The sequence below is a fragment of the Patiria miniata genome, unplaced genomic scaffold, assembly GCF_015706575.1.
Source record: "Patiria miniata isolate m_02_andy unplaced genomic scaffold, ASM1570657v1 HiC_scaffold_29, whole genome shotgun sequence".
NCBI lineage: Eukaryota > Metazoa > Echinodermata > Asteroidea > Valvatida > Asterinidae > Patiria > Patiria miniata.
Window position 1 is genome coordinate 13,799,896 of NW_024037068.1, and position 71,856 is coordinate 13,871,751.

General features: G+C 41.7%; 4 protein-coding genes across 7 annotated transcripts; 1 reads left to right on the forward strand and 3 right to left on the reverse strand.

The window, feature by feature from the left end:
* Positions 1-2,287: 2,287 nt before the first annotated feature.
* On the reverse strand, positions 2,288-3,053 carry LOC119735586. Its single transcript, XM_038209349.1, has 2 exons — positions 2,647-3,053; positions 2,288-2,522 (listed from the first exon to the last, which is right to left on the reverse strand). The coding sequence occupies exons 1-2, from the start codon at positions 2,993-2,995 to the stop codon at positions 2,368-2,370; spliced, it is 504 nt and encodes a 167-aa protein (XP_038065277.1). The 5' UTR covers positions 2,996-3,053; the 3' UTR covers positions 2,288-2,367.
* A 9,509-nt stretch (positions 3,054-12,562) lies between these two features.
* On the forward strand, positions 12,563-35,211 carry LOC119735563 (intraflagellar transport protein 46 homolog). 3 transcript variants are annotated; one of them, XM_038209316.1, is made up of 10 exons: positions 12,563-12,687; positions 14,726-14,834; positions 18,031-18,137; positions 21,678-21,725; positions 23,637-23,768; positions 24,096-24,126; positions 25,342-25,511; positions 28,577-28,824; positions 30,568-30,781; positions 34,649-35,211. In XM_038209316.1, the coding sequence occupies exons 1-10, from the start codon at positions 12,655-12,657 to the stop codon at positions 34,781-34,783; spliced, it is 1,227 nt and encodes a 408-aa protein (XP_038065244.1). In that variant the 5' UTR covers positions 12,563-12,654; the 3' UTR covers positions 34,784-35,211. The 3 variants fall into 3 exon arrangements, with proteins under 3 accessions (XP_038065244.1, XP_038065243.1, XP_038065245.1); XM_038209315.1 differs by lacking the exon at positions 24,096-24,126 and having other exon boundaries at positions 23,637-23,800; positions 25,343-25,511; XM_038209317.1 differs by lacking the exons at positions 21,678-21,725; positions 24,096-24,126 and having other exon boundaries at positions 23,637-23,800; positions 25,343-25,511.
* A 7,809-nt stretch (positions 35,212-43,020) lies between these two features.
* On the reverse strand, positions 43,021-45,270 carry LOC119735565. 2 transcript variants are annotated; one of them, XM_038209319.1, is made up of 2 exons: positions 43,877-45,270; positions 43,021-43,400 (listed from the first exon to the last, which is right to left on the reverse strand). In XM_038209319.1, the coding sequence occupies exons 1-2, from the start codon at positions 45,242-45,244 to the stop codon at positions 43,323-43,325; spliced, it is 1,446 nt and encodes a 481-aa protein (XP_038065247.1). In that variant the 5' UTR covers positions 45,245-45,270; the 3' UTR covers positions 43,021-43,322. The 2 variants fall into 2 exon arrangements, with proteins under 2 accessions (XP_038065247.1, XP_038065246.1); XM_038209318.1 differs by having other exon boundaries at positions 43,021-43,395; positions 43,872-45,270.
* A 10,083-nt stretch (positions 45,271-55,353) lies between these two features.
* On the reverse strand, positions 55,354-56,313 carry LOC119735192. Its single transcript, XM_038208898.1, has one exon. The coding sequence runs from the start codon at positions 56,311-56,313 to the stop codon at positions 55,354-55,356; it is 960 nt and encodes a 319-aa protein (XP_038064826.1).
* Between the last annotated feature and the right edge of the window lie 15,543 nt (positions 56,314-71,856).

A 71,856-nucleotide genomic window follows, 5' to 3' on the forward strand; every position in this document is an offset into this window, starting at 1 on the left:
TTGTGTAGAAACTCTACTGCCTGTATGTTCTTCAAACCACTCGTGAAACTTTCTGTTTGAAGAAAGCCAAACCTACAACCATCCTCCAAGTCTTCCTTTTCAAATTCATATGAGAGGAAGATGAGCCTTTCCCCCTCGGGGTTTAGTAGCCCTTTGAGAGCGACTGGTCCAAGTCGACATAAGATTGAATCTGTCAGCTCCTTCACCTTGTCCTTACCTTCTTTGCACCGGTGACTGACTAGAGCCTCAGCAAACTCGGTGAAAAGTGCCGTTAACTGCTCAGGCAAGTTCAAGTTATTTTCCCAAAGTATGCACAGAGAGAGTGCAACGATAGGAATATGGACCAGTGTGCGTAGGAATGAGCTCGATGTCAAGTGTGAAATTAGTGATTTCCCTTTATCTGCATCAATTTCGGCAAAGTAAGATGTTATGTATTTCTTTGCAGTTTCGAACGTAAAGCCCAATGTTTCAATACGGGCGTAGTTAGGGTATCCCTTAATGGCAAAGTCAACCATGTGTGGCCGTGTTGAGACTAAGACAGTGCTGCCTCTCAGCACCTTGTTAAACAAGATGTCCTTGATCCCATAGCCTTCTTTTGGAGCCGGAGAATTGAGCACGTCCAACGGGATCTCATCCAATCCATCGAAAAGGAAAGCTGTTTTCTCTTCGTTATCATCAATAACTTTTTTCAAAACGGCCTTTTCAACACGAGGTAAAATCTGGTCACATATGGCCTCAAGGACGCAACTTGTCTGCACTTGCCTCAACTTTACTAAGAACACAAGTTTGAACTTTGCCATCTTGGATTTTGGATCAGCGCTGGTGTGCGCTATTTTCAAGAAAAGAGTTGACTTGCCAAACCCTGCCCCACCCGAAAGAAGGGCCTTAATATTCCCAACTACTTCTGGCTCAAGCATATCATCCCATGATTTGAGGAGAACCTTTACATCCTTATCCAACGTTCGTTTCCCCGATGGTAACAAAGTCTCTTCGTTTGATGTTCGTTTACCTATTAATGCCCGAGTGAGTTCCAGTTGAGGAAACTTCTCAACTTCCAGGGTTCTGGAAGGATCCAAGGGGTGTGCAGGGATGGTGCTGGTTGTGTCCATGTTGTATTTGATAACACGCTGCTGGATATACTCCAGATCAGTAAGTGGTGCATTTCCAGTAGGCCCTGAAACAAAGCAAAAATTAGTTGAAATTTGTTGCGAGATTGGTTGCCGCCACACCACAATCAATACGTATAACAAAAGGAGCGTTTTCTTTTGGGTTTAGATCGATCAACATACACACTGACATCAGACCCATATTACGATCGAAAAAAGCCTTCTCTCTTGTTGGCGCACGGAGACAATATCCTCCCCATCCCCCTGTGATTTACACCTACACTTCTGGCATAGAAACTATATCCAAGTATTAAGATAAAATTTACGATAGCACATGTTGTGACAAATCTCTTTTGCGAATTGGGAGGTTCTGAAAAGAACCGAGGGAAACTCAACACTCCACACTATCATTGATATTTGTTATTGCCATGTAGATCTTTGGTAGAAACCTGCAGCAGATTGAAGCTGTATTGGTATGGTGCAGCATATACTTTAAGTCTTTGGGTCTTCATAATAAACTGGTGTCTTGAGTTCCTTCTTCCATTCTGTAATGTATTAGATGTGTTCAAATATCAGTGACTCATATTGACTTGAGCATAAACTTGACTCAACTCGACCACACACCGTGACTCGACTCAGCTGGGCCTTCTTGACCTAATGACTCGACTCGACTCGACTCAAGTCACTTCCTTAATATGACTCGACTTGACTGAGTCACAAAATTCAGTGATTCAGTTACAACTCTGACAAACTCACAAAAGAGATTGTTCACATGGTGCTACCGTATAGCTTTATCTTTATGCTATTTTACAATGCAAACCTTCAAATCTGATATATCCCAGTACATACTAAATGGTGGACACAGTAGACTTTAGCCAAAGTTTGACATACCCACTTCTTGTTTTAAGCCCTTGATATGACATACCCACTTCTTGTTTTAAGCCCTTGATATGACATTCCCACTTCTTGTTTTAAGCCCTTGATATGACATACCCACTTCTTGTTTTAAGCCCTTGATATGACATTCCCACTTCTTGTTTTAAGCCCTTGATGACATACCCACTTCTTGTTTTAAGCCCTTGATATGACATACCCACTTCTTGTTTTAAGCCCTTGATATGACATAACCACTTCTTGTTTTAAGCCCTTGATATGTATACATGTATAACCTTTTCCTGTCTCTCAGGTAGCCTTAACCAGCATTAGCTTTGGCATTATAATCTTTTCGGTGTCACCATCTACATGTACCATATTTGACCATTTATGAATATGTACCTGTGGTCGAATACAATTTCTCCATTTTCTCTGCCCATCTATCTTCAGCGTGTTCAGCTTGAGCGCTACTATCAGCCGTCGTTGCTGTGCTGCTTTCTCCAAGTTGTTGGTGCTCTACTTCCACCATGGAGTCCTCTTCATCTTAAATAAAGTATAATTACCCCACAAGAAAAGCGTTAATTTTTAAACAAAATTTAGGGGGGAAAAGGCCGTATTGCAGTTTTTCATTGAGACTATAGTTATTGTTTGTTTATCATTCAGCTACCTTTCCGCTGGACTTTTTCCAACTCATCGAAGAATCTGCAGGCCTGTTTGTAGTCGCTTTCCGGAATAGTCGCCTGGATAGCCAAGTCACTCTTATCTCCTGTTGTCAATTCATCTGTGATGAGAAGCTCTGTCAGTTTCTTGTCGAGTTCTCCAGTGGTGTACATACTCCAGAGTTTGTTCAGACCCTCCCGACTCACAATACGAACAACAAATGTCACAGACCCAGATTTTACTTGTTCAAGCTCTCCGTCGCATGATTCTAGGAAAGCTGAGTATTGCTGATGTACATAATTCATTCCCTCCTTTTCAAACAATGCCTTCAAGCTTATCCACAACATCTGGGTCATGGGATCGTTCCTCGTCCCCTTTCTTGTTACGTCCGTCTCTATTGACACTTTTGGAAACTCTGAAAAACAAAACACCACGAAACCTCAAAATTAAAGCAAATTGATCTTACCAAGGTTACTGAAAAGAATTCAACTTTTCATCCTGGCAGATGATTTTTCTAGGCTAAAAGGCATAACCCCCGAGGCCTGAGGTTTCTGGGTATACTTCGACCTTCTCCACACTTTTCTTTCTATTTCATTTTTCATTCTTTTCCACTTAGCTTAGTTAAATTTTTCCCTGTTGCTTTCTTTTAAGTTACTTAAAAAAAAGCTATATATGTATCCTTGATCCTCCATAATCTGCGCAGGTAACGCTTTGCATGCATGCGCGTTGAAAATGCAAATGGAAGGTGAGTGTGTTGATTGAAATAGGATCGCACAGCTTTAGGGAGTCTGACGATATCTTTCTTATATTACTGCTATCTCTCAAAGTTTATAGCCTATATTCATGTTGTTGGTTTGTTGCTGTGGGGCAATTGACTGCATGCCTCAGCAGAAATTCCTCTTGAACACCATTTCGCCCTTGCCATGAGCTTGCTGGCCCGGGGAGTGCCACGCTTGAACCAATTTTGGGTGGCCACTGGTGTGACTGTCGTTACATATATTTTGGTCAGTTGTCAGTTCATTATTTTCAAACTAGCCGGTGCCAAGCGGGTTTTGTCTATGCTGTGCCTCTCCATCCTTTCATGATATTTTCCAGGATTTTATAGGTTTTAGTCATTTGTACCAATATTTAAGACTGCTTAATCATTGAAAGTTTTCACCATTTGCTTTTCAAACCATGATTGAAAACACTGAATATTATGTTTTCACCGATGTTCAGTGCGTCCAGCAACTGACAAAAAAATGATTATTACAGAAGTAAGATGCGGTTGCTTGTTGATTTATTAGCATCAGTATGACATGATCCCATACCGTTCTTTGATTAAGTTTGAGAATAATGAGATTCTTTATAAGAATTGATTTCTCAGCTGAAAAGATGATGCTTCACTTCAAGTCACTTTGTCCATAGTGTTGACATATGGACCAACATGTGTATTAGCATTGCATTGTGATGGAGATTTGGGATACGTTTATTGAAATGTCATTAAATATTTTGGGTTACCCAGATAAAACAACGCATTTAATATATTATTCCCTCCTTTACGTACTGTAGCCATCATATTCACTCACCTGGACTTTCTCTTCTGACAGTCACATTTTGAATGAAAGTCACATTACTGTTCTCAACAGTACTCAAAAAGATAGGATTGCAGCTTCCATCGACGTTTAGACTTGCAAGCTGCTGTGACCCGTTTGACCCGTATCTCTGTACGGCAGATTCTGAAGATGTGCTCAGAGGTGCTGAAGCTAAGGTATCTAAACCCGAGCTAGTCACTCTCTGTTTCTTTGACTGATGTCTGGCACAATCGACAGTCTCCTGTGTAAGTCTCCCTTGTTCAGGTAATGACATTACTTGGCGACCGTTTGGTTCCATTTTCTCATGCGAATCGTCCAATTGTTCTAACTGGGCAGTGTCATGGGTTCTCTTCATATGTTTTTTCTCTGAGCAAGATTCAGATTGTAACATGTGTTCTGAGGATTTTGATTCCATGACATCTGTTAGTTGCTGTTCCTCTGTCATTGCCCCAAGCTGTTCACCAATCTGCCCCTCTCCAATTCCAATTTGCATCACTGATGCAGCTGACGAGTGCTTGCTGCTAACATTTATGAACTCTTTCACTTGAGTTGCCTCTGTCTGGGATTCCTCCTGCTCTGTTCTTGTTTCATCAGCTGATGTCTTTCCCGCTTGAGACGACGCCATCTTCTTTGCGATTTCTTGCTCCTCTTGCTAAGTTGTCTCATGCAGACCTACAACCGTCGCTGATGACGTAGCGATATCATCATGCCCTTTTTATCCTTGATCTTCGTGTGCAATGCCAATTAGATCTAAGGAGAATAACATCAGAATTGAAGTTAGCTAACTTTGGAGTGTCTAGAGTGTTGAAGTTGAAGATTTTACAAGGGGACTGAAGATTAAGCCATATAAGCTAAAAGCAATTAATGAAAATTTCAAAAATCATCCAGGGATGACCCTTATTCAGGGAACAGAAACTTAGTCAATCTAAACCAATTCTCAATTCAAATGGATTGCCACAATAGAATACCTTGGTACTTGTTCATCACATACTTGTCAGTGCCATGACGTAGCCAGCGGAGTGGGTGGGGGGGGGGGGGGGGGGGTGGCCGGGGGTGGTAATGGGGTTTTCTTCATCCACCCCAATATTTTGTACAGACTGCCCTTTTCCATTCAAGTGCCCTTTATTCACAAGCGTTCCCCCTCCCAAAAAAAATGTGTTCACATCAGTGACTTTTGTTGTAATCAAGTGCCCTTTAAAAAAAATTAAATAAGTATCCTTTTTTTTACCAGCGACCTTTTATAAGTGCCCTTTTTGGAATTTCCCGTCACCGTTTTCTCGAAGGGCTGAATTCCTGAAAAATCTTCTCTGTGTATTGATATTTTCTTTGTGAAAATAATAAATATTATACACATTTAATATTCAATATTTTTGGTGAAAAGAATTAAATATTATATCACCATCTACAACCTGTTGAGGTTTTACTATCAAAAAAAATTCATTAGAATCCCAAGTACCCTAATTAACGAATGGGCAAATTTTCCTCTAGTGCTTTTTTGCGTTTTCACGTAGGGGCGAAAGAACGGGTCACAGTCTGCAGAGACAACAAATGAAGTGTTATAAGAGGCGGGACGAGTCTATGTAATACCGGTTGTAATGTCACCAACAGCAAATTTAGAAAAAGGATGATTTTTTTTTTTTTTTTGCAAAATTGCAATCAATTCTCTTATTTAGCGAGTGTTAATACTACCGTCCTGCGTATTACTCTCTGTATAGTGATCGAAACCGCATGAGCACTAGATGATAGTAATGAGTTTTCAGTAAATAAATAGGCTTACATTGTAATACAATGAAGCATTTTCACGAAGGGGCGAATTTTAAGGCGCATGCAAAATATGCGCGTACTATACACAAAATGTATTATGACTAAGACCACAGTAGGGCGAAATCTGAGCGACCTGACTCCAGCGTTTTCATGAGAGGGCGAATTTAACAGCCACAGGGGCAAATTTTCTACATTGTCGATTTTTTGTTTCCACGAACAGCCACTTCTCTTAATTGGTTAATTCTACAAAACTTATCACCTAAATATGGCATATATTCTATGCATCTTTACGTTTCAAATTGTTAAATGCTATTTTCTTTAATGTTAGTTCAGACAGTGATGAGTGAAAGAGTAAACTCGCCTCTTCGTGAAAAAGGGGGCGACTTGTGCCAACCTAAAAAGTGCCATCTATTGTCCAATAGTGTCCATGATCGCCAGGTTTGAACAGGCCCCCACCAACCCAACCCCCTCCGCCTCCCCCCACCCCCACCCCCGCCCCCGACTTTTTAATTTTATGGAGGCCAAGTGTCCGGAGACAAAAACATGTTAAACATTTCAACACGTATACATAATGTGCAAATGCCCTTTTCACAAACTTTTTTGCCCCCAGTAAACATGACCTTGCTATGCCTCTGGAGATGAACTTGTAATTGGACATTGGACAGACGCGACTACAACATTGTGTAATGAGTCATCAACTATTTGTTTTAAAATTAACATGAACTGTGTAATGACATTTCTTTAGTGCTAAGTCACTCATGCTGGAATATCAGAATTCAATTGGCCAAAGCTGTTGGTAGGCGTGGCTTTAAAGTCATCTACTGAGCAATACTGCATTTTGATTGGTAAATGCGCCTCTGTACTTAAGCAATGATGCATGGCGCCAATGGGCCTTAGTCTGATCTAGCGAAAGTTAAGACTGGCCATGCTGTGATCAGGGTCGAAGATACTATGCTATAAGACATTCAGAGGATTTGTTCCAGAAATTTTGATTAAAGTATATCCAGGCTTCAGTTTAAATACTCCAACGGCGTGGCTTGTACCATCATCATCTGCTGGCCGAGTGCCAATGACCGGACCATAGAGCTATATACTGGACTGCCTTGATGTACAAATGTAAGCCTACATGTACCTGCAGCTACAGTCTTGATGTTCCTGTCATAATCTGGCAGATGTTCGGACTTTCGCTTCGCCATTTTGTGACATCAGTGTGAACCAGCTCAGTGGGCATAATCTAGAAACAACAAATTGCACGAAAAAGTGGACACGGCTGGAAAGTGGAATTTGTATGAAATCTTCCAAACTACAAGCATCACAACACCACATGTGGTGTCAAATTAAAGGGGACAACAAGATTTTTCATTTGAGTGGGGTGCCAATGAGATGAAAAGTATTAAAATGTGATTTTGGGTCAAAGACCTTGTTTTTTTGGCTAAAATCATGGACTTTTGGTAGCCATTTTGGCACCTTGCTTTAACATGCAAAATGTGACTGTTATTGAGAGTTTTTGTGTTTTAGGCTGAGAAAAAGGTTCAGATATTATAAGGAAAGAGTTTCATTATGTTGCGGTTCATCAAACTCAGATGTTATGCCTTGTTAGAACCCACGAAGAGGAAGTAACGTGAGGTGACGTAACGTGAGTGCCCCTTTCATCTAGAATACACACTTATTTGATTCAAAAGGGGGGCTTATATCTAGCTATATGGATTGAATGAAGGTAAACTATTTATTTTTTTACTTTTGTGTTGCAGAGTACAGATTGAAGAGACAGTAACTACAAATTTGCACAGAACGCTTTTATCATGTCCTTTTTTTGTGACGTGAATGCATGACGACCAACAAAACACATGTTTTCAAAAAGTGAATTAAGGCCAAAAAAAAAGTCTCCGGTTTTTGGTATGCGTGCGCGTCGCCGTAGAAATGCGCGTCGGCAAAATGAAAAAGGTTTTTTTTTCAATGAAAGATGATGTCTCAAAACCGCCAAACTCACTGGTTTGACTGGAATCCTGCTGCTGCACAATTTTAACGTGTTTTTAGATTGGGTTATGGTCGAGAATAAGCTTTATGTGGCCTCTCTGGACCGCCATATATTTGCACTAAGTTTAGTCGGGCACCAATTGCAGTCATCAGCCGACATTTGAAGCAAACAAATCAGGTAAAATTAAAAAAAGCCGCGTCGCCGCACCATTTTGGGGGCAAGCTCCATACCAGAAACCGGAGACTTTTTTGGGGGGGCCTAAATGGATTGAATTTTTCTTTCCATTTTTGAGTACCCCTTACCCCAAGGTTGTTGTATGGCTGGTTTGATTCAGTTAGACCAACTACTTTTGAAGCCCTGATAGGTCAAATTAGCCTCGTGGTATACTGTAAATGTAACGCGAATATTTTGACAGAAGGCCTATACAGGTATACAGGTCATGCCTGGGCACAATCTGTTAAACTTCAAACTGACAAAAGTATAGCCCGAATAATAGAACCATCGCCTTTTTAACAATTGGACATGGTCTGGCGATTCTAGATTCTTAGGATCATCCCATGATCCCTATATTACGTGTACCACTAAAAGCAACATGCAGTGAAAATTCAGCTCACCTTGTTTTCATGCACATTACTATGTGTTGCAACAATACAAGATATTAATACTTGTTTTCATTGGAAGTGACATGAAAGTGATAACTTTTCAATTATTGGCAAATCCTTCATGTAAGAGGGCGCTATTTTGCTTTTGTCATACAAGGTACTCCTTGTCAAAAGTGCAAATGAACAGTACAAAAATTGGTCCTCCAAAATTACCCAGCAACAAAGAGTTTTGAAGCCTGAAGCCATGCTGTATACGGTGGCCCATGTGCATCGGATGTTATGCTGAGTGAGATCGCGAATAACAGCACAATGAAGTAAATGCGCACATAACTTACATAAGTGGACGGTAGTTTGAGGCCAGCGACCAGCTGCCTTTGTATGTGCCCTTGTTCTCTGATCTAAGGACAATGATGGAAGCTTGGCACAGGAGTGGCAGTGATGGGCGGTGCAATTTCTGCAGCACTAGTTTCTTTCACTTCAGCAAGCGTAGTCCCACTATTTAAAGTGGGTCGCTAGAACTCCTTTTTTGACATTTGGGATGTTGGTCTGTCGTACTAGCGACAGTAACATCCCAAATGTCAAAAAAGAGTTCTAGCGACCCAGTTAGTGGGACTAGGGGCCTAGCATGCCTAGGCCTCGCTACAGCAAGCGCACTGCTGAGAAATTTTGACACTAAACAGCTAGTCCTGAATTGTGCAGACCAGTCTCATTATAGGGTTCGTGCACACTGCACATGGTGAAGGTTTGTATACAGGTATGGAATTCTTACCATTGTAATATCAGAGCAAACAAAACAGTAACTTCATGATTTTCCCACTGAGTTTTCCTTCCAGGAAGTGAACCGCATTGAGCTATTAATGATTATCCAGGGTGACCATTAGGAAATGGCCTAATTCTGCTAGATGCACTTTAAAAAATCTGCTATATAGATTTAACCCAAAACTGCCAAATCATCCACAATTACACAAAACACATTCTAAACAATACGGACATGCAGATGTTAGAAGATTTCCTTTAAAAAGAACGAAATCATTAAATTTTCTTTAAAAACATAAGAAATAAAAAAAATAAATTTAAACGCCTACCGTATGGTGCACACACGTCAGGGAATCTCAACTGACCTGCCTTTCCCCGCTGTTCAAGGGTTTATTTGAAGTGATAGAAGTTAGTTCAATATGCTTCATTTTTCCCTGCCATGCAGGATCACTGATTTTACAGATTTCTGCTGGAAATCTGCTGAAATGTTCATTCAGCTAGATTTTCTGCTATATTCTTTTTTTATCCAAAAAAAATCTGATAGATCTAGCCGAAAATCAGCTAAAACGGTCACCTATTGATTTCTGAAATCTATAGAGGGCGCTATTTTTTTACCATTTCCGGTTCGCGATATTTGTAAATTGTATACACATTCGCTAAAATTAGCATGTCACACTATTGAACTTATACGGGGGTGCGGAAACGGTCTACCTGACGGGTACCTACAAGTACCCGTAAATGTTGGATTACATCTCACCATTTGTTTCCATCTTGTGAAATAGTTAGAAAAGAAAGAGGATGCAAGATTTTAAAAAAGACAAAAGATGAAGAAGAAGTTATAAGAAAAAAAGGTAAGAAGAAGACACAGTAGAAAAAGAAAATGTTAGAAGAGGAAGATCAAGTAGAAGAGGAAGATAAGTTAGAAGAGGACGATCAAGTTAAAGGGGAAGATTAAGTTACAGCATACTGAGCTGAGGAAGATATGTTAGGAGGAAGTCAAAGTAGAGGAAGTCAAATTAGAAGATGAAGATCCTTAGAAGAGGATGATTAAGTTATAAGAGGAAGATCGAGCTGCAAGAGGAAGATCAATTTAGAGGAGGAACATCAAAGAAGAACTGAAGGAGATCAAGTTAGAAGAGGAAAATCAAGTAAGAGAGGAAGATCGAGTCACAAGATGAATCAAAATCTAAAGAAGAGGCCGATCTTTTGCGGGGATCAATTTCGTTTTTTAGTCCCACGATTTGACCGTGGTGATGTGGACTATTTTGAAGTACTATGAAAGGGGTGACAATGGCGCTACCAACGTCAAAATCGTCCCCCCCCCCCCCAAAGGAAAATAATAATAATATTTAATAAAATAAAAAATTGGGCAACATTCTAAAGCGACCTGTAAATTTGACAAAAACTCACGTTTCACTACAAAACGTCAAACGCTGTTTTAGGAGATACATACGACCTGGTTGTACGGGTACGTGGAAGTTAGAAGAGGAAGATCAAGTTCGAAGAGGACGGTCAACTACAAGGTGAACAAGTTCAAAGAAGTTAGAAGATGGAGAAGTTAGTAGAAAGGCAGTAGAAGAGGGAAGAAAAGATATAGAAAGGAAAAAAATGTTAACCGTGAAGAAAAAAAAGATAATGAAGAGGTTAGGAGGGGACAGAAAGTAGAAGTTATACAAAATAAAAGAAGAGTTTAGAAGAAGTAGAAGTTAGCAGTAAATAGCAGACGAAGAATAACAGAGGAAAAAGCTAGAAGACTGAAGGAAGAAGTGATGAAGAGAGAGAAGACAGAACAAGAAAAAAATTAGGAAGAAAGCAGTTTGAAGAAGGAAAAGTGAGGAAAATAAGTAAGAAGAAGAAGAAGAAGAATGATTTAGAATAAGAACAAGTTAGAAAAAGAAAAGTTAGAATCGTAAGATAAAGTTAGAAAAGGAGGATCAAGTTTGAAGAGCGGGATCAGGTTTGAAGGTAGCAGACCGGCTCTGAGCAGATCGATTCTGCAACCGCATTTTGACCTCTGTTGTTGCACTGCATTCGAATTGACCAATCATACGTTTAGTCATGATTTGGAAATGAAATGATGTCACGATTTAGTAATGTCGTCTCCGATTGGCTGAGTTAGGTGAGATCGTATAAATCTGCATACTTTAATTGACATATCAGACGTTAGGAGACTTCTCCGTGGATAACGGGTGGAACTCAGACTATAGTTGAAGAGGGATCAGGTTCAATGATCGAGATCGAAGAGGAAAATCAAGTAGAAGAGGGAAAAAAAGTTAGGAGAGGCAACCTTTCTGGGACAGAAATAGAAGTTGGAATACTGAAATTAACCGTGACAGGATAGTGCCAATTGGGTCGGGATTCATATGAATTTTAATGAAAACGTTCATTATTTAGCTACAGTGTTCCTTTCATTTCAAGCAGAGGCGGAGGCTGTCATATGTTGAACGTAATACGACTCGAGAAAGGCTCGGAAATGGGGGACTAGTTATTAGAGAAAATTAGCATACAAACAGGATACTGATTTATTTATAGCTTTGTATGCCAAAGTTATGCCAAATTTGTTAGCACCGTAATTTCTTGACGAGAATTTTTGTATGATCTATATGACTGATAGTGACAGGTGTTGGAGCTCTCTTTGTCGCATGGATCCTGAATAAACATGTATGTATGATTGGTTACCAGCGCTATTTTGTTGAAACTTTAAGGCAAAGTACCTGTGCAATATCTCGACGAGACAAAACGGGTTAATCAACATCGTCCCCAGTGCTTACTTTATTTCCAACATGTTTCCATTTATAGTAAGCCCTGGATAGATCAGCTAGTGGTGGGCACGTACTGCTCGACACCCTGGAGACGAGGTTGGGTTTTAATCATTGAGATCAATGGTTTTAATGCACTTTAAAAAAAAAAAAAACGTTTTCTTTCAGTGGCTATGCTTCAGACACAACCTCGTCCCCAGTGCTTACTTTATTTCCAACCGCATTGAGAAAGCAGGTAGTAGTGGGCGCGTACTGCTCGACACCCTGGGGACGAGGTTGCTTCAGACATGCTTCAGACAAGAATAAAGAATTTTAAACTGAAAGAAAATTGTATAAATTCTACCTACACTATTGTATGATTAAATTTTTCTGACGTGGATCACGGAACCATATCGATTTTTTTAAGCATTCATGAGTCGAATTTGACGCACAAATTCGTGAAGCCAAACATGCAAAATGAGTCCGAGGTTTCAAAAATATTTGTAGTCTGGTGAACAATATTACTGCACTGTGCGGCTGCGCTATAATGTGAACTGAGTGGTATGGTGCGGGAAACAGACCAATCGCACCAACATTCTTCTGATGGCGGATGATTCCGACGAAGAGAGTCGAGGTGTAAGTCCAATTTTTCCACATTTATTTTATATTTCTTCAACTAAAACCTTCACTTTCACGGAAGAAAGTACCGTAGTATTTAATGTGTTACTAGAATGGTGTATTTCGTACCTTTGTTTCATAGAAATATGGTTGCCAAATTTAATGGATTGAGCACAAAATGAAGGACAGCGTTGTTGCTAGGATTTTGTACACAACTTTTTTACGCCATTGGTTATGCACATTGACATTGTCGTGGTTGTTGCTGCCGCAAAATGTATGACTAGGCCTAGCTAGCTAGGGGGCCAAGGATGTTTTTGGTTTTTTTTGGTTAAACTAAAAGTCCAATAAACTCTCATTGCCTTCAACCCCTTTGGGCCATCATTATTGAAGAACATTTTGGTCTTCGCAACTCAGTCTTGGCCAAGTAAATGTTTCTTTTTACTTGGCCAATACTGAGTTGCCAAGACCAAAATGTTCTTCAATAATGATGGCCCGAAGGGGTTGAAGGCAATGAAAGTTTATAGCCTAGGCCCCTAGTTGATTTATTGATTGTCACTAATGTCAGGGTTTTTTCCAGTGTATATTTTGCCGGAGACGGCAAACCTTTAGTAAATGTTAGTTTGTCGGATATTCCACTGAACATGCGCAGTTACTGTTTTTTTGTACTAACATTTTCCGGTGACAAGTTTTAGTCTGGCTCCATGCCAAAATTATCGTTGTTACCTCGTATTCACAAGATGGGATTCAGACCATATTATAACATGTATAATTTCAGACTTTATTTCCCTTTTAAAAAAAATCCTCCAGAGCCACAAATCTGAAAAAGAAAATTTTTTGCAGAGTAGGCCTGCCTACTCTGCAAAAAATGTTTGAGACATGTTTAAATAATAAAAGAAGAATATTCTTATTTATTTGGGGATGAGAAAAAAAAACCTTAAAAATGTGGTGCAGTCGGAATCGAACGCGAGTCATCCCGCTTACTAGAGCCTCAGCTTAACCACTACACCAAACGTGCTATGCAACTTTTGGTGGGAATTTAATACATCTTATAATTCAGCCCTATCTTAAAGAGTACAGCGCCCTCTGTTGATATGGATTGCCGCCGGCAAACCTTTAGTAAACGTTAGTTTGCCGTCATTACCTCCGGCAAAATATCCACTATCTTAATTACACTGCCTGGTGATCGACTAAGGCATTTGACCTCATTGAAATCAGAATAGAAAAGATACAGCCTAGTTACAGGGCGAGTAATAAAAAAAGTGGAACCCCCAAAATTTCATATTTAAAACAATATGTAACATCAAAAAATTACAAAAATAAAAGTTACTGGAAGGCCAATTTCATAAGCTACTTTTAGATGAAAGAATTTCTGAAATTGTTCAATCCGTTCAAGCAATAGTGATAATTTAAAGACAATGATCCTAAAAGCTCTTTCGTCCAAAAATGCGATTCTAAGAATCGACGTCACAATCGTCTTCAAATATCACCAGCGATAGGCTAAAATCTCAGTTTAATATGTTTAAAGGTTAAAACTATTCAACCAAGTCCTTTTGAAGGCCCGTCTTTTCTTAAAACAATGGATTTTATCAATCAAATTGGTTGCCCATGCTGGTTTGTTAATAAAGATATTGTAGTTGTTGATAGTTGTTGAAACAATGTTTCTGTGTCATTTTCTTTGTTGTTCCAAACAGTCAGAATAAACAATAAATTGCTGGGTTTTTTTTGACGAAACAGGTGTTAGGATCATTGCTTTTAAATGGTAATATTCTTTGAACGGATTGAACAATTTCAGTAACATTTTTTATTTAAAAGTAGTTCCTGAAAATGGCTTTTCAGTCACTATTATTTTTGGCGCTTCATATTGCTTCAAATATGAAATATATGTTTGGGGGTTGGGGTTCCGCTTTTTTTGACTCACCCTGTAGTTCTGTTAATTTTTAGTGTAAAAATGAATATTGATTTATATTAAGAATTTCAAATTTTACACATCTGTGGTATGTACTCCATCGAGTTTGCACATCAAGGATTAAAACAAATTGTTTTGTTGCTTTTGCAGACTAAACTTGTGACCAACCAACCCTATGATGAGTCCTTAGAGATCCCAGACGCTGAGGAGGTTGCATCTCAGTACACACCCAGCCCCAGGCAACCTGGTACTCTCCCAGGTACTGTATCACCCTGTCTGTACACCTGTTTGTCCTAGGGTAGCAGACCAGTAAATAAACTTCCATGTAGACCCCAATGGTAAATGCTCCCACTTCAAAAATACGGGAAAAATACTCACAACTCTCCAAGGTGTTCGAGACACACATCAAATTAAAGCTTATTTCATCATCTTTCATTTTCTTTTCAATTTTCGGGGGGTCAATTGAATAGGACATCGTACGGGGTACGTGCGGTTGGATCGTTGTTTATTTTTCGCTGTGTCGTACGGCCAGTGCGCAATGCTCGAAGTCGCTGCGCTTGTTGTATACGAACAAACGGAATTGGGAGCAGATTTTTTTTTTTGCAACCAAAATTTATAGCGTTGCGGTAGCGTAGCGGCACGATTTAAGCGTAGCACTTATTTCCGAAAGCGTAGTGGGTGCTAGCGCTATTTAATGCCTGGCTAGAACACTGCAACTGATGACTTTAAAGAGAAATTTCCATCTGAAATGATCACCCCTGAAAATAGTCCTGAAGCCCATCGCCATTTTGAAAAACGATGCCTACACTCCATTGCAAAGTAGAGCGCTTTTAGGGTCCAAATTACATCCAAATTACACAGAACTGCAAGCTCCCAGTCCTGTGCACGGCTTCCACCCATATTTTTTACAAACCCTCAAGTTCATGGCCCACAGCATGCTCAAATACTGAAGATTTTGAGGGCATGCAAATCGTGATTTGGCCGGCGTAGGCAATTTTGGACCGATTTACTGGTCTGCACCCCTAGGTTATGTCTCAGTTGCTCTCTTCTGTGCACTCAGACTTGCATGTTGTACAATGTTCCGCATGGACACTTTTACAGATAGATTGGAAGTGTGCAGTGAAGGAACAATACACATGTGTGCTGCTCGTTGCATCAAGGACAGTTTGCGCGACGAACATGATTTTGTGCTGCACAAAACGTCCCACAATGCATCATAATCATCATTATGGGGTGCTGTAGTCCAATGGTTACGGTGTTCGACTCGTGTGCCGTGGTACACCGGTTCGAATCCTGACCGTGGGAACATGGTGCTTGTGCTCCTGAGCAAGGCACTTTACCATTATTGCTTCGTCCTTCGGATGGGATGTAAAGCCGTAGGTCCCGTGTGTTGTGTAATGCACGTTAAAGAACCCAGTAGCACTTGTCGCTAAGAGGAGGGGTTTGCCCCGGTGTTTCTGGCAGTGGTAGCAATTATGCGCCGCAGCACCTAGCAAAAAGGTGCTACATAATGGGTCTCATAATGTTCATATACTTCATTTACCTGGCTTTGGTTGCATTCTCCCCCAGCGCATTGTATCCTCTGGCAAAAAGCGCTATACAAATACAGTTATTATTATTATTATTATAACATATGCCTGCACTGCACGTATCCAGTCTGACAGCTATCCGTTAACCCTAACTGTGCTGAATCCTTCCAAATCCTCTTTGCCAAAGTGGAGGAATTTGGAGGATTGAGGTTACATGGCAAAAGTGCTTTACTGGTTTCACACCGGTAGGATGCACTTTGTCAAGGTCTTGGGCCGGACCTTGTGTGTTTGTGATCAGCCATGCATAAATATAGGTCTGGATTATGCTTGAAATCCTCCGTACTGCTCCAGGATGTCATTGGCCAAGCCCCAACATATTGACAGTCACTGCCGCAGGATTGTGCAGGATTCCCACTATGAACATCTTCATCCCTTAAAAATTCGTTTAAGAGCCATTTTCCCATGAAATTACAGTTAACTAAATTTTCACGGATTGTTCAACATATTCAGCCATATTAAGAGTCCGTGAAAACACCCTTAAGAAAGTCCTTTGTTTACCCATGGAGATAGACCCAGTGTACCGTTATGTATAACCAATGATAATCCTCAGTGGCCAGGGTCATTAAAAAAAAACGGGAAAATACCCTTCCATGATTAGTCCTATATAAGCCCCATGTAAATGTCAGTGAAACATCTCTTAAAGATTCTTTTTACTGAGAAATGGACTTTTAATGACAATTTAAGGGATCAGATGGACCATATTCATGAACTAATGGAGGAATTAATTTGCAGGATTGAGGCTACATGTGGATGTTTACATAAATGTGGAGGCCAGTGGTATAATGCACATGGTGTTGCCACTGGTTTTCAATGATATCCGTTCCAGCCCTGTCAACTTGACTCTCTCCTGGATGTATCACTCTTGTCTATCCACATGTCCGTTCAGGGTTCTGTAGAGTAGTTTTTCTTTGTTGCACAATTCTGTCCACTCCAGCCCCATAAAAATTAGGGGTCTGTGTGGTAGGAGATTGCCGTTGTCATAAACCTCAGCCCACACATACTGAATTTTGTATTCTTGTGGAGACATTTCTTTGTTCTCGTGTAGTAAAGTTTTCGAGTTTGAATGTGAAGTTTCAAAATGCTCTTATTTTAACCAGAATTAATTTCCTTGGCTGAAATTCGGACTTAATATCCCTTTTCTAAAACTCTTCCATTTCTGACGGATCACCCACCTTGGAAATTCCTAGTTTTTGAGTAAAATCCATATCTATTTCGTGAAAATCTTGTGGAGACGTACATATATTCATCTATAGAAATTGCCCTGTGGAGACGTATACAATCTTTTGTTCCCCATTGTGTGCACGTCTCCAGAGGGCACGGTGTATCAGATCATAACCTACATGCAGTTCTCTCTTTAGTGTGTCAATCTTCCTCGACACCCGCCCAGGGTTTGTTTTACATTTATGGTACTGTACAGATCAAGGCACAATAACACTTTGTCTGTTTTTAGAGCTGCCGCACAATTCCAAAGAAAGTCGAACAAAAATAGTTTCAAAGTGGTGGGCGGAGGTGATTCTAATGAACGAACAAAATCATACACAATCAGCCATCGTAAATGCTTTTTTCCATTATCCTCGTCCGAGATGTTTAGATTATTTAAAACGTAAAATTGATCGGAGGTTTATTGCGCAATACATTTGTTGTAAAAGTCCTGCGCATGGCGTAAGTTACACACTGTTTTGTGAAATCACCTGCAGGTCGGAGTATTTAAGCCACTGTTCTGCATTTCTGTTTACTTTTACTCTTCGGTGTAAAAGTGAACTCTGTGTGTATGTGTCCATCCTATCTTTTCCAGGTTCATCTGTTTATAATTTTTTTATTATTTTGTTTGGTGTCACTGATCTTTTCTTGTCCCTTCATTTTCAGCTCGTGGGAGTAGTCTGCACACCGGTGGCATCAGGGGCATAGCCTCACCAGGCTCAATGGACGACAATTCAGACGACGATTTTGAACAGGGTCCCATGGAAACAAAGGTATTGAAACGAACAGTTGAAATGTAAAGATAATAATAAATAACTACCTCCATTTTTGCTAGGAATCAATTTTTGAGAGTCTTGCTCAAAAAAAGAAAAGTCGACAAAATGTGGTAAAATCCATTGGTGCATTTTTCAATTCCTCCCCTGCCAGGTGCACCTGCGTACAGCACCGGTAAAAAGTTGCATGAAGAGGGCGCTATTTAAAATGTACGCGTGGTGATCGATATGAGGACCTGGAGTGTTTTGCACTTTAGTATAGTGTTTAAAGAGGTTGTGGAATGCCCGAAGACATTTCCGTCATTTTTTCGGGTATATGTAGCCTAAGGTGTGATGAAATAAAAACGACTATTGTTTCTGTCATGAAATGAGTACAAAGGGTACTTTTGAGAGCAATTTGTGTAAAGTCGTCATTGCGGGCAGCAAACAAAACACAGTAAATCGTGACGTAATAAACAGGACTCGTTTATGCTACTCTGCATCGGGAGTCCTGTTTATTACGTCACGATTTACTGTGTTTTGTTTGCTGCCCGCAACGACGACTTTTACACAAATTGCACGTTCGGGTCGAAACAGGCATGACAGGACTTGAAAAACAGCTCTCAAAAGTACCTTTTGTACTCATTTTATGACAGAAACAATAGTCGTTTTTATTTCATCACACCTTAGGCTGCATATACCCGAAAAATGACGGAAATGTCTTCGAGCATTCCACAACCTCTTTAAAGGGCTTTAACCTGGTACAAGGATTTGAACAGCTAACCACAATTGATAAAAAAGTAATACCGCCGACTGAAATGTGGCACCTAGCAATGAAGCGTCGCAACTTTAGGATAAAATAAAATCACAGTCACACGTGTATGTGCGTAGTTCTTTTGTTTTATATGAATATTCAAACCAGCAAAAAGCTGTATTCAAATATTCGGTAGATGATAGAATATTCAAATATTTGGTGTATTCAGGACAGTTCTAACCATATACATCTCATCCCCTCCTCGCAGAGTCTGTTTTTGGGTTTGTTTGTTTTTGTAGGCGACAACTTTGTTTCACCTGTGTATTCCACTAAAATCCATGCACAATTGTTCAAAACACCCTTACCCCCTTTTAAAGGGAAAATACAACATTTGCAAACATCAAAAAATAAAACCACCAAATCATTTTGAAATACCTTGCTGGACTGTGTTAGTGAATGACAGTGTAAAGCATCCTGTAAAATCATGGCACCTGGTATACTGTCATTTTCAAGAAAAGTGCTATTTTTGTATCAATTTCCAACGCTGATCGGCCGATCAGCGTTGGAAAAAACTTGCTTTTTTCAAATACTGGCCCCAATTGACCATCGCACTTGTTTGCAACCGATTACACACCTATGAACGGGTACAAGCCAGCTAGACTGGTTCCCTGACCTTACAATTCCCCAACGTATGTAAACTGCTCTGTTTCTTCTTCATGGAGTCAGGGAACCAGACTACAGGAAAATGATTGTTTTTCTTGGTTTTTATAGCATTTTTGAACCCAAAACCTCAAAAAAGTCAGTGTAACTATATTTGCTATATATTTCCAACCCCCCAATTCCATCCATTTCTGAAAATTACAGCAAAAGCAAATGATGTATATTCCCTTTAATCCCCACACTTTGTCCTCCACTCCCTCTACAACCCTCCCCCTCCCCTCCAACCCTCCCCCTCCCCTCCAACCCTCCCCCTCTTCCTCTCTGATCCTGCTAAATTGAAATCCAACCTGCTAAATCTTCCCTGTAATTTTTTTTTTTAACCATTCCTAGCACAACTCTTTGTTGTTTTTGTTTCCCCCTTATTCTGTGCACGTTAAGGATATGGATCAAACCGTGAAGGTAACAATAAACACTGTACACTGTACAAGTTTCCAAATTTTTTTGACCAAACGGTTTTCGTGAACAAGACTTTGCTTAGTGGTGTCGCATTGTTCGCTCTTCAGTAATTGGTAACGTACCGAACCAAGCTATAGGGCCTTTCACACTTTCCAAAATCTGTGAGATTTCAGAAACCCCTTTTGTATATGAAATCGTCACCGTTTTCACGAAGAGCCACATATGTGGATTTTGAAGAAAAAGCGTTTTCGAGGTGATCGAAAAGAAGTTTCTACTATTTTTAAAACTGCAAAAATTATTACTTTGCAACAAACTTTCACTTGATTCTATGTGAGGTGAATTTTTACGTGAACCCAGTAATTAGAATTAACTTAGTTAATTAGCGAAAAATTAATTAGTAAAGATATGTGTCTGTTCGTGAAAATGAAAATTCAGGTTTTCTGCATTTTGGCCCTCTCTGTTCAATGTGTTTTCCATATGGAAGGGGCGTGCGTACGAGCGCGCAGCTGACAATGTACATGTAACAAAAGGCTCTTTGTGAAAACGAAAATCTCAGTTGACCTACTTTTACGCCTTTCTGTGCAATAGGTTTTGTACGCGTTCAAGGGGTTAAAATGTATGTTACTCTTCGTGAAAATGCAAAATACAATTATCGAGATGTCTGCCCCTTGCATCATCAATGTTATTTGGAAATTAATGATGTTTTGCTTACAGAAATATGTAAAAATGATTGAGTACAATGTTCTAAAGCAAAACAGTGAGAGAAAAAAATTGAAATCGAAAAAATTGTAATTTCGTGAAAACGGTGCCTAAATGTGCTCCAATAGACTGTTTTCATATGGTAACTGGCTTCGTTAGTTTAATTTAGAAACAATGAATGTACCAAAGCCTGCTCATGTAAATCACTGTGAAACAAAAGCATAGCACCTCCAAATTCATGGTCATACAATGGTAGTTCTAGAACCATACCTACATTTGTATGTACTGTTTTAAATCACAAGATCAAAGGACTATTTAATTTAACATTTACTCAGTACAGTTTACTAGTCCAGTTCCTGTACTGTATCTTGGATTTTCTTTACTTTTTTATTGTATTATTATTGATACAGCTTCAGTTTGCGGTAACACCATGTGGTTGTGTCTACTTTTGCTCAGTAGATTTAGTTCCAATAAGAACTGTCCTGCTGGTTCAAAATAAGGAAATTGTCCTGCTTATTATCATTCAGTCTCAGTGAAGATAATTGCGAGAAGTCCCACCGCCTTCCATTGTACTTAGCAAAAGTGGATAATAAGCAGGACAAGTTCCTTTTTTGAACCAGCAGGACAGTTCTTATCGAAAACTAAATCTACTGAACAAAGTAGACACAACCACATAGTGTTACCACAAACCGAGAACTAAATCGATACTCCACCATGCAAAGCCTAAAATCTTGTACCGGTATTATTATTATCTTTACCCAAGTGAAATTCAGAAGGGTGCCACATACATACATGTACTGAGACATTTTTTTTTTTTTTAACACAGACTCTATTTCGCAAAGAACTGTCTTTTAATTTTGCATGCCACTTTGTACGTATGTATCTCTCTCGCATTGAATAGTTTTCTTCTTTAATGTATGTTTAGTTTAAATAAAAAGTAATCTTTTGTACAATAACCACCCAAATTTGCCTCCCTGCATTCTGGTTAAAAGGATTTGGATGAATCTTATCAGATAGCTCAAATGATAAGCCCCGCCCAGGTATACATTTGCATAATATGAATATTCACAGTGTGTATTGATGTGTGGCAGTGCTGCACATTGCCTTTGCACAGTTTAAAATTGCGAATCACTTATGTTCAAACTAACAAATTTACAATTACAAGTTGTTTGATGTCTTTTAACCATTCGCGCCGGATGACGTGTATACACGCAAAGGTTTTACGGTATTCGGAACGGATGACGGATAAACACGCAGGGAGGGAGGCCGGAAACATCTGTCAGCGACCCGCTCGCAGCGAGTGAGGCCGGAAATATGAGTGTGCTGCCCGAGGGTGATGGCTTCAACCCGCCTGGCTGAGGCCAAGCGAAAAATAATCCTGCGCCTTATTCCGTTCTTGTCAAAATAATACCGGCGCGAACTGGTTAAATGTCAGCAATTTTTCAACATGTCACTGCCCCAGGAACTTGTACAGCTTCACAGCAGAAGCAGAATACAGGGGTGTGAAATCTCAGCTTTAAAGCTGATTTCAGCTGTTTTTGTTTTGGATTTCAGCTTTTTTCCCTCACTTTGCTGTGTACAAAAGTATAGGAGATTTCCAAGGTTCAGCTTTTTCAGCTATTTTTATCAGTGGTCACTCACACCCCTGAGAATACTTGCAGTGTATATATTTCATCTTTCTACAATTATTTCTAAATTACTTTTCCTTCAGTTTTCCTAAGTCACAACACCTACTGTAAGGTTTTTGTGGTTATTTGATGATGCCTGATTACCGGTGGATCAGTAGAGTTTTTCTGGCTGTGTAGTGCTGTGAGAATGCACCTGGGCCCAATTTCACGGCGCTGCTAAGCACACAATTTTCTGCTAATATAGCCTCCATCTATTTCACAGAGACGGTAAGCATAAGCACAGCAAAAGGCACGCTAACTTCAAGGAAAAATTTGCTTAACTTAGTGATGTAACAATATAGATCTCCATGCACGCGCGACCGTTAGCACACAAACGCCGTGAAATAGTGCTTAAGGTTAGCGAATTTTTCTGCTATGCTATACACAACTTTTCTGCTAACTGTTAAGCAGCGCGGTGAAATTGGGCCCTGGACAGTTGATGCACATAGCTGATGATGGTAGTGAACTGTAGGGTGTTTTCCAAACCATGGCTAAGTCTAAAGCTTTGGCTTCAGGGCCCCTGAGTTAGGGGGAGGGTGAAATATGTGACGGGGAACTCTCTAGCCCAATATAAAACCACAGGTTGCAGTGTTCTCCAACTTTGAAAATTAAAGGTCAGTGCGTGGTCAAAAAGCGGAGGGGGGGGGGCGCTATGTTAGGGGCGCTATTTGCAGTCATACATTTCTTTATGCTAGGGGGTGCTATTTGCAGACGAACATGTACATTATGTACGGATAACAGCTTTTAGGCCATTTCTAACACAGTAACACTAACAATTAAGTACAATACTGGCTTAGCATCACCTGTTTTTTTTAACACATCAGTGACCATGGACTCTGAGGCAGTTTGGCCTTGAGACTTTTGACCTGATTGATTGCTACAATGGGCAGGCTTGTCAGTTTGACAAGTGTTCCATGTAACTGCTTTTGGCAGAGTTTCTGGCCAAAATGTAGTCCCACTTGTTTTTCTTTTTTGTTATTTTTTCCTTTCTTTTAAAGCATGGCGGGCAAGTTTTTAAGGTTGGCGGCAGCTTTTGAAGTTTGGCGGGTGCCTCAGAAAGCTTGGCAGGGCACCAGGTTATATTTACAGGTTGGAGAACACTGGATTGCTTCAGGGACACCAATGTAGGGGAAAACTTTAGAGTGTTTCCATTTAGTTTGGAACCCATCTAGACAAAGCCAAAGCCAGAATCATAGCCGTGGTTTAAAAAAAACCGGGTGATAAAGGCAGTTTTTGAAACCTCCGTTTAGTGACACGCTTGTTTTCTTTTGTTTGGCTCCTCAGCCCATTTCCCAGATTCCACAGCAGCGGCAAGCTCCGGCAAGGCAGCAGGTGCCGTCGGACGATGACGACGATGAAGAAGACGATGATGATGATGATGAAGACGGGAGTGACTCGTCTGAGGAGGATGAAGAGGAGGAGGAGGGAAGAAATATGGCTCTAGAGGGGTAAGGTCATTATGGGGGTCATGATGGTGATGGTGAGTAGGGTAGTAGTGGTGAAGACAGGACTGACTTGAAGGAGGAGGGGGATAAGGAGGAGGGAAGAAATAAGGTTCTGGTGGAGTATTAAGGCAGTGATGGTAATTGGGTAGTGTTCGGAAAGATTGAACTGACTCGTCGGAGGAGGATCAGATGTAGATGGCAAAAAAATAAGGCTCTGGAGTATTAAGGCAGTGATGGGTCATAGTGGTGATAATGATAGGTTAGTGGTGGTGAAGATGGAAGTGACTTGACAGGGGAGGAGGAGGAGGGAAGAAATATGGCTCTAGAGGGTAAGGTCATTAATGGAGATCATGATGGTGATGGTAACTAGGGTAGTGGTCGAGAAGATTGGACTGACTCGGAGGAGGATAAGACAGAGTTGGAGATGAATAAGGCTCTAAGGTGATAATGATAGGGAAGTAGTGGTGAAGATGGAAGTGGCTTGGCAGAGGAGGAGGAGGGAAGAAATATGGCTCTGGGGGAAAAGGTCGTTATGGGGTCGTGGTGGTGATGGTGAGTTGGGTAATAGTGGTGAAGACAGAAGTGACCCATCAGATGAGGATGAGGAGGAGGGAAGAAATATGGCTCTTGGGGGAAAGGTTGTTATGGGGATCGTGGTGGTGACGGTGAGTAGGGTAATAGTGGTGAAGACGGAAGTGACTCGTCAGAGGAGGATGAGGAGGAGGGAGAAATATGGCTCTGGGGGAAAAGGTCGTTATCGGGGTCGTGGTGGTGATGGTGAGTAGGGTAATAGTGAAGACGAAAGTGACCCATCAGAGGAGGATGAGGAGGAGGGAAGAAATATGGCTCTGGGGGAAAAGGTCGTTATTGGGGTCGTGGTGGTGATGGTGAGTAGGGTAATAGTGAAGACGGAAGTGACCCATCAGAGGAGGATGAGGAGGAGGGAAGAAATATGGCTCTGGAGGAAAAGGTCATTATGGGGTCGTGGTGAGTAGGGTAATAGTGGTGAAGACGGAAGTGACCCATCAGAGGAGGATGAGGAGGGGGAAGAAATATGGCTCTGGGGGAAAAGGTCATTATGGGGTCGTGGTGGTGATGGTGAGTAGGGTAATAGTGGTGAAGACGGAAGTGACCCATCAGAGTAGGATGAGGAGGAGGGAGAAATATGGCTCTGGGGGGGAAAAGGTCACAATGGGGGTCGTGGTGGTGATGGTGAGTAGGGTAATAGTGTTGAAGATGAAAGTGACTCGTCAGAGAAGGATGAAGAGGAGGAAGAGGAATGAAATACCATGGATCTGAAGGGGTACGGTTGTAATGCAACTAACGCAACTTTAAGGCCATAAATTGTGGTGTAAGGGGAGTTATACCATGGCGTAAAGTTTAATGAAATTGGCTGCTGCCCTCTCGGCACCCCTTGTAGAGTACGCTGGGCAATGATGTGAAATGATGATGATGCTAACATAGTGATGATGATTTTGTGAAGCTAGAGATACTGCCTGTATTGCCTCTCATTAAAATCGTCAAAAACACTTCTTTGTTTTTCAGAGCGTACGATCCAGCCGAGTATGAGAACCTACCAGTCAGCTCCGACATCAAGGAGCTGTTCCAGTACATCACTCGCTACACGCCTCAGACCATAGAGCTGGAACACAAGCTGAAGCCGTTCATTCCCGACTACATTCCAGCAGTGGGCGACATTGATGCCTTCATCAAGGTATGTAGTGGACTTAAGGCCAAAAAAAAAAAGTCTCCGGTTTCTGGTATGCGCGCGCGTCGCCGCAGCCATGCGCGTCGGCAAAATGAAAAAGTTTTTTTTTCAATACAAGATGATGTCTCAAAACCGCCAAACTCACTGGTTTGACTGGAATTCTGCTGCTGCACAATTTTAACGTGTTTTTAGATGGGGTTATGATCGAGAGTAAGCTTTATGTGGCCTCTCTGGACTCCCATATATTTGCACTAAGTTTAGTCGGGCACCATTTGCAGTCATCAGCCGACATTTGAAGCCAAAAAAAAAAAAAAAAAAGCCGCGTCGCCGCACCACTTTTGAGGCAAGCTCCATACCAGAAACCGGAGACTTTTTTTTTTGGCCTAAGAGGCTAAAGGGTTGGTTGTTGGTTGAGTGGGATGGAGGGTTAAACCTCAGTTATTAGGGAGGTTTCGCAAGCGAACGGATACGCTTACACTTACGCTTAGCTATCCGTATCAGTTTTTTACTTACGTGTAGCGAGCGAGATATGCGTGTCGTCTGCACGTTTAGCTGATAGTGAGTGGTGTATGACGTCATACGTGCTGACGACACGCATATCTCGATCACTACACGTAAGTAAAAAACGGACATGGATAGCTAAACGTAAGTGTAAGCGTATCGGTTCGCTTGCGAAACCTCCCTTTTATGTGAATACTAGCGGCATGCCGCGCTTTGCATGGCACCCGTAAGCTGAGCAGAGTCATAGTTTATTGTTTACTTTGACTCATAGAACTATATTAAATTACTAGAGCGCTAACTCCTCATTCTTGCGCGCGGAGACGCTTTGAAGCCGCTCTGGGCGCAGACATTTTGAACTTATGTGCGTGTTTGTAGAACACAATCAAAGTAGATGGATTGAATTTTAAAAGTGTACTCTAAATGCAACGCGCAAGTAGAAGATACGCAAACATCTTAAGCGGGTCATGACGGTTCAAAAAACGTCACGGCGAAAAGCATCTGCAGCGGAGGGACGCGCACACGTTGCGCTGTTTGCGTAGAGCAAAACGAAACGCTCATTTGCTGATCGTGCATTTCGGTTTTGGGCGTGTTGGCTTCGATGACGCACCGGTATGGAATACAGACGCAGATATGCAAATAGCCGTACAAAAGCCATACAAAATTTTGAGTTTTCCATAGGTTTGTGCACAAACATGGGTGCCCCCATCAGGCATTACTTTGTACATCAAGTTAGCGCTCTAGTAATTTAATATAGCTCTATGCTTTGACTTCAATTTGCATGTTGACCCCAAGTGGGCGTAGTAAACCTTGATGCAGCAATTTTGCCACATTTTTCATCATCAACGTTATGTTTTGCGTAATAGCGATACTGATACATTTTGGGGTGTTTGCACAGAGATAATGTTGTAATATGTAACTATTCGAAGTCTGAAAGAAAAAAATGTGCCAAAAAAGCAAAACAAAATAAATCATTTATTTCACGTGCCAACTGTGACGTCAAAGGACATTAAAATCAGAGCATACATTTATTAAAGGACCATTTAAGTGCTTGCACACACGCTTTTAGGCCTTTTACAATAAAGATGACACACAGACATCAGACAGACATCAGATTTCAGACAAACAGACAGACAGACAGCGTAGGATCTTTTAATTTAGGATGCCCGTTTTGCTTGCTACCCGACGAATGTAAACGGGCATTTTCTGAACAATTGTGATGCCATCAAGCTAAATGAGTCATTTGTCAGGAATTTTTATGTGGAGATACAGGCCAAAATAGAGGTCCACTTCATCACATCACTTCATCACATCTGTTGGTGTTCCGACTTCCATGATTTTTGAACTAAAGATGGTATCAGCATGCGGTTTTCACAGCAGTAATGCTGAGATTGTGCTCTTTTGAAATCTGTAATAAAATTTGTTTTGACCAGGGTCGACAAACGACTCATGTAGCTTGATCGTATCACAATTGCTTTCAGTATGTTTGGGGATCTCCATGAGGGTACAGTTTTTGGCCTGGATTGATGTACATCCCAGCAAGCTCAGCATCACGCACCTGTTGTAATTAGCAACTCAGCATCTCTAGAAACACAAGCCCAAAGACTAGACTCAGTCCTTCTGATTTAAAAATCACAGGTGTGTGGAACAAGGCACACCTTGATTTTTCTAGGCGTGTGATTTATTCTAGGCGTGTGATTCTGTGGTCCAAGCTGGGAATGAACAATCTGGTATTGTTTTTATAATATTCATCTAGGTTTACAGTAAAGCCATGTCAAGAGCTCACTAAAAGGGGTTGTTTATTGCCCAATCCTACCAATTTTTTTATTAATCTGTCCACCACAGACCCAAGGATCTTTATTCGAAGTTTTTTATGTGTACTTTATACGGTATGGTAGCTAAATCATAATTCCTGTAGGAATATTTTGCAAGCTTTCTTAAATCTGAATTACTTTTGCAGGAGAACCCATAGATATTGGGTAGTGGTACGGTACACTGAAAATGTAATAATTCAAGTTCTGGGTTTCCGGTCTTGGTACTATAAATTATATTGATATGGTAGGCTTAATGTTTGGCTTTTTTTTTCCTCTTCTCTGACATGCTTTATTTCCACATATTGTGAAGTATAATTATGCCGTAAATGCATGCCGAGGTCTGCAGTACAGAGGGATTCATGGTGTCCAATTATTCGCACTTCTCGGGGAAGCTTTTAGGCGTGTGATGGCGTGGGGGTGCAATCGCACGCCTCAAATCAGAAGGACTGTAGACTGTCTTCATGTCATCAAAGTTATTATTCATTTATAACCGAATGTCTGTGTCAGTTGCATGGCCATTCAACAAGCCAACAATATAGACCCATCTGTGGTCCATTTTCGTTCCCTTCATCTCACTACAGGGTAGATCTTGTGGCTTGGAAATCAGCGTGACAACATAAAGATTGCCTTCAAATCGTGAATAATCCATTATGATTCACTTACTAGGTTTTCGGAATTAAATACTTCTCAGCAAGGGGAAATTTCAAAGAAGACCAAAACTAATTCTCTTGTCCGCCATAATCCCCCTCACCTCCCTAGATCCCACGTCCAGACAACCAGCCGGACACCTTGGGCCTGACGGTCCTGGACGAACCCTGCGCTAAGCAGTCGGACCCCACAGTCCTAGACCTGACACTGCGGGCCATCTCCAAGCAGACCACTACCAAGGCCATGCAGGTCCGCAGCATCGATGAAGCCAGCAAGAACCCCAAACTGGTGCAGAACTGGATCGAGAGCATCAGCAACCTGCACCGATCCAAGCCGCCGCCGACTGTCCACTACAACAAGTGAGTTTGAAACTGTGTTGCTGTCCGGTCCATATCAATTCCCCATAAGTCCAACCCGTTCATAACTTCCCACAAGTCCATCACAAGTCCATCACAAGTCCATCACAAGTCCATCACAGGTCCATCACAAGTCCATCACAAGTCCATCACAAGTCCATCACAAGTCAGTCACAAGTCTATCACAAGTCCATCACAAGTCCATCACTAGTCCATCACTAGTCCCTCACAAGTCAGTCACAAGTCCATCACAAGTCAGTCACAAGTCAGTCACAAGTCCATCACAAGTCCATCACAAGTCCTCACAAGTCCATTACAAGTCCATCACAAAGTCCCTCACAAGTCCATCACAAGTCATCCAATCCCAATTTAAGTCAAGAGCTATAAGAATGAAGTGTTGTCATTCACTATTATCCACTGTAACTTGTGACGAGACGTGTGACACGACATGTGATTTACTTGTGGCAACTCTTGCAGTGCACTTGTGATGGACTCGACTACAACACTGGTTTGAAACCACATATTGTTCAGGGTAACAAAAATGATCAACTCAGCTTTGGCCAGTAGACCTCATACGTAATGACATCACGCTTTGTTTACATACCTGCGCTTTCCCGCGTCCCACCTGGCTCTCATGGGAAAGCGCACATGTAAACAAAGCGTGACATATTGCGTCTTGAATGTCTATTTAATGGAGATTCCCAGCACTAAAATGTGCTAAGAACAGAAGTGCCGTGGTTAGCAAACATAAGGTACCAGCCAAAATGCCATGTGATGTATTGCTATTGACTGCATGGTTCCCGTCTGGTTTTTGATGAGTACGTTAATTTGTAGAGCGACATTTTCCGCCTGGCAAGTCAATGCAATTGGCCCAGGTATTTACCTTATTCTTATTATAATCCACTTACAAATCTCTTCAAGTTCAGGTTAATTTCGCACCAACTGCACAGCCTTCTGAGACCATTACAGTAGTAGAAAAGATACATGTATTCTGCACTCACCCTGTACATGTATACTGTACACAATTCCAAGTTCATGCTGGATATTAAAAAATTTTAAGTGATGCAACAAAAATTGCTTGCTTATCCACTATTATTGGGCACAGGTCTTGTTGTACACCCTAACCTTCCCAAATCCTCCAAAATCCTCTTTGCAAATGGAGGATTTTGTAGGATTTAGGCTATATGGCAAAAATGTGTGGCTGATATTGTAGGATGCACTTTGCAAAGGTCTTATTGTGGGCCTTGTATTGTTTATGCACAGCCGGCCGTGCGTAAATTTAGGCCTAGATTATACTGCACTGCTCCAGGATGTCACTGGCTCTGCCTCAACACATATTGACAGAGACTGCTGGAGGATTTTGCAGGATTGAGGCAGTGGTGACCCATATTCAAGAAATAACATGATTTTGGAGGATTGAGGCTGTATGCAATGTTTACATGGAGGCAGTTGTAGGATTTGGCAGGATTGAGGTTGCATCCCAGCATCCTACCAAAACGGTACGCCGCGAGTCTGTGGGCATTCCTTGTGGGGTACCTCCCATTGTTCCGGTACCCCACAAGGCAGTGGTTGTACACGCACACATACTTGTTCTGTAGTTGTGACACACACCTGACAAGCGATAGTTATTGTGAGGACCAAAGATGCTGTGGGGACAGTAGAAGTCAAAAAAACTTCCCCACAATGCAGTCATTGCTAAACACACACATGGAATCAGTTTTACTTCTATTTTGTTTTCCCAAACAGAACAATGCCGGACATCGAGTCCCTGATGCAGGAATGGCCGCCAGAGTTTGAAGAGCTCCTGAAGCGAGTGGGTCTCCCAACGGCCGACGTTGCCTGTGATTTGGACCAATACGTGGACATGGTCTGCGCCATCTTGGATATACCTGTCTACCAGAGCAGAGTCCAGGCTCTGCACGTCCTCTTCACACTCTACTCCGAGTTCAAAAATTCACAGGTAAAATCTGCGAAGATCTACAAAACGAGCCGACTTCAGTTTTTTCAATTCAGGTTTTTTTTAATTCATTTTTGTGCTTTATACAATGAATTTATTGCAGTTATGGATTTTTTCTCAAACATTTTTCAAAACTGTTTTATGCCTCCCACATAGAACACTGTAGGTTGGGAGCTAAAAGGTAGTTACAACACTCAACCAATTTTTGGCAAAGGCTCTTGGCTCAAATTTTATGAATGAAAAAATATATACATGTACATGAATATATTTTAAAACAACTGTCAGATTAATGTACAGTCGAATCTCGTTAGTACAAACTCTGTTAATACAAAATTCTGGTTATAACAAACATAAAGCCTTAGTCCCGACTGTGCATTATGTGCACAATGAATGGGACTGATGTTCCTCTTAATACAAAATTCTGATATAACAAACAATTTGGCTAGGTCCAAACGAGTTTGTATTAACGATACTCGACTGTAGTTTGTTTCAAGTTACTCAGATTTTTTTCTGTTTTGTGTGTAGTTATTTTGATAATTCAACCAAATTTGGTAAAAAAGGACTTTTGTCCAAACTTTTCAGTAGGGACTTTATAGTTGTTAGACGAAGAAATGTACTGAGACATTCCAGTGGTCGGTAAAACGAAAAGAACCAACCAAAATCCAGTCCCGCATTTGTCAGGCATGCAACTGGGGAATCACAAAAAAAAGAGGAAAATCAAATATTTCCCAGACTTTGTACAGTATTTTTCTATTTTCAATGGCACACATGGGAGGTAAAAAAAGAGGAAATCAGCTGATCAGCTGAAAAGTTGCATGCCTGATTTGTATTGCATTTTTGTGGTTTATTCCCTAAATTTATGGCATACAACTGACGTTTTTATTGGATTACCGTATTGCACTGGAATGAAGGATTTCCTCTAAAGCATCCACATAACAGCACTGTAGCTAGTAGAGAAAAAGAAGCCTGTCGAGTATAACAACTGGAGGAAAGGTTGCAACACAAAAACATTAGGAAATTACAGATTAAATATTGTAGGGGAAAGATCCACTTGCGAACCAGGATCCACAGATCCAGGATGCGAACCTGGGTCACAGAGATGGACAGGGAGAAAATACCACTGGGCCAAATGGAGTCATTTCATTGTTTTCTTTCAATTTTGTTGGGGGGGGGGGGTCAACCAACTGAGTGTCCTCTTAAGAATAAATTTTGTATGGGAAAGATCCACTTGTCGGGAGGGGATGTGAACCTGGGTCTCAGAGATGGACAAGGGGAAAATACCACTGGGCCAAATTGAGTCATTTCATTGTTTTCTTTCAAGTTTGTTGGGGGGGGGGTCAACCAACTGAGTGTCCTCTTAAAAATAAATATTGTATGGGAAAGATCCACTTGTCGGGAGGGGATGTGAACCTGGGTCTCAGAGATGGACAAGGGGAAAACACCACTGGGCCAAATTGAGTCATTTCATTGTTTTCTTTCAAGTTTGTTGGGGGGGGGTCAACCAACTGAGTGTCCTCTTAAAAATAAATATTGTAGGGGAAAGATCCACTTGTTGGGAAGGGATGTGAACCTGGGTCACAGAGATGGACAGGGAGAAAATACCACTGGGCCAAATGGAGTCATTTCATTGTTTTCTTTCAAGTTTGTAAGGGGGGGGGGGTTTCAACCAACTGAGTGTCCTCTTTGCCCCAGTCTGACAGACTCACTGACTGACTGTCAAGTGGAAGCGAGTCGGGGAGACAGACAGTGAGAAGGGGGCAAAGCGGACACTAGGTTGGATCTCAGTTGGACCAATGTGCCAGGCTTAGCCCCTTCATTGATGTCGCAAAGTAATCCTACATCATAGCACGGTTTTGAGTCAACTCGGTCCGAGTCAAAAGTTGCCGTTTTAGCGACAAGTTGTACTTGACTCGGTTTAAATATAAAAGTGTTCAGACATCGTTTTAGCAAGAAAGTTACACCGAAACAAGTTCAACCGGTGTTTTAAGGCAATTTAAAACGGTGTCTGAACGACCCCAGTAAGTCAACTCGGTCCCAAGTCAACTCGGTCCCAGGCCAACTCGGTCCCAGGTCAACTCCGACCCAGGTTAACTCGGTCATAAGTCAACTCGGTCCAAGTCAATTCGGTCCCAGGTCAACTCCATCCCAGGTTAACTCGGTCATAAGTCAACTCGGTCCCAGGCCAACTCGGTCCCAGGTCAACTCCGTCCCAGGTTAACTCGGTCATAAGTCAACTCGGTCCAAGTCAATTCGGTCCCAGGTCAACTCCGTCCCAGGTTAACTCGGTCATACATGTAAGTCAACTCGGTCCCAGGCCAACTCGGTCCCAGGCCAACTCCCTCCCAGGTTAACTCGGTCATAAGTCAACTCGGTCCAAGTCAATTGGGTCCCATGTCAACTGTGAAATCTGAGGGGAAAAAAATGCTCTAGCAAGGCACCAGGGCCAAAAACAAATGGTGCCATGCTAGGGGCTGTGCCACGCTAGGGTACATCAAGAGACCTGAAAATCCTGTTTGCGTACATTGATTTTTTTCCCCCAGTGACGGAGTTGACTTGGGACGGAGTTGACTTGGGACGGAGTTGACTTGGGACGGAGTTGACTTGGGACGGAGTTGACTTGGGACGGAGTTGACTTGGGACGGAGTTGACTTGGGACGGAGTTGACTTGGGACGGAGTTGACTTGGGACGGAGTTGACTTGGGACGGAGTTGACTTGGGACGGAGTTGACTTGGGACGGAGTTGACTTGGGACGGAGTTGACTTGGGACGGAGTTGACTTGGGACCGAGTTGACTTGGGACCGAGTTGACTTGGGACCGAGTTGACTTGGGACCGAGTTGACTTGGGACCGAGTTGACTTGGGACCGAGTTGACTTGGGACCGAGTTGACTTGGGACCGAGTTGACTTGGGACCGAGTTGACTTGGGACCGAGTTGACTTGGGACCGAGTTGACTTGGGACCGAGTTGACTTGGGACCGAGTTGACTTGGGACCGAGTTGACTTGGGACCGAGTTGACTTGGGACCGAGTTGACTTGGGACTTGGGACCGAGTTGACTTGGGACCGAGTTGACTTGGGACCGAGTTGACTTGGGACCGAGTTGACTTGGGACCGAGTTGACTTGGGACCGAGTTGACTTGGGACCGAGTTGACTTGGGACCGAGTTGACTTGGGACCGAGTTGACTTGGGACCGAGTTGACTTGGGACCGAGTTGACTTGGGACCGAGTTGACTTGGGACCGAGTTGACTTGGGACCGAGTTGACTTGGGACCGAGTTGACTTGGGACCGAGTTGACTTGGGACCGAGTTGACTTGGGACCGAGTTGACTTGGGACCGAGTTGACTTGGGACCGAGTTGACTTGGGACCGAGTTGACTTGGGACCGAGTTGACTTGGGACCGAGTTGACTTGGGACCGAGTTGACTTGGGACCGAGTTGACTTGGGACCGAGTTGACTTGGGACCGAGTTGACTTGGGACCGAGTTGACTTGGGACCGAGTTGACTTGGGACCGAGTTGACTTGGGACCGAGTTGACCTGGGACCGAGTTGACCTGGGACCGAGTTGACCTGGGACCGAGTTGACCTGGGACCGAGTTGACCTGGGACCGAGTTGACCTGGGACCGAGTTGACCTAGGACCGAGTTGACCTAGGACCGAGTTGACTTGGACCAATGTGGCCTGCACCCCCATATCACTGCCTGGCTCACAAGTGTGAGTCTGGCAGTACTATCACAAAGGATTACTCTGGGACATCAAAGAAGTGACCGAGTCTGGCTCATTGTGTAGGCCAGATGCATGAGAAGACTTTAGGTGAATAGCTCTTCTGAATCAATTGAAGTTTTCTTTCTTTTGTTTCAATCCTTTTTTAGCATTTCAAGAACCTAGCTGAAGAGAACAAGCTGGACAACAAGTTGAAGAACCGGGGCGGGGCGGATGACGATGGGGACGACTACGGTGGCGCTTCCGGGGCGGGAGGCGAGGACACCGATAGATTAGTTTTCTGAAATCCTTTGGCTTTTTCGTAAATTTTCCGTTTTTTTGACACACCTACAGTTGTAGTCATGTAAACCACTGACTGATCATTTTGCTTTTGTGAACAAGTTGTGGGGACCCAAATTCACGGTGCTGCTAAGCAGTTATTAGTCTTTCTTGATTAAAATTAATTGCTAAACATTTGGACAAGAACCTAATGGTAATTTTTTATGCAAAAGCTGCTCGGAGAGTGTCAACATCTTTCACTAAAAAAGAATGCACTGCTTTTAAAAAAAAACTTGGCATATTTGCGCTGGGTGGACAACATCCGTGAATGGTCAGGGTGTGACACCAACTAACTGAAAGCAGCAACACTGGAAAGACGGGCTGTGGTGGGAGCGGAGCCAGTGATCCCAACTGTGTATAATTTGAGGAAGAGGCCACGGGCAAATGCCAATGTCTAACGAATGAATGAATGAATATTTGTCTTTGTTTTGACACTGGGTATTTAAACTGGGGGAACCTTCCATTGTGCAACCATTATTTCACTCCAGGCTCATTCTCATTATTTCACTCCCTGTGCTTAGCTACTCTGCAGAATTGTTCCCCATGCTTGTACAGTTTTTATATCACTTTCACTATCCTGTTGATTAGGATGTTAACAAGACCAATTTTGTTGCCAAAAACTTTACTTGAGCTTTAAAAGGGGGAGATAACTTCTTGCTCAGCAAGGGTGTTTGATATGCGAGCAGACTCGGCGATTAATTATGCACAAAATGACTGCGTCTTTGACCTCGAGATTCTGACCATTCAGCGAGCACCATCTACATGTATATCCCAGCATGCAACTGGGAAGTTAAAGGGGGGGGGGGGTAAAAACAAAACAAAAGATGAAATTCAAATCTTTCCACGACTTTCTTCAGCGTTTTTCTATTTTGAATGGCATTCATGGTATTAAGTACAAAAAGAGGAAATCAGCCGATCCGAGGAAAAGTTTCATGCCTGTGTATCGGGTCTTCGGTCACCTGTTGTCATAGATATCTAATAAAACCTCGACACGACATCTATTATTACTACATGTATCGAATTGTGTTACCAAAAATAGGCAGCATGTAACGATGTTATGCTATGCACGAATGTCCTGTGGTTTTGAAAGATCATCATATAATACATGTATTTTAAACAACGCGCATAATCCATGCGAAGGTCCTCTTGTGCGTTCACGTTACGCCAACGATTAGCATTCGAGTATTCTATAGGCGTAGCATTTTGCTCACACTAGTAACAGTGTCAGGCGTGTATTATTCATCAGTTCAGTGCGTGACCTCGGGTAGCTGCAATGGGCTGAATGCGAACGATTTCGGGCGCAATTCACAACATGACTCCAAGATTGAAACCAAGATCCTAGAATATAGTTTTCTCTGAATATACAGCATTCACAGAGGTAAAACTTCACATCAGTTGTTAAGTACCCATCTATAGGTTTTTAGCACTTTTGTTGCTTCTAACGAGAGGCATCATTTTTTTGTCATGTTGCTCACATTAAACAGTTTATGCAACCACTTTTACACCAGTCACATTTCCAGAGATACACATGTGCATTGCAGAAGAGAACAGTTTGTTGAAAGTTGACATCACATAACCACACCATCCAATTTGTAAACAAATGTAACATGGTCAATACAGACTGTATTTCAACTGTGGCCCTTAAATGTATCAACAACTTTGATTTCTACAAAAATGGTAGGCGTTTATCCCAAATGTTTTTCCCAACTTGTTTGTCCTGAAAAACAAGAAAAGTTATTCAATTTGCAAAACATTTGTCTTTTCGTTTGTGATTTATTCATCATTCTGTGTACAATAATAATGTGTACAAAGTTTATTATCCGAGTACAAATAAAAATCTGTGTGTATAAAAGTGAACACTTTCGGTTCATTTATTACCGCCTCCAAGGAGGATATGTTTTCATCTGATTCGGTTAGGTTTGTTGGTTGGTTGATTTGTCTGTTAACAAAATAACTCAAAAAGTTATGGATGGATTTGTACGATTTTTTTTTTTTTTTTTTTTTTTTGTGGTGGTCCTTAGTACAAGTACAAATCGATTAGATCTTAGAAGTGATCCGGATCTGGGTGATCCAGGATTTTGTTGAAGGATTCTCCACCATTTAGGATTCGTAGCCGAGCGGCTAGAGCATGGAACTACGGAGTGAAGGTTGGCTGTTTGAATCCCATTCGAACCAAAAACTGGAAAAACTCTCTCTGACGACCCAACGGTAAAATGTGTACCCGATTCGTTCAGGGAAGGTAAGACGGCGAGAGGAGAGGACTGGGCCCCGCCACTTATATACCGCGCCCAAGACACAGTGGACCTCTAACATCCCACTGCCCCTACAGCCAGTAATGGCTATGGGACCTTTACCTTTTTTACCACCATTTATTTCTTTTGGGTGTACTGACAATTGGGAATTGTTTAGCCCTAGCGGAGGTTTGCGCTCTCCGAGTGCTTTCTAGCTGCAGTTAAAATCGTCTTGATTTACATTAAAAAGTTATTGCAAAATGCTTCGTGTTCTGGCATAATCCAGTGAATAACTACAGCGTTGTCAGTTTTCTGATAATGCCAAGTTTATCAGACAAGTCAAAAGTTTCTGTAAATACGAGCAATATGGTTAAAACCAAAGTTCTTGGTATGTTCCCCCCGTTTCATAGAACCTAAAGTCTCTGGTCTTGCTGTACATTATTCATGCATTATTCCTTTTTTGGAGAAAAATCACGTGTAAAAATTGACGGAATTCTGTGTGATAGTCGTCAAGTCTGTAACAAACCCATGTGGCCCATCAGGCCGGGTTTATCTCCTGTTTCACTAGCATGAAACCACCAAAAATATTTCTACTTCCCCAAGATAGGATGCCAGTCCATCGCAGGTTACTCGCCAGCTAATGCTGGTATCCATTTGTACTCCTGGGTGGAGAGAGGCAAAGGGGGTGAAGTGGCCAAAGTCAGGCATGTACGACTACTGCAATTAGTAGACTAGTCGCCGATGCTAAAAAGCATTGGTAGTCGCGACTCAATTTCTTAAGTCGACTACATGTAGTCGTTATGCTGTGACTAATAAACAAATAATGAATGGAACATTCCATCTTTCAACGAATGAAAATATTCTCTCCATTGCACGAATGCAAAACATTCATTATGTGTTTTATATAACAGCGAAGTACAGTCGACTCTTGTTAATACAAACGCGTTCAGACCGGGCCAAATTGTTTGTTATAAAATAATTTTGTATTAAGAGGAACATCACTCCCATTCATTGTGCACATAAATGCACAGTCAGGACCAAGTCTTTGTGTTTGCTATGACCAGAATTTGTATTAACAGTGTTTGTACTAACGAGAGTCGACTGTAGATCTTTGTCATTCGATTTGAGGATAAAAACAATAAGAACAAACATTTACAAAATTGTGTATACATGCACTTCTTCTTTTTTTTCAGTTTGTCCAAGGCTAACAATATACAAAGGTTTCAAAGTCAAACCATTAGCAATATGAACGTTAATATTGTAATTTCTTAAAACAATGTAAACAGCAAATTTAGTTCATAACTGCACCCGCTTCAAAGGCAAGTTTTGTACTACATAAAAAGCATGAAGTGCTCATATGGGCTACGTGCGCTAATAAGGAGGGCGCGTTTTTACAACTTTTGAGAGCCCTATAGACGAGACACACAGGTGTTCGTGCTGTGCTGTATTGGTTCATGCCCGAAGTACACACGACTTTCTGAATGTGCCAAAACTTCACGTGAGCGTCAGTCATTGTCGGTGCGCGAATACGTTCAAATTTAACTTGGGATGGTCTCCCAGACTAATTCCCACCCCCAATAACTTTGGATCATTCGAAATATGTAGCGGATGGACCGGAAACCGGTCTAGGTCTCGTCAACTCTCCTTTTCTGGCCGTGAACGAGTTCCTGTGCACGGAGCCCATAGCACTGCTAGTGCTGCGCGGCCTTACACGATAGGGTGTGCGCGTGCAATAAATCAAAGGAGATAGAACAAAAACTCACGGTTGATGGGACCAAAAATGCATTTCTTAAAACAGTAATGATGTAGGCCATACAATGGTTTGATTAATGAACGTCGCGTGACCTACAATCATCCGATCAAATGACAACGATTAACTTGGGTGTATGTAATTGCGACTATTGAAATAAGTCATGATTATATTGCTCCCATTCATGCCGCGGCTCAAAATGTACTATCCGCCTATGGGGAATGGGAAATACTATTCAACAGTTAGGATCATGACGCGGTATTTGTGTGCAAATGCATGCTGGTGTGCGCGTTCAGCGTTGCGCGTATTTTTCCAAAGAGCAAGCACTTCAGCGTTGGGTTCAAACATTTTCGTAAAAGGGTGGTTTGGAAGAGAGAAATACATTTTTCTCCAGTTCTGTATTGAAAAAAAGTTCAAATATATCAAATGACAAGGATCTATATATATAACAAATATTGAGTGGCTTTAAATTGTGAAATGGGAGGAATATTATCACTCCGTAAAATCTGGACTTTTCCAGTTCACTCGGCTTCGCCTCGTGAAATGGAAAAGTCCAGATTTTACTTTGCGATAATATTCCTCCCATTCCACGCTGAGCCGCTCAATATTTGTATACAAATTGAAATTCACTAGTCACGCCACGCCTGAAAATCTGTAATCCAAGTAATTCAAAATGGCCCAATAAAGATGTTTATGGTGTTAATAGTAACAATGACAGAACATAAATGCCGATTTCAGAGACAAAAGTAAATGAATATGTAGACATATGATTCGGTCATTACATTGAAAGCACACAAAAGGCAAGGCTGAAAGGGGGGGAAAAGGAAAACAAAGTGCGAAGCCATATTGCTGTTAATTTGATGGGGGGGGGGGGAGAGTAGGGCAAATGCTCCCATGCTCATGCTCGGAAAAATGATAAATTGAGAATATAGTGAAAAAGTTACAGAATTTTGGGGAAAATTCTTCTCCCTCCCCCCCCCCCGAAAAAATCCTGGTGACGCCCATGTCCATGGTCCTGTTCCATTTTTTAACAGAACATTTACAAGTATGGGGATTGCTTCTGAATTTCACTGGAAAAGTATGCATGCATGTGAAATTAAAGACTATGTTTGTTAAAATGCCATAATAGTCCTGAATCAACCCATGTTTATTCAGACCAAACAAAACAAATCCTGCGTTTACAGAAACCCAACCCCGATCGCCCTTGATTTTTTTTGGGCCAATTTGCCGACCTCAAACTTTTTATTGTTATTTGGCTAATTAAAAATCTACTTGCAACAAACATAACCATTTTCCACGCTTGCAGTGAGTTTTAGCCGGCATTAAACATATTAAGCACCTGCTACGCTTTTGGAAATGAACGCAACGCTACTGCAATGATTGATGAATTAAATTTGAACATTGCGCACTGGCCATACTCGCCCCATAAATGTGGCCTACTTACTGGACTGTCTCCGTAAACATAGGCCACACATCCACATGTACAAAAAACGTGTCGACTTTGCCAAATTTTGATTTTCACATTTAGGCTTACTTTTTCCTTTTTTTTTGCTTTAGAAGCATTCTCACCCTCTATATAGGCTAACCAGAAAGTGCTGCCTATTTCAGATGTTTAAGTTTTGTGAAATTTCATGTTGAAATTTTGATACGCAAACGTGTGCAAATGTATCCGGAAATTTCACGAAAAATGGACATCTGAAAAAGGCAGCACTTCCTGATTAGCCTATATAGAGGGTGAGAATGCTTCTAAAGCAAAAAAAAACGTAAAAAGTAAGCCTAAATGTGAAAATCAAAATTTGGCAAAGTCGACACGTTTTTTGTACATGTGGATGTGTGGCCTATGTTTACGGAGGCAGTCCAGTAAATAGGCCACATTTATGGGGCTATGGCCATACAAGATACAAGTTTTTGAAATGAATGGGGATCCTTGGCCAGTATAGCCTTTAGTCAAGTCCCACGCGCTTATACCCGAACCATGCGGACATGTAACACATCCTTGATGCTGGCACGTAAAAGACTAGCACGAGCGGCGAAGCCGCGAGGGCCTTTACCATCTCGTGGAGAACGCTTATGTTTTTCTTTACATTTGTCTACCGATTTGGTAGACATGCATAATGCATTACCCATTGTGAATTGACCAATGAAAATGCAAAATTACTAACGTAAATCAACCGTCGTCTGGCGCCAGACAGCACGCGCGCCCGGTGGCGCGCGTGCTGTTGCTGGTAACCGCAAACCACCGTTAGATGATTGGTTTATACTGCTTGATGTATATTACGTGAATAAATGAATAAGTGATTAGTTCCACGAGATAGTAAAGGCCCTCGCGGCTCTGCCGCTCGTGCTAGTCTTTTTACGTGTCAGCATCCAGAGTGCGTCAGGTGTCCGGGTAGGCGCGTGGGACTTGACTAAAGGCTATGGCCGGTAGGCCTAATGGCCCGTACTGCGTGATGTCATTCATTCGAAAGTATGACGTACGTATGCCTTCACTATGAAAAGCACAAGTGTGCTGTGTCACACACAGTCTGAGCTTTGGACCGCACCATTTGCAATCTAGGGGTGACATTACAATCTGCTTTTGCACGTGTACATTACATTCCAAAATATGTAATAATAATGTCAAATTGTCCTGAAACAAAATGGAACCTTTTGATCAGGACAACCTGACGTGCCTGTTTTTGTTATGTTTTTTTCAGCCCCAAATGCTCATTTGCCTATTTCAGGTATGGCCAACACTAGTCCGAGTAACTTGGACCCAACTTATCGCCTTTTTTAACATTTGGACATGGTCTGGCGATAGTAAGGTCCAAGCTAATACTGCGACCTGGACAACACAGTTCCAAAAACCAACATTTTCCAACAAAAACATCAGATTTCACCTTCAAAACGGCCTCCAAATTACTAGATATGCCACCTGAGGTACAAGTAGACATCTATAATTAAGATGGTTGTACTGAAGTTTACTTACGATCCGGAAAAAAGTGAAATTTTCCGTTCATTTCGGAGAGCTCCCCTCGCGATCTTGAACACGTTAAATTTCCGATCGTGTTTAATGTTTGAACGACGCAATTTCTTCTACATGCCCAGCGTACATTCGATGGTTCCCGTATTCCGTGTGCGATTCCGTTACCGAGCGCGCGCAATGCATCGATTATGATAATGAGTAGACTGGATCACGTTTGTAAAAACATGTGCATTTCAAACGATAATAGGGAGTCGGGAACTAGCGCAGCTTTTATGGCGGGTACCAGTTCAAGCTGGTTCCCGATTCCCTTTTACAGTATGAAATGCACATGTATTGTGTTTACAAACGTGATCATTATCATAATCGATGCATCGCGCGCACTCGGTAACGGAATCGCACACGGAATACGGAAACCATCGAATGTACGCTGGGCATGTACAAGAAATCGCGTCGTTCAAACATTAAACACGATTGGAAATTTAACGTGTTCAAGATCGCGAGGGGAGCTCTCCGAAATGAACGGAAAATTTCACTTTTTTCCGGATCGTAAGTAAACTTCAGTACAACCATTTTAATTATAGATGTCTGCTTGTACCTCAGGTGGCATATCTAGTAATTTGGAGGCCGTTTTGAAGGTGAAATCTGATGGTTTTTTGTTGGAAAACGTTGGTTTTTGGAACTATGTTGTCCAGGTCGCGGTATTAGCTTGGACCTTACTATCGCCAGACCATGTCCAAATGTTAAAAAAGGCGATAAGTTGGGTCCAAGTTACTCGGACTAGGCCAACACAATAGCTAGGCGCTGCTTTATTTTGGTAAGGCCTTTCACAAGGTAAGGCCTTTCACAACCCTGCGAAAAACCAATGTTACAAAATTTTAAAGAGACGATCGGACAGGGCTGCTCGTGGATTTTGTCCGAGTATTTTGATATTCATATGCGAGTATTCTCAAAAAGTACTCGAGTTGTAACAAAGTACGAGTACCGAGTAAGAATACAACACTGCTGCTTTTTATAACTCATTCATAGCGATAGTTACAGCAATCCAATTCGGGCGATTCACAATGCAGTGCGCCACCAAGAGTTTGCCATGGAGAGCTCATTTTTCCCAGTGCATTGTGAGAGATGGTCGACAAATTTGCAGCGCGGGAGTAAAACTCCATATTGATAAAAAGAAAAGGGCAAACATTATATTCAAATCATACTTTTACAAACTTTCTGGCCGGAAAAACTAACAATTTCAAATGTCCCGCGGCGGGACATTTGAAATTGTTAGTTTTTCCGGCCAGAAAGTTTGTAAAAGTATGATTCGAATGTAATGTTTGCCCTTTTCTTTTTATCAATATGGAGTTTTTTGTAAGGCGGCAGAACGGTACGCCCCAATCTGTAACAAATTAGTTCAAGTTTTTTACTGACACTTGTTCAAATGGGCCATGTTTTGTCGACCATAAACTTGAAAAATGAACTCTCCATGGCAAACTCTTGGTGGCGCACTGCATTGTGAATCGCCCGAATAGTTGGAGCGTGCCTTCTAGTTCTAGAACTTGTCCGTGTGGAAAGGCCTAAAGAGCCATGCCTAACAGAAAACACTGAATAATCCTCCTCCAATGTTCATACGTGTTACTTGACAGTTTACTCAGATCTAGCCCCATAAATGTGGCCTATTTACTGGACTGCCTCCGTAAACATAGGCCACACATCCACATGTACAAAAATCGTGTCGACTTTGCCAAATTTTGATTTTCACATTTAGGCTTACTTTGTAGGTTTTTTTTGCTTTAGAAGCATTCTCACCCTCTATATAGGCTAATCAGAAAGTGCTGCCTTTTTCAGATGTATATTTTTCGTGAAATTTCCAGATTCATTTTTACACGTTTGCGTATCAAAATTTCAAAATGAAATTTCACAAAAATTAGACATCTGAAAAAGGCAGCACTTTCTGACTAGCCTATAAAGAGGGTGAGTATGCTTCTAAAGCAAAAAAATCCTACAAAGTAAGCCTAAATGTGAAAGACAAAATTTGGCAAAGTCGACACGATTTTTGTACATGTGGATGTGTGGCCTATGTTTACGGAGGCAGTCCAGTAAATAGGCCACATTTATGGGGCTAACTCAGTTCCATCTTCTGATATTGACTTGAAAGTCTGTGAGCTCTGCTCTTCCTTTCCAAAGTACAATGTCCTTTGCCCTGTTTGCCAACCTGTGCTGCACGTAAATTGTTGAGGAACTCTTTCCAGCTATGGCAGCCGCATTCAATGATCATGGTGACCAAAGCCCTTGGATGAAAGGTGCCCGACTTTCTGGTCTGAACAAGAGCTTTTGTGTAGTCATTTTTGCAGGGCTTGCTCACGATGTTGTAGATTGGCATGGGAAAAGAATTGCATGTGGAGAGCATGTAGCTGCAAAGCTGCCAGCACAGTCTCCTGTTGCCATCTCCAAACGGATGCAAGTGAAGCATCTCATTCTCCAACACAACCTGTTTGCCAGCCTGTGTTTCCCCTTTAATTTTGTAATGGAATTCTTTCCAGCCATGCCAGCTACATTCAATGATCATGGTGGCCAAGGCCTTTGGATGACGGGTGTCTGACTTCCTGGCCTGAACAAGAGCTTTCTGGTAGTCCATTTTGCAGGACGTGCTCCAGATGTTGTAGATCGGGGTAGGAAAAGGAGTGCATGTGGAGAGCACGTAGCTGCAAAGCAGCCGGCACAGTCTCCCGTTGCCGTCTCCAAACGGATGCAAGTCAAGTATCTCAAACACCAGCCAAGAACAAGCTTTGTATAAACAGAGAAGCTTCACTTCATCTTCTTGTTCATCAATCTGAGTTTCTTGAGAATGTGTTTCAATGGGAGTGTCATTCCTCGCTTCTTCAAGAAGAGAGTTAAATCTGTCTAAAATATTATTGACGGCATTATGCATGTCAGCTGGATTCGGATACTCATAAAACTCTCCTTCAAAGGTTGTGAAACGGCGTTTATCACTGTAATGCCCCGCCTTAGTGCGGCCTGATTTTGTGGTCGCACTTTTGAGTAGGATTTTGTTAACTTCGCGAAGCATGGATTCCGCAATCATGCCATGGCATTTCAAATCCGTTTCTCCATCTTTGATGTCCAGCAAATATTCGTAGGCCTCTTTCAAGTCCACAGTTTCTTTCTGTTGCGGGGACAGCGTTGCATAATCCACTTTATTTCCAAAGGCAAGACATTCCCGTGTTTCCTCGAAAGTCCCGCAGCCGTGATCTTCCTCTCGATTGCAGTGAAAGAGAAACCTCTCCAGGAATTGTCTCTGAACGGCGCTGGCATCGCATTTTTCCTTCACGGAATTCCATCCTTTTTGATATCCTACGATATCTTTGACCATGTCACCAACTGGAGGCACCGTTGGTTCTTCTCTTCGCCACAGAGGATTCTCCTCGGGCTCAAAATTTAGTAAATCTCCCACAGTTGAGCGGTGCCTTCTCCGTTTTCTCCCTACCCCTGACGCCATTTTTTTAAGAACGGGCGCGCGCGCTGTCAGCATATTGGCTGTTGAACTGTTGACGCGCCACCCCCTGTTTTCGAACTTCAGTAATACCTTTCGTTATTGGTTGAACCATGGAAACCAGATGGCGCAGCGTGTTTTTGACCCAATGAACAGAGCTGAAAGAACGAGTGTGTGTGGGCGATATTATTGTACTGACATTATGTACATGATAGTCCCCATTGTACTTGCACGTGAACGATAGGTCCCCATTGGATAATGCACAAAACGACCACGTAGGGTTGTGCAAGACGTGATGACGTGTTCGTGTATTATTTTGTCATTGATCTCGGAACGTATATTGTTGTATCAATGTGTACGTGTGTTGTGTATAGTCGGACTCCCTATTATCGCGGCATCCCTATTATCGCGGCATGGGAAATTTCTCTTTTTACAGTGTCAAAACTCCTTCAAGTGGCGATTTTTATCCAGTTCACCAGTCATCAAGGATTTTCTACCGAGTTGTATAAAAAGGACGATTAAAGAATGTTGTGTCTTTCGGGACTTTTAACGATTTTAATAAATATTAACGTTTTCCAAAACTTGCAAAATTTTCCCTCACCGTGTCTGCTAAAAGGTACCGTTTATATTTTAACATAAATCTTTAATTGCGCTCTGTCCATGCAAGTTCAATTGTCTGGGTCCCATTCTTCAGCTGCAAATGTAAAATGAGGTCGAACGACGATATTTGCAGCGCGAAATTGTAACAACTTTTACGGGATCAAAATAAGCACCGCGCGTTAGCGAAAATAAAACGGCACACCGTGTAAAGTGAATGACGCCCTCAATCGCCGATCAGTAGACTTGCCTCAGGGATTTGTGTTCTCCTTTCGGGGGAAGGGCAGGGTCTTAAGAAATCATCCTGTAAACATTTTTTTCTTTAATCAACTTGAACGTTACAGGGAAAATATCAGACTTTATTCAGGGGGTGTTTTGGTCAAACATAAACTATGAACAAAAAAGTTGGGATCATTATAAAAACCACTTCCCGCATACCGCGATAATAGGGAGTCCACCTCCGTTCGCACACGCTGCGCATGTCTATTTTCACAGGCATCGTACACGGAATAAACCTCACCACCCGTCAGATTTTTTTATATTAATTTAAAAAGGAAGAGTTATACTACACATAAGACAGGACAATTCTGGAAGGTTAGTGGGCAATCTCTATTCCGAACGAGAAACGTGATAAGTACCGCGATAATACGGCGTTCCATCCTACATACCATATAGCTTTTTATACAAAACCTGAATAAATCCCCGTCATCTGATTGGTGAATTGTAGATCACGTGACATATTATTATTCGGTATAATGTACGGTGCGACCATGCGTTATACCCATGCGTTATACCGTTTCACTTTGCGCTTGTTCCATGACGCGGTATTTATGCATGCTGGTGTGCGCGTTCAGCGTAGCGCGTATTGTTCCAAAAAGCCAGCGCTACAGCGTTGGGTTCAAACATTTTCGTGAAGGGGTAGTTCAACATCTTTGAAATCAAAATAAATTGTAGTTTATAATTTACCAATCAAATGACGAGAATTTATTCATGTGTTATATAAAACAAATAACGAATGATTTACGTTCGTGCGATGGAAAGAATAATTTCATTCGGTGACAGATTGAATGTTCTATTCCACTCGGCTTCGCCTCGTGGAATAGAACATTCAATCTGTCACCTCATGAAATTATTCTTACTTATTCTTGGGGGTCTCTTTGAATACTGCCAGACCGTCGTCCCTGTATAGTCCCACTCTATTTCCGTACTTTGGTTTCAGGATCGACAGCATATAATATGCTACTACCAGCTCGCATGACTCCGCGCCGTCGAAACTGCCCATCGTGACATCGAATTTGCTGTCTGCATTACGCTTTTTCCACGGTACCTGGTCGTTGAATACGTCGACGTGATGCAATGTGCACGGATAAACCGAAGTAGTTATGTCAGAAATTTATTTAGATAAAATCACGTAAAACATGTACTTGTCTTAAATTGTTTCATCTCAATTATTATTTGTAACGTGCAATTTTTTTTTTTTTTTTAATGTGGCTGTGTGTAATAGGCTCACTGTATTACATCACTGTGAATGTGATTGGACTTATACAGTGCTAAATGTAAATGCAAAATATTCGGAGACAAGAATTGGTCTGCACTTTAAGTGGGAGAGAACAGCCCACACGTTAAAGGTAATGTGATGTACAACATTTGCAAATATCGAAAAACAAAACTACCAAATTATTATGAAAAACCTTGCTCGAGTGTTAGTGAATAATAGTCTCAAGCATCCTGTGAAATCATGGCACCTGGTGTGCTGTCATTTTCAAGAAAGTCTGCCGACCATCGTTGGAAAAAACGATTTTTTTTCTCAAATACTTCACCCAATTTACCAAATTTATTTAATCAGTTAATTTGTTTGCAATCGTTTGCAATCGGTTTCAATTTGTTTGTAATCGTTTTCACATCCGTGAATGGGTGCAAGCCAGCTAGTCCAGCTCCCTGACCTGACAATTTCCCGACGAATCATCTGTTTCGTCTGAAGTAAAGTCAGGGAACCAGACTAAAAGAACAGCATTTTGTTCTTTTTTTTATCAGCATCTAGAACACAAAACTTTAAACAGGTCAGGGTAACAATAATTATTTAGTAACCTGTGCGGTTTTCTAGTGTAAATTTGTTTTTGTCGTGTATTCGGGGGGTTTTTTTTTGGGGGGGGTAGTTTTTTCTGGTACATCTTAATATTTTAATGTTAATAATGGTATATTTATGGGATTACTATTTTTCCAGTTACTTTAAATCATGTTCAATTCAGCCCTTAGCTGCGAGTCATGATTGATTCAAATAACCATTTAATGAAATGATTGAATGAATGAATGAACGAACCCTCAAATCAATCCATTTCCGAAAATTACAGCAAAAGCAAATGTTGTATATTATTATCTTTAAAATGTATTAATGGATTTCAATTTTCAAAGCCACAGTTCTTATTTCGTCACAAGATTCAAAATTTAGTAAAACTAAAACCGAATTACTGCAATTTGTACAACTGTAAACTTTTTATCTAAAAGGAATAATACGTGAAGTGTGTGTATAAAGACCCAATACCAAGAATTCCTAATTATTGGCTGTGTCCAGAGAAACTTTCAACTTTGTTAAGCCTGGCATTACCAGAGAACTGACAATGATGACGTAACTTGCTGAATCTGATTCCAGAAGACATTTGAAACATTTTGAAATGAAAAGTTTAATGTAAACTAATTTTAAAGCTAATTTAACGAACAAACCACAAGTGTCTTTTTTTATATATATACGCAGAGATTTTTTTGTATACTGTATACGCAGAGATTTTTATTTGTACTGAGATAACAAAAAAGTATTGCACATATTATTATTGTACACAGAATGATAAATAAATCGCAAACGAAAAGACAAATGTTTTGCGCAGTGAATATAGCTTATCTTGTTTTTCAGGACAAATACGTTGGCAAAAACATTTCGGATGAACATCTGTACCAATTTTGTAGAAATTGAAAACAAATGCACGCAAAGTTGTTGATACATGACCATGTTTGAAATACAGCCTGTACACATGTAGTTCTAAATGTATACACATGTACATGTATACAACGCTGTTTTCATGACTTTTTGTGCCACGTATCCTACATGTATAGCTTTGCCCCCCCCCCCCCCCCCCCCCCCCCCCCAAAATGAGGCAGATGAAAAATAATTTGGAACCTACGTATTCTGGGACCTAAATATCAGGCAAACCCATGCCAGTTTTCTGAATGTAGTCGGAATTTTGGCTTTTCATGTTTTGAGGAAGGGGGCACACCTCCGGCATTCCATATAACATCCCTTCGCAGGCCGATTTATTTTGTATGATTATTATTTATGTGCACTCGGCGATCAAACAAGTTTTCTACATGGACCCAACGCATTCACAATGCGAATAGCGACAAACAGTACATGTAGTTGAACTTTGCTCACATGTATCACTACCATTATGATGATCAATGATATCCGTGTAAAAACTCTGGATAGCCCATTGTCTGTTAGAAGTGAACTCACCGTCCGCCATTTTATTTGTAAAGAAAGATACTTATGAAATTGACATGTACACTCTGTTACTCAACGTATTACTTATTTGGTATTACAAAATATTGTATCCTTCTTATCACCCCCCCCCCCCTCCGGGATTGACTCCCATGTACAGTATGTACAGTGAACATGTACATGTATGTCCATAATGGAAAGCATTTGTTGACATCGGTCTCCCGCTCTGTACTGAGTTGTGAGTAAGACGCATGTGCGAGGGTCTAGTTACGCCCATTTATGATAATTGTCCCTAATGATTTCAATTTCAATTTATTGGTCCTTCCAAGGAAATTTGTTTCGTCACATGCAATAAAAAATTGCCCCCCCCCAAAAAAAAAACCCATGTCACCCCCCCCCCCAGCCCCCCCCCCCCCCCCCCCGTTGATATTGATAACTGTTGAAAATTGTAATGATAACAATAACGTACATGTCCGCCAGAGGCGTGAAAGGGGGCATTTGTACACTATTAGGTAATGTAGTATGCATGATTGTATGATTTGATCAGCGCTCCCAATTGAAAATATGGTACGACCCCCCCACCTCTTGATTTTCGGAGGCTAATACTGAAGTGTCCGGAAAAAAAGGTCTACATTTCAGCACTCGCCTCCCTGCACAAATTTCTGGATCCACCCCTGTTAGCCCCCCAAAATATAGGCTAAAGAACCGCGCCTGAACCTCAGGCAAAATCCGAGGAGACTAATAATTATATCAATGCTTTACTGAGTATTGTCCAATCTGATCTTTTGTTAAATAAACCATTCAGATGTGAATATATATATATAAATATATATATATATAAATATATATATAAATATATATATATATATATATATATATATATATATATATATATATATATATATATATATATATATATATATATATATATATATATATATATATATATATATATATACAGTGCACCAATATCCGGACCACATTAATGTGGCTAAGGCGTTGTCTGCAGCCTCTCAAGGAACTCTTTCCAGCCATACCAGCTGCATTCAATGATCATGGTGACCAAGGCTCTTGGATGACGGGTATCCGACTTCCTAGCCTCAACAAGAGCTTTCATGTAGTCATATTTGCAGGACGTGCTCCAGATGTTGTAGACTGGAGTGGGGAAAGGAGTGCATGTGGAGAGCACGTAGCTGCAAAGCAGCCGGCACAGTCTCCCGTTGCCGTCTCCAAATGGATGCAAGTCAAGCATCTCAAACACCAGCCAACCACAAGCTTTGTACAGCTTACAGAGCCGCTGTGCTTTATCTTCATGTTCATCATTCTGTGTTTCTGGATTGTTTGTCTCTTCAAAGAGAGAGTTAAATTTTCCTAAAATTCTAGTAACGGCAATTTGCATGTTATCTGGATTCTGATAGTAATAACGCTCTTCTTCAAAGTCTATAAAACGACGCCCGGTACTGTATTTCCCCGGCTCAGTGCAGCCTTGTCGTGTGGTAGCACTTTTGAGGATGATTTTGTTAGCTTCCTGAAACATGGATTCCTCAATCAACCAACGGTTATCTTGTTTTTTCTGCGCGGAGCTTTGATGTCAAGCAAGTATCTGTAGGCCTTTTTCAAGTTCTCGCTATCTTTCTGTTTCTCCGGCTCCGAGGACAGCGTGGGATTGTTCACCTCTCTTCCCGCGGCAAGACATTCCCACGTTTTCCCCAAACTGGCCGAAGCCATGCAGCTGTGCTCACGGCTGCAGTGAAAGATAAACTTTTCCAGGAACTGTCCCTGCACTGCCCTGGCATCGTATTTTTCCTTAATGGAATTCCATTTTTCTTGGCATTGTACGATTTCGTTGACCATTTCACTAACTGGAAGCACCTCTTGTCCCTCTCTTCGCCACTTGGGATTCTCCTCAGGCTCAAATTTGAAATCTCCCACAGCTGACGCCATGTTTTTGGTCGTGACGCGATACGTGTTGGCCTGAATACTAGTGCTTGCAGTAGTAATATCTTCACTGATTGTACCATGGAAACCATAGAGCAGGGAACAAAGGAAACCAACGCGTTGGTTTCCATTGCAACGGTGTAAAGTGTGTTTTTGATCCACCAATGAGCAGACTGAAAGAAAATATGAGTGATTGTTCACAATCGATTCTTTTGAAGGTCGGTCCCCATTGGGTAATGCACAAAAAACGACCACGTTCATTGTGACATGACAGGTGGTTATTTCACGAAATGGTTTATTCAGAACCTGTACACCCATGGTCCTAACAGAATACAGTTGTACATGTTTAGGCATGTGCTCATTTAGACAGAAAGCATAGAGCAATGCTCGGTACCAAATAAAACATGTTACGGTTTAACCTTAACTCCCTATAGGGGTATGCAGTGGCGTAGCCAAGGGGGGGGGGGGGGGCGACAGCCTTGTCAACCTTGTCAACCTTGTCAACCCACCGCCCCCCAGTCGCCCCCCCCCCCACTGAGATTTTGAGGTTCTAAAACAATAAGCATTGATCTTCATGACGCCCCCCCCCTCAAGAAATGTTCCAGCCCCCCCCCCCAGCCCCCCCCCCCAGCCCCCCCCCAGCCCCCCCCCAGCCCCCCCCCAGCCCCCCCCCCCAGCCCCCCCCCAGCCCCCCCCCCCCCCCCCGCAGCCCCCCCCCCCCCCCCCCCCCCCCCCACACACACCCCACACACACACTGAAAAATTCCTGGCTACGCCACTTGGGGTATGCAAAATCATATTGAAATTGGAGGATTCAGGACTGTGTTACTGTTAGGGCTATTAAATCGAACAAAATATCCTGAAAATCTTATAGACTAATTCTGCCAAAGCCGTTTCAACCACTCCCCACCCCCCCTAAAAAAATTATATATATATATTCACATCTGAATGAGATATAAAACAAAAGATCAGATTGGACAATACTCAGTAAAGCATTGATATATTTATTAGTCTCCTCGGATTTTGCCTGAGGTTCAGGCGCGGTTCTATAGCCTATATTTTTGGGGGCTAACAGGGGTGGATCCAGAAATTTGTGCAGGGAGGCGAGTGCTGAAATGTAGACCGTTTTTTTTTCTCCGGACACTTCAGTATTAGCCTCCGAAAATCAAGAAGTGGGGGGGGGGGGGGCGTACTATATTTTCAATTGGGAGCGCTGATCAAATCATACCATCATGCATACTACATTACCTAATAGTGTACAAATGCCCCCTTTCACGCCTCTGGCTGACATACATGTACGTTATTATTATCATTACAATTTTCAACAGTTATCAATATCAACGGGGGGGGGGGGGGTGACATGGGTGTTTTTTTTTTTTGGGGGGGGGGGCAATTTTTTATTGCATGTGGCGAAACACATTTCCTTGGAAGGACCAATAAATTGAAATTGAAATCATCAGGGACAATTATCATAAATGGGCGTATCTAGACTCTCGCACATGCGTGTTACTCACAACTCAGTTGGCCTACAGAGCGGGAGACCGATGTCAACAAATGCTTTCCATTATGGACATACATGTACATGTTCACTGTACATACTGTACATGGGCGTTAATCCCGCAGGGGGGATAAGGAGGATATACAATAGTTTTTAATACCAAATAAATAATACGTTGAGTAAAAGAGTGTACATGTCAATGTCATAAGTATCTTTCTTTACAAATAAAATGGCGGACGGTGAGTTCACTTCTAACAGACAATGGGCTATCCAGAGTTTTTACACGGATATCATTGATCATCATAATGGTAGTGATACATGTGAGCAAAGTTCAACTACATGTACTGTTTGTCGCTATTCACATTATGAATGCGTTGGGTCCATGTAGAAAACTTGTTTGATCGCTGAGTGCACATAAATAATTATCATACAAAATAAATCCTCGTGTTGCCTGCGATGTTATATGGGATGCCGGAGGTGTGCCCCCTTCCTCAAAAACATGAAAAGCCAAAATTCCGACTACATTCAGAAAACTGGCACGGGTTTTGCCTGATATTTAGGTCAAAGAATACGTAGGTTCCAAAATATTTTTCATCTGCCTCATTTTTGGGGGCAAAGCTATACAAAAAAGTCATGTAGGATACGTGGCGCAAAAAAAGTCATGAAAACAGCGTTGTATACATGTACATGTGTATACATTTAGAACTACATGTGTACAGGCTGTATTTCAAACATGGTCATGTATCAACAACTTTGCGTGCATTTGTTTTCAATTTCTACAAAATTGGTACAGATGTTTATCCCAAATGTTTTTGCCAACGTATTTGTCCTGAAAAAAAGATAAGCTATATTCACTGTGCAAAACATTTGTCTTTTCGTTTGCGATTTATTCATCATTCTGTGTACAATAATAATGTGTGCAATACTTTTTTTGTTATCTCAGTACAAATAAAAATCTCTGCGTATACAGTATACAAAAAAATCTCTGCGTATATAAAAAAAAAAGACACTTGTGGTTTGTTCGTTAAATTAGCTTTAAAATTACTTTACATTAAACTTTTCATTTCAAAATGTTTCAAATGTCTTCTGGAATCAGATTCAGCAAGTTACGTCATCATTGTCAGTTCTCTGGTAATGCCAGGCTTAACAAAGTTGAAAGTTTCTCTGGACACATGCAATAATTAGGAATTCTTGGTATTGGGTCTTTATACACACACTTCACGTATTATTCCTTTTAGATAAGAAGTTTACAGTTGTACAAATTGCAGTAATTCGGTTTTAGTTTTACTAAATTTTGAATCTTAAATTAAAATCCATTAATACATTTTAAAGATAATAATATACAACATTTGCTTTTGCTGTGGATTGATTTCCATTTGGAAATGGATTGATTTGAGGGTTCGTTCATTCATTCATTCAATCATTCATTAAATGGTTTATTGAATCAATCATGACTCGCAGCTAAGGACTCAATGAAACGTGATTTACAGTAACTGGGAAAAAATAATAATCCCATAAAAATACCATTATTAACATTAAAATATTAAGAAGTACCAGATAAAACTGACCCCAACAAACCCCGAATACACGACAAACACAACTAGAAAACTGCTCAGGTTACTAAATAATTATTGTTACACTGCCCTGTTTAAAGTGTTGTATTCCAGATGCTGATAAAAAAAAAAGAACAAAATGCTGTTCTTGTAGTCTGGTTCCCTGACTTTACTTCAGACGAAACAGATGATTAAAAACGTCGGAAAATTGTCGGGAAATATTCACTAATATTATTATTCGGGTTATTATTCACTAATAACACTCAAGCAAGGTTTTTTATAATAATTTGGTAGTTTTGTTTTTCGATGTTTGCAAATGTTGTACATCACATTACCTTTAACGTGTGGGCTGTTCTCTCCCACTTAAAGTGCAGACCACTTTTTGTCTCCCATTGCAATATTTTGTATATACATTTAGCACTGTATAAGTCCAATCACATTCACAGTGATGTAATACAGTGAGCCTATTACACACAGCCACATTTAAAAAAAAAAGATTTAAAAAACAATTGCAAGTTACAAATAATAATTGAGATGAAACAATTGAAGACAAGTACATGTTTTACGTGATTTTATCTAAATACATTTCTGACATAACTACATCGGTTTATCCGTGTACATTGCATCACGTCGACGTCAGTGAGAGAAAACTCTGATTGTTCAAAACATGTTCGGTTCGAGGTTTTAAAACACAATTGCTGACATTTTTATTTGGAAAAAAATCTGGATTCAAATACTTGCGAACCACATACAGATCAAGTTGTGAAGGTGAATCCATGCTTAAAATTCATGATTACACTTTTGCTGCTTTTTGAGATACAGATTGTGAGATGTATTTCCAGCAATGTTGCATCATTGTTAAATATTACAGGACTTCACTATCGCAAGGGTACCTGCACATGTTGTGCACTTGTTTTGTTTTCTAACATTTTCAATCTTATTCATTTTCTTAATCTTTTCAATGTTCGTTTAGGCTACAAGGATATAGCATATTCGGGACAGGATACAGCGCACCAACATCCGGACCACATTAATGTGGCTAAGTCGTTGTCTGCAGCCTCTCAAGGAACTCTTTCCAGCCATACCAGCTGCATTCAATGATCATGGTGACCAAGGCTCTTGGATGACGGGTGTCCGACTTCCTAGCCTCAACAAGAGCTTTCATGTAGTCATATTTGCAGGACGTGCTCCAGATGTCGTAGATTGGAGTGGGGAAAGGAGTGCACGTGGAGAGCACGCAGCTGCAAAGCAGCCGGCACAGTCTCCCGTTGCCGTCTCCAAACGGATGCAAGTCAAGCATCTCAAACACCAGCCAACCACAAGCATTGTACAGCTTACGGAGCCGTTGTGCTTTATCTTCATGTTCATCATTCTGTGTTTCTGGATTGTTTGTCTCTTGAAAGAGAGAGTTAAATTTTTCTAAAATTCTAACGACGGCAATTTGCATGTTATCTGGATTCTGATACTCATAAAGCTCTCCATCAAATTCAATGTAACGGGGCCTGGTACTGTATTCCCCCGGCTCAGTACAGCCTGGTCGTGTGGTAGCACTTTTGAGGATGGTTTCGTTAGCTCTTTTAAGCATGGGTTCCTCAATCAACCAACGGTTATAGTTGTTTCTCTGCCAGGCTTCGATGCCCCTTCGCAAGTTGTTGTAGGCCTCTTCCAAGTATGCGTTTTCTCTCCGTTTCTCCGAGGACAGCGTGGGATTGTTCACCTCTCTTCCCGCGGCAAGACATTCCCGCGTTTTCCCCAAACTGGCCGAAGCCATGCAGCTGTGCTCACGGTTGCAGTGCAATAAGTTCTCTATGAATTGTCTCGGCTGAACGGCGCAGGCATCGCGGTTTTTCTTCATGGAATTCCATTTTTCTTGGAATCCGACGATATCTGTGACCATGACACCAACTGAAGGCACCACTTGTCCCTTTCTTCGCCATGGAGGATTATCCTCGGGCTCAAAATTTAATAAATCTCCCTCAAATGATGGTTGCGATGCCATTTTCTACAGTGGTGACGAGTACGCGTTAAGGTCAATTTGCAGTTGAGCATGTGACCTTCCAAAGATCGTACAGGGGAAAGATCGGACAGGAAGTAGTTCCTCATGTGGAAGGGCGCCCCTAGCGTTGGGTAGGTACAAAAGAAGATTTCGCTCTTCACTCGTACCCCCGCCCTGCAAACAGGACGCTGGTCAGGGCTGATGTCATCTGAGCTCTCATTGGATAGATTTTGCGTGACCTGTGACGTAAAACGCGTCACACAGACTAGCTTCCGGTACCCATCATGCGTAGCGCGCACTAGCTGCATGCGAAGGTCAATCTGTACTTCCTTCACAAGATTTTGTTAAGCTTATCAGCCCTGACCAGCGTCCTGTTTGCAGGGCGGGGGGCGTAATTTTTATTCCTAGGAGGGTTAGGGGCAATGTCATGAATAATTCATGTTTATCCATGAGAACGGACAATGACATCAACAGCATTGTTGTTAGTTACTCAACTACAGTAGTTAAAATACTGTAACGACGGTGCCGGGCCGCCGGCAGAGGGCGCCAGCACGGACCCACGGTGCAACCGTAGCGTTGGGACCCCTGCTGCTGGGCCAGGAAGATCCGTTGCCAGACTGCGCCCACTCAGTAGTGTGACTTTTGTACAAATGTATAGCGTTCCTTTTGTTGTGAGTTGTATAAAGAGAGAGCCTCGTGTAAAGAAAGTGGCAAGAATAAATGGCCGTAGAGCCCCGAGACCCTGAAGAATAGTGTCTGTGGTTTCCTTCGTCTGGCGTGTGAGAACCCAGGATCCGGTCGACGTTATAGTGACATTGGTGGCAGCCGTGGCATGTCTGACGGAGGAAAAACAGATAGAATTTGGAGTGTTTTTTCGCCATGAATACACCGGGTCGAGTTAGTCTGGCGTCCGACTCGCCACGCGGCGGGTACGCACGCTGGATCAGGGCCTCGCAGAGCGTAAACCAACCTGGTGAGATGGCCAGCAAAGTGTTCGTCACGTTGGATGACTCGGAGTTGGACTTTTCAGGGTTTCGGGGAGCCAGCTAGGCCCACATGCTAAATCCCATGGAGAATCGCGTCGCACTGTGCACCACGGCGCAACAGACGCTCCGTTCCACTCGGAACACTGCCGAGTTGCGCCTGTTGATAAAGCGGGGCTGGCCGGGCTTGATCGTCCGGAGACACCCCGCATCAACACAGTTATGTACATGCCAGTTTCCGCGAGGGGCCGCCCCGTGATGTAGAGGCTGGCGCAGCAGACGTCTGGTTCCATTCGGAGCGATTCCGAGCTGTGCTGGTTGATGCAGCGGGGGCGGGTTTTCGTTCTGGGGCAACCCACAACCCCTACGCTCATGAAAATAGTGCTAGGCCCCACATGGAAGCACCACTCGGTGCTTACATGGATACGACTGGTGCGGCCTCCCATTCGGGGCGCCCCCAGGCTGGATTTGCCCATATACCGGCATTACCGGGGGCGGGAAACCGTCCGAGCGCGCCTCAGGCGGCACGACCGGGAGTGGATCTCCCCCAGCAATACGGGTACACACCGGTAAATCGATCCGCCAAGCTCATGAATAAAAGTTATACCCTCAAAATATTCTATATTAGAGAGTTCTGAGCGCCGTAAAATTGGGGAATTGAAGAGATATGGTAGTGAACCTCTGGCCCGGACTTGGGGCTTCCAATTCTGAGCATTTTGGATGATATTGGGCTCGAAAGTGGCGCTATTTTGCCATGTTGTGGAGGGATCGTTTTTCAAGATGGCTACTTTTCCGCTTTGGGGAAAATAGGGGTCGTCTTCTTTGCGTGATAATATCTCGAAAAGTCAATGGTCAACCCACCATAAATTGAAAAGAAATTGAAAGATGACACATTGATCATCATTTTTCTGTGCAGCTTGAATACCTGTGGGAGTTTTGAGTATTTTTAAAAGAATTTTGAAGTATGGGCATTTAGCACTAGTGTCTATGGGAGTTTATTTGCAGGTATGCACCCGTACGTTCATCCCCACTATCGCAGTATGGCGAGTCCTGACCTCCCTCGGAGCAGGCTCGCACTGCACGACTCTATGGGACGGGACCAGTGGACTTGCTCCGCGCACGAGTCAATAGGGTGGAGCCCGTGGAGTTGCTCCGCACACGAGTCAATGGAGCGGAGCCGGCGAGGTTGCTCCGCACGGGACCCCGAGTCTATGAAGCGGAGCCGATGGAGTTGCTCCGCACGGGAGTCAATGGAGCGGAACCGGCGAGGTTGCTCCGCATTGGAGTCTATGGAGCGGAGCCGATGGAGTTGCTCCGCACGGGAGTCAATGGAGTGGAGCCGACAGAGTTGCTCCGCACAGGAGTCAATGGAGAGGAGACCCCGGGGTGGGCCCAGAGGAGAACCCAGAGGTGATCCCAGATCCAAGAGGAAAACCCAGAGGTGACCCCGGAGGAGACCACAGAGGAGACCAGGAGACCCAAGCGGATACCCCAGCGGAGGCGCCGCCTTGTTTGGGGACGAACAAGGGTCCTCGGAGGGGGCTGTGTAACGGCGGTGCCGGGCCGCCGGCAGAGGGCGCCAGCACGGACCCACGGTGCAACCGTAGCGATGGGACCCCTGCTGCTGAGCCAGGGAGACCCGTTGCCAGACTGCGCCGACTCAGTAGTGTGACTTTTGTATGGCGTTCCTTTTGTTGTGAGTTGTATAAAGACAGAGCCTCGTGTAAAGAAAGTGGCAAGAATAAATGGCCGTAGAGCCCCGAGACCCTGAGAATAGTGTCTGTGGTTTCCTTCGTCTGGCGTGTGAGAACCCCAGAATCGTTCTACGTTACAATACATTAAAGCATTTTAAAGAACGGTTGTCGCCACACAGTAGCCTAGTGGATAGTGAGATGAGCTATGGATACAAAGATCCCTGGTTCGAATCCACGTCGTCACTGCTCATTTTCATCAGCTATTTTTCTTCTCCAAATTTATCACTGAGATAATTTTAAATTAAGGGGAAAATAGAACGAGAACCTAAGTCTTGCAATGATTCAAAGGAGAAACTGAATTATTCATGACATTGCCCCTAACCCTCTTAGGACAAAAAATTACGCGGGATGTACCAGCGAAGATTTCGCTCGTACCTCCCCCCCCCCTCCCCCCCCCCCCCCCCCCCCCCCCCCCCCCCCCCACCCTGCAAACAGGACGCTGGGATACTCGGATGGGCTTCACATAATCTTGTGAAGGAAGTGGCCTATGACCTATGTATAAAGCATCTGGCTGTAGCTATTCAAGACCGCAGTTAGACAATGTGCGCAAATGCTATCCGAAAACTTCTCAAAGAATTGCGCACATTCCACATCGGATGTGATTTCTGTTTCATTGCGGACCATGTGGACAAAACTTTGAGCGTCTCTTAGTGCAATTATTGGCGGAATTAGATTGTAACATTTTAACTTCGAAAACAATCGTGTTTCATAACTAACGACGCGAATTGGTTCTGTTTTTACCCCAGACACCGCATACAAAGGAAAAACAAACGCTAATGCAACGCACATGTAGGCACCAGACTATTCCTCATTTGCATACGACGTGTTCAAAAATCTTGCACATGCAAATGATCCAGTACTAGGGTGAGAGAGCAGGTAGTGATGGGCGCGTACTGCTCGACATCCTGGGGACAAGGTTGCCGCCGCCCTGCAAACAGGACGCTTGGTTACTCTCAGACTGGATAGGACATCGCGTACGAACGTGCGTCCGCGCGCGCGTTTTTTGAAAAGGGTAAAGAACACAAATTCGCATTTGAATTGTGTACACTTTCGAACGGAGGATTCAAAAATGAAGTTGGCTTTTCTTCGGTTTCTTTGTCATTTTTGAAAGAATAAAAGAAACAGAGATCTAAATTGATCAAAATCGACGAGTAGTACAGTCAAGGTGTGCGCAGCATTAGATTGCTGGAGTCGGGAAGTAAGGAGCGTTGAAGAATAGGACAATTATTCGCAAGTAAGTTGTTTTTTTAACGAGGCCTATACAACATGGCATGGAGGAATATGAACATGGGAACGACAAAGCAAATTATAATATCGTTAATGTCGCTGTGAGTTTGAGGGGATGGAGGCCTGTGTGGTAGCTATAGCGAGATATTCTGTTCAAATTCCATAAGTCTAGGCCTGTCAGTGTCATGCTGGTCGGCATCATTTTTCTTTAAAAGACATAGGCCTAAACGTGCATGACTGACCCGGCAATGGCAATGGCAATGAACAAAAGTTGACTTGTTTAAAATAGTTTATTCAAATAACTTTTATAACTTTTATATGCAAAATCTGATTGAATTATGTCTGCCTTAAACGCCTACCGAAATGTTTCTATTCTTTATAAAGAGGAACCGAGGAGGTGGTTTATGCTAAATTACTGCACAACCGGCCGATTGACCTTCATATCAAACAAAGAACTTCAGCAAAGCCATAGCAAAAACTACCAGCTGCAGGACGATTTCCGAGACGGACGAAAATGGAGAACTTCACGGAGGGATGGAATCGAATACCGTATATCATCCACTGAATGGAACATGCGATGTGATGGGCATCTGAGAGTTTGACTTAATCTATTCTTTATGTAAACCTGTTAAGATTGATTGATTTTTCTTTTTGGAAAGAAGCTGTGGGGTTAAACGCAAGTATTTTTGTGAGCTCCAAGATGACTGACACATTTATATTGACAGTTTGTATGGTGAAGAAAGCAATGAGTACTTTTACGGTTTGAAATTATATTGTGTACGCCGTTATATAAGATTATTAGTTATAGCCATTAATACACCGTCATATTCGCTCACAAAAACGATTCCCATTATACTTACAAGTAATTATATTTATTTTCAGAAGTATAGCTAAACATTTAATTATAAAACAAGACCGTGCGTAGCTTAAATTATTCTTTGACAAAAATATAATTTTGCTTTGTGATTCATCTCCTTTCACACAATATCACAAGAGGTGAACGATGTCATTCCCTGATCAATCTAGGGACGGGAAGAAGTTTTTACTGATTACTTTGTAAAATTAAGGTTTTTCCTTACCTTTTAGATTCTAATTGGTTTATGTTCGGGTTTTTAATAAATATATCAATCATTTGAATGAATATCCATACAATTTCTCGTGTGAGTGTTCAGTTAAAAAATATGATGTCATTTCAGCATATTATTAATACAATAATCATTTAATTGATGGAGTAATTCAGTGTGCTCTAATGACCAATGTGCCAAAAATAAAATGGCAATTTACTTACAATCATTTTTGGGAGGAGGAGGGATTTAAAAAAAAAAAAGGAAATGGGGGTTCTTGAATTTCGAAAATGCATAATAAAGTGTATATCAAGAAAGTGTGGAAAAGCTGTTTGGAGGGATTGAGGGTAACTCTTCATCGTTCAGTTAGTTTAAGATTGGTTTTGGAGGAGCGCTTGATTTCCCTCCTGTAACTTGTAAGAAAAATGTCGCTCGATAATCACTTTTCCAAAGTAAACAAAGTGAAAGCACAATGCGCGTTTACCCGTCTGACAGTAAACGCGCCGCCATTGTTCGGCCGCGCATTCGTGCACAAACACGGCGCGATGTCCTATCTGTGTATATGGAGATCAATGGTTACTCTGATGAATTCACGCTCTGATTGGTTAGATTTTGCGTGACCTGTGACCTGCGCGTCATCACGGTCATGACTCTGCAAGGTTTGAAACGGCCGTCAAGGCCAAAAAAAATCGGTCTCTGGTCAGCGCGCGCGTCGATTTTATTCATGCGCGTCAATCTTTTTATTTCCAAAATGTTCCGCGGTAGCTCCAACAGCGCCCTCTATTGCCGCAGCTCCAATTTTTTTTTTTTTTTACCAAAGAGCACCAAGGAATGGAAATTGCACCACGGCAAATGATCGAGAGCACCAAAGCAAATAATGAAGGACACCAATGTACATGAGGACACCAAAAAAGCAAAATAGTACCCCACCTTGTCAGTACAATCTAAGCTTGAAGAAAAAAAAAAGCCGCGTGGCCGCGTCAATTCCGGAACTTTGGTTTGGCCAGAGACCGAATATTTTTTTTGTTTTGGGCCTAAGACCGATTCATTATTCTTTTATTGCAGTTTAGAGTTTTTTGAAAAGTTTCGTTGAAAAGCGTTATAACATAGGGAAATTCTGTTAAACTTATCTGTGTTGTAGATTTACAATCCCCGTCACTTAGTCTTGCTCAGGCTCCGTTTCGAATCACGACGCTCAAAATTGTGTCCACATGGTCCGCAATGAAACAGAAATCACATCCGGTATGTAACGTGTGCATTTCTGTGGGAAATTGTGGTCTTGAACAGCTGCAACCAGATGCTTTATACATACTCATAATAGGCCACTTCCTTCACAAGATTCTGTGAAGCTCATCAGAGCACGTATCCCTTCGCTCGTACCCCCCCCCCCCTGTTCCCTGGGCAATTATTACAGGGCGCTACAGGCTATTGAGCTTCACAGAATCTTGTGAAGGAAGTGGGGATGGCATTCTGGGTAACTTATCATGATCTATGTATAAAGACATCTGGCTGCAGCTGTTTATGAGTTAGCCAATATGCGCGCAAATGATATCCGAAAACTTTCTCATAGAAATGTACACATTCCATACCGGATGTGATTTCTTAGTAGTGATGCCCGTCTGTACAGAAGTTAGAACTCGCACGGCAGCCGTATTGCGACAGGAAGAATGCATCCTATTATGCGTCGTATGTTTACACCCTCAGCGCCGGCGCGTCGATTATATTATTTATATTATAAGCCTACCTGTATGGAAAGTTCGGAAAGGATTTTGCGCGTTATTAGTCTAAATATCGCCACGAGTTGAAAAGAGCCCGCCAAAAGCGTAAATCTCGGTTTTGAACGCCGTTTGGACATGACATGTCGGGATCGGATGCATGCGGTATCGTGCAGCGTTTGTTTACAAAATAAAGGATAACTGATGCAGTCACGTGTTTTTTTTGGGGGGGGGCCGCGGCGATAATGTAAAGATGCAATATGGGAAGAAAGTCTAGGAAATCATAATCTTTGATTTTCAGTCAGAGAAAAAAAACCCAATTTTCTCCCGAGTCGATCAGAATTGAGGTATTTATTTCATTTGTGCTCCACGATCCTACTCTAATTTTTAATAGCGCCCTCTCTTGTCTTAACTAGCAAACAACACAACAAACTTTTTTGATGCGCCGCAAGATCATACTTTTTTTCACTAAGCTGCGTACCAATCAGCGCTCCGCGTTCTTTGTTTAAAATTTATAATTTTTTCGTGATTTAAAAAAAAGGAGGGGCCTCCAAAAAGGAAGCGGCCGGGGGGATGCTAAACACGTTTTATGGTTGGGGGGGGGGGGGGGGGGGGGGGGGGGGGGGGGGGGGGTGGGCCTCATTTTGAAGCTCTGCAAAAAAATGACTTACCTGAAAACATAGCCAATTAATTAAATCAATTATGTCATATAAACTTATAAGGCCAGTCGTTTCGAGGCTCTAATTATAGGAAATTAGAAAGAAGGAAAAAGATAACTGCGATTAAATGGAAATTAGAAGAGAAAAACAATGACTAACTGCGATTGAATGGGAAGAAGGTCCAGGAAATCATAATAATTGATTTTCAGTCAGAGAAAAACAAAAATTCTCCCTAGTCGATCAGGTTTGAGGTCTTTATTTTGTTTGTTCTCCACGATAATATTCTTTTTTTTTCAATAGCGCCCTCTCTTGACGCAACTAGCAAACAACACAACAACATCGATCGACCACAAACTTTTTTGATGCGCGCAAGATCATCCTTTTTCCCTAAGTTGCGTAGCCAATCATCATACACCAGTGCTCCGCGTTCTATTTAAAATTTATCATTTTTTTTTCGTGATTTAAAAGATGGAGGAGGCCTCCAAAAAGGAAGCGGCCGGGGACGCTGAACATGTTTGTTTGTTTGTTTGTTTGTTTGTTTGTTTGTTTGTTTTATTTGGCCTCATTTTGAAGCTCTGCCAAAAATGACTTTCCTGAAAACATCGTAGCCAATTAATTTTAAAATACTTATGTCTCATAAACTTATAAAGCCAGACGTTGCGAGGCTCTAATTATAGGAAATTAAAAAGAAAAAAAAAGGATAGCTGCGATTAAATGGAAAGAAATAGTTGAGGAAAGCGCAATCAGGTTACAAGTTCTTTTAAAAACGGAGACCGTTTGGCTTTAAAAACGGTGGAATTGTTTAAATATACCCAAGGATCAACTCCCTGGTTTTGGGGCTTCCATCTGAGGGCAGGCTTGATAAAATCACCGATGAAAAAATGGGTCCTTTTTGCCTGTGAAAGTGGAAGGGTGCCACTCTTAAAATGGCTACATGCAGGCTCGGGAACTATCACTTTTCGGGAGGTGATTTTATTTGTGTGTGAATATTTAAAAATGTAATTGGCTAATGTACGTAAATTGAAAAGAAATGAAAAGATGAAAGACAAGACAATAATTTAATTTTTGTTTCAGAAACCCCAGTGATGTTGGCTTGCATGTTACTTGGCCCTGAACTTTGTTGATTTTACACTGTTTTCAATGGGGCTTGAATTAGTACCAGTGGACCCTCAGCGCCTCAGCTCATTGCTCATAATTTTTTTTTCAATAGCGCCCTCTCTTGACTCAAATACCAAACAACAATCGATCGCAAAACTTCATTTTTAGGCACCGCACCGGAAATGACGCTTTGGAACTTTACCGATCGATGGAATTCCAACTTTTTCTCTCATCGTTGTTTGACTTAAATCCTCAGCGTTGATCTTGACGGAGGACTGAAGATTGGATTATTCGTTACTGTTGTTTAGATTTTACGTGCAAGGAGTTAATGGGTAAGTATTTCCGGAGACTTTTTCAAATGGTTTGTCGGGATCAACGACCAGACCAGACCACGGACTTTGTACACACTGAGTGATATGTGTGTAGAAAGTCACCATACACGAACAGCATGCAGCATGCCATGGGTACCGGGTTTTCACATCACGGACCGGTGTACCCCTAGTAGAACTGTCTTCTTACGTGTAAGACTCATAGTTCTTGGGCCTATGGTAGGACCGGTGTCCTGCGGGGAAAATTCAGCTATCCGATCACCACTTACCAAACATCCAAAACATCCAAATTTTCACCTCACTTTGTGATTTCAACCAAGAGGAATCCAGGAAACAGTGGACATGCGAAAAAAATTAGTAAAAATGTGTTTTAATTTGTGCAGTGTATATTTTGCCGGAGACAGCAAACCTTTAGTAAACGTTAGTTTGCTGGATATGCACTGAACATGCGCAGTTACTTTTGTTTTGTACTTAAAACATTTTCCGGTGACAAGTTTTAGTCTGGCTCCATGCCAAAAATTATCGTTGTTACCTCGTATTCACAAGATGGGATTCAGACCATTTTATAATTTCGGACTTTATTTCCCTTTAAAAAAAAATCCTCCAGAGCCACAAATCTGAAAAAGCAAATGTAATACTCTGCAAAAAATGTTTGAGACATGTTAAAATAATAAAAGAAGAATATTCTTATTTATTTGGGGATGAGAAAAAAAAACCTTAAAAATGTGGTGCGGTCGGAATCGAACGCGAGTCATCCCGCTTACTAGAGCCTTTGCTTAAGCATTACGCCAATGGTGCTACACAACTTTGGGTGGGAATTTAATACATCTTATAATTCAGCCCTATTTTAAAGAGTACAGCGCCCTCTGTTGATATGGATTGCCGCCGGCAAACCTTAAGTAATCGTTAGTTTGCCGTCATTACCTCCGGCAAAATATCCACTATCTTTTTAATTTTAGAGTACATTTTGCATGCACATGTAGTGCAGATCTGAGTTGAAGTAGCCGGTCATAACTGATTGAAGTGTCTGGGACAGCGGTACGTTATACGCATGACATCGATAACCATGACGTCGCATGAGCCGGCCAATGATAGTGCAATACGTCATTATGAATATTTAATTTCTCATGAATATTTAGTTTATTTCAATGGATACTTCAAATACGTCCAAAGATTGATCATTGCAACAGCGATTGTGCGCGGCCTAGCGGTTAAGAGTCTCGTGTATCAAGCAAGCGTCAGAGGTTCGAATCTCAATGAAGTAACTGACTGATTAATAAATAGAAATTAAGGAAAGGAGAGGGTGAGAGTAGAGGAGGGAAAGTGGAGGGAATAACCATAAAAGATGTAACTTTTGGCGCTAGAAAATTAATTGAAAAAATTAATTTTCATATTCAAGTTAAATGCCGGACTTCAGTTTGAATTTTTTTTCATGTTGTATAGCATTTAGGCATAGCGTTCTGCTGTGAAAAGAAAGACAAGGGCAAACAGAAAACTACTGACCAAAAAAACCCTAACAATTTCAAATGTCCCGCTGCAAATTTTTCGACAATCTCCCACAATGCACTGGGAAAAATGAACCCTCCGTGGCAAACTCTTGGTGGCGCACTGTGAATCGCTCGGATTCTATCACGGAGGCCCCCTTCAATGGTGATTTCAAGCATTGTGCTAGCTCTTGTGCAGATAATCCGTCGCACATTAGCATGCAGAATGGTTTCTCCATTGAACTTGAAGGAGGCTTCGAGTTTGAGAGTGTACAGTCGAATATCGTTAGTACAAACTCTGTTAATACCAAATTCTGGTTAAATAACAAACATAAAGCCTTGGTCCTGACTGTGCATTTACCCGGTATGTGCACAATGAATGGGACTGATGTTCCTCTTAATACAAAATTCTGATATAACAAACAATTTCGCTAGGTCCGAACGAGTTTGTATTAACGAGACTTGACTGTGCCGCTGTACAGTGATCAGACCCTTTAATATTCGGATTCGTCTACTGTTTCACGAGTTTCAATAAGACCCCGTTCCCACTTGATCCACCAATTGGGGGATCTGATCCACCTTTTGCCAAATTGCCGGATCAGATCCCCCAATTGGTGGATCAGATCCGGCAATTGTGTGTAGTGGGAACGCTAACCGTTATAAGGTGGATCAGGATCAGATCCACCTTTTCTGATCCACCTCTGGACCAGGATACAGATCCCCCAATTGGTGGATCAGATCCGGCAATTGCCGGATCACGATCAGATGGGAACGCAAAAGGTAGATCTGATCCGGCAATTTGACCTGTTAACATCTGCCCGGTGCACGAGTGGCGCGAAAATGTTGCGGTCTCATGAACGAAGAAACACGTTTTCAGGCGTGTAGCTCATGTGAACATTTCCAGCGTATACAACATGCACAATAAACAACCGCTGAACTACGGGCTAGCACCGCGCATGCAAAAGCGCACGTGGTATCCTAAACTGCACTATATAGGCCTTATTTTTGTTGCGTGTTCGTCCATTACTAAACCTTTTTCATTCCTGAAGTTTTACTTATTTTTCCATCCATAAATGACTCCGAGTCCGCACTCACCAAAAGACTTCACTTTGGCACAGAATCATGGAAAAGCTTACGAGTATGCGATGAGAATAGTGCCGATAACGCGGTACGTACGGAGGTGACAAATTTGAAGTATTGATTATAGAAAATTGGAAATTGATGTCGTAGTACATCTTGTGACCGTTTCTAACCAATGAGAAGCTTCAGAACCAGGGAATCCCTTATCGATGCATTGGTTTCTGCCGTGATGTCACACAATGAGCGGCTCTGTTGGATTTCACCTGTTAATTTATGCACGCACGGATCCTCTACGGATCCGTGATTTATGTTGGTGAATTCGCGTAATTTTTGTCGGTGAATTCTGATAGTGCTATTTGAAAACTGACCCATCCTGGCCTAGCATGCAACCATGCAACAATGGCACTCCCACAGAGCGCGCGTAATTCCGAACTCAGTGACCTTTCGGACCCAACATTTCCGTACGACAAGGTGGATCAAGCATAAGTGGAAACGCGACTTACGGTTTCGTTGCGGTAAGATAACTATCACACCAAAATGCTGGATCTTGATCCACCTTTTCCCAATTCAAGTGGGAACGCGGTGTAAGACACTCTAGTTTCAGCTGCTCTGCTGTGAAAACAAGAAGCCAGCGAGAATCAAACTAACGAGTCTCAGAAAGCCAAGAGCAGAGAGCTGAAAGATGACCTAGCTTAGATTACAAATTTGTTGAAATTTTGCTTTCCAATAAAATTTGAGTAGGGTTTCCCAGATATTGTCTAATATACACATGATTGTACAAAATGTAGTATGTTTTAAAAATATCATTAATTTCAAGCAGTTTGTTCTAAACTTCAGTGGGAAGCAGACCTGTGTAATTTTCCAATTTTTGAAATGAAAGTCGGTTTCTGTAAAAGTCCCCGTTGTTGTGAATTGTTGTACATGTAATGCCACAGCAATCTCACAACTTTCCAATAAATTCCACAACTACATGTAGACTATGGTCCCAACTTAAGCATGGACCATCCCATCTTTTAAGTGTTAACTTAATGAACTTACATGTACATGTAACTTAAGTTTGGTCGGATGGTCGTGGTGGGGCAAAACATGTACCGTACAGTACATTGACAGTTCTGTGCAAAATTTCACGACAAATTTCGTGTGGAAACATGGACTGAAAAGTTTGAGGCCTGTTTTGGGTGTGCACTGTACTCATAGATCTTTGAAGATATGGTGATATGGGTGGAGTTGTTACAATATACAGTCGAGTCTCATTAATACAAACTCATTCGGACCTAGCCAAATTGTTTGTTATATCAGAATTTTGTATTAAGAGGAACATCAGTCCCATTCATTGTGCACATGTATGAATGAATGCACAGTCAGGACCAAGGCTTTATGTTTGTTATAACCAGAATTTTGTATTAACAGAGTTTGTACTAACGAGATTCGACTGTAGTGTTCTACCATCCTGTGTGCCTATTTCTTCTGAGTTACTTCCAATACAATTCGCTTGTAAGGTGTACCCAAGAGGATGTCTCAAGATGCTGATGGGGGTATTTAAAAAATTGATTACAATAAGACACACTCAACAAACATGGACTGATCAATAGCCAACCACACAGATCAATAGACCCTGCCATACCTAGTGGTATTATGAAAGTCATCATCTGTGGGCTTTATTGTGTCACTGTGGTTGGAATGCTGGTCATTGTTGTGACCCTGATCAACAGGTCACTATGAGGTGACCTCTGTATGGGGGGGGGGGGGGGGTGTCTAATTAGCAAATCATTATTGTGCAGCTGGTCCACTTGAGGTTTTCTCTATGGACAGGGTGGTACTAGTGGTACATGTAGTGGTATGCACTTTCACTTTTCTTTTCGATACTCCTGTCCTTATTAGGATTTTTCTTGGTTTTGATTTCTGAATATTCAGAAATCAAAACCAAGAAAAATCCTATTTAGTGAAGCTGGGGACAAGAGTGAAAATCGTTCCATTTTTAGATTGAAAACGGTTGCAGGAATATCTTTGAAGCAAAATTCAAGTGAAAATGTTAGATCGGACTAATGGGTCTCGTTCAAATGATGCCATTTCCTACAGACCATCCACGTGCATCGGCATTTTGAGCGTCAACTTGCATAACGCGCATCGGCTGTGTCGTATTTCGAACACATTTCGAGCAACAAGCGCGCGTGTTTGGAACACTTTCAACACTGCGCAATGCGTGCTTGATTGCGTAAAATACGCAGTTGCATTTCTCCTACAGAGATGCCCGTCATTGAACGAGCCCTATTACACTACAAAACATCATGTTGTTCCTAGTTTCAATCAGATGGAGTAAATTTTCAGTCAAAATCGAGTGATTTTTTTTCTCACTTTCTGGAAATAAAAGAGTTTGGCTTGAAATATCCATAGAGCCAGGGAATCTAAGGCTCCATGACTGAACCAAGTCCTGTGATTGTGTGAGTGTCGTGCTTTCGATGACTGAACTTACCCCCAGATTTTGTTCTGTAATTTTGTGCATTCCTAATGCATAGGCCTACATGTGCTGGCTCAAAAACAAAACGTACTGTTAGGCCCCCGAAAAAAGTCTCCGGTTTCTGGTATGGAGCTTGCCCCAAAACTGGTGCGGCGACGCGGCTTTTTTTTTTTTACCTGTTTTTTTTTTTTGCTTCAAATGTCGGCTGATGACTGCAAATGGTGCCCGACTAAACTAAGTGCAAATTTCATACAGGAAGTCCAGAGAGGCCACGTAAAGCTTATTCTCGATCACGACCCCATCTAAAAACACGTGAAAACTATGCAGCAGCTGAATTCCAGTCAAACCAGTGAGTTTGGCGGTTTTGAGACATCATCTTTTATTGAAAAACTTTTTCATTTTGCCAACGCGCATGGCTACGGCGACGCGCGCATACCAGACACCGGAGACTTTTTTTTTTGGCCTTTACAAACAACAACCAAAACAAACTGCTGTGCTTTATAATTTTTGTATTTAACAGCAAAAACGTAAAAAAACATGTTTGTCTGAACAATTACATTTCATAAAAGTTCAAATTATATCTCGAAATAAGGACGACTTGCTTACTGAACAGGCCTACTCTCTTGACAATTGTTCATTTTTATTTATTTCCCTTCTCCGAATCTCTGCTTTTGATGAATGAAAGCAAAGCTCAGAATAGATTTAATTTGTTTTTCCTTGACCAAATGCTGTATTTGTTCCTGGAAATATTACAAAAAATAAAGTGTAGGGGGCCTACCGGTACTTGAAAGGAAGGATTGTAAATTGACAATAACCTCTTGTATACACATGTGTACATATACGTGTACGAAAACTCATTGCTGTTTGTAGTCCAAACCATTCCCATTAATCTATTATTAATAAAGTTGGCTGTCACACTTTTGTTTCTATTGCCTACTGTCCCACTATCTTCCTGTCCAATACCTGCAATGAAAACAAATATTCTCATAACCAGACTGTGTACACAGGATTGGGCCATCAGGAATCAAATTCTAGTTTCCTCAATCCTCAGTCTAGATTCCTTTCAAAATGAGTGGAAATGGGTGGATTTTGTTTGGTCAAGGTGGATGCAAATGTTCCAAATTTTGAGGGGAAACTAATTGCAAAAGCTTGTTTTACCAAGAGAATCCCAAATTGTGACCTTAATAATATACCCTTCATATAAAAACTCAAGAAAAGTTCCTTCACTAGCGCTGCAAAATTCAGTCTACTGGTACGTGACCTGAAACTGTGTGGCTATAAACTCTGGCCAACTTGAAATCTTTGGGCATAATTTTGAGTTTCTTAAAATATTATTGAACAATGAAAAGTAGTCATCATTGTAAATATACAAAACAAAAAAGGAAAAGAAAAACATGTAATTTATAAATGCGATCAAGAAATAGGGTAGAAGAAATAGATAAAAAAAAAACACCTAAAAAAAGCAGTAACTTATTATTCGTTATAATGCTACAATAATATTTCAAAAAGATTCAGACTTGGTGGTCATAGGCCTAAACTAAATGTTTTTTTCCCTAATTGGCCAATCGAGGTCATTAATTTGGCTGGTTACAGTAAATGACAGAGAGAGGAACTCTTTCATTTCCTTCCTGGGCTGCAAGGGGTCAGCGTGGGTCCTAGCCGTGGGTGATTCGGTCACAGGGACCCCCACGGTAA

What these genes read in the sequence shown, in the direction of transcription:
- LOC119735586 (XM_038209349.1), bottom strand. Translation starts at nt 2,995, where the DNA reads ATGACCCAGATGTTGTGGATAAGCTTGAAGGCATTGTTTGAAAAGGAG. An exon ending in GGAAAAAGTCCAGCGGAAAG is followed by an intron (nt 2,523 to 2,646) that starts GTAGCTGAATGA and finishes ACTTTATTTAAG; the next exon opens with ATGAAGAGGACTCCATGGTG.
- LOC119735563 (XM_038209315.1), top strand. Translation starts at nt 12,655, where the DNA reads ATGGCGGATGATTCCGACGAAGAGAGTCGAGGT. An exon ending in AGGGTCCCATGGAAACAAAG is followed by an intron (nt 18,138 to 21,677) that starts GTATTGAAACGA and finishes TCTGGTTAAAAG; the next exon opens with GATTTGGATGAATCTTATCA. An exon ending in AGAAATATGGCTCTAGAGGG is followed by an intron (nt 23,801 to 25,342) that starts GTAAGGTCATTA and finishes TTTGTTTTTCAG; the next exon opens with AGCGTACGATCCAGCCGAGT.
- LOC119735565 (XM_038209319.1), bottom strand. Translation starts at nt 45,244, where the DNA reads ATGGCGTCAGGGGTAGGGAGAAAACGGAGAAGGCACCGCTCAACTGTG. An exon ending in GTCAATATCAGAAGATGGAA is followed by an intron (nt 43,401 to 43,876) that starts CTGAGTTAGCCC and finishes ATGGGGCTAGAT; the next exon opens with CTGAGTAAACTGTCAAGTAA.
- LOC119735192 (XM_038208898.1), bottom strand. Translation starts at nt 56,313, where the DNA reads ATGGCATCGCAACCATCATTTGAGGGAGATTTATTAAATTTTGAGCCC.